The sequence below is a fragment of the Pelobates fuscus genome, chromosome 8, assembly GCF_036172605.1.
Source record: "Pelobates fuscus isolate aPelFus1 chromosome 8, aPelFus1.pri, whole genome shotgun sequence".
NCBI classification, from domain to species: Eukaryota; Metazoa; Chordata; class Amphibia; order Anura; family Pelobatidae; genus Pelobates; species Pelobates fuscus.
Window position 1 is genome coordinate 50,259,596 of NC_086324.1, and position 72,089 is coordinate 50,331,684.

The 72,089-nt window shown below is 44.7% G+C and overlaps 1 protein-coding gene across 1 annotated transcript; it reads left to right on the forward strand.

The window, feature by feature from the left end:
* The first annotated feature begins 19,059 nt into the window (after positions 1–19,059).
* DUSP19 (dual specificity phosphatase 19) lies at positions 19,060–57,575 on the forward strand. Its single transcript, XM_063428690.1, has 4 exons — positions 19,060–19,355; positions 43,873–43,919; positions 49,426–49,578; positions 56,987–57,575. The coding sequence occupies exons 1-4, from the start codon at positions 19,130–19,132 to the stop codon at positions 57,218–57,220; spliced, it is 660 nt and encodes a 219-aa protein (XP_063284760.1). The 5' UTR covers positions 19,060–19,129; the 3' UTR covers positions 57,221–57,575.
* The last annotated feature ends 14,514 nt before the right edge of the window (positions 57,576–72,089 follow it).

A 72,089-nucleotide genomic window follows, 5' to 3' on the forward strand; every position in this document is an offset into this window, starting at 1 on the left:
GCAACTGACAAGTGTACCACAGGAAAGCATCCCGCAGGGCTTCCCCGCTGTCCATGGCCAGCCCGTCCAGCGACCGCTCCCACAGGCCCCAAACCTTACTGTACGAGGCCCAAGTGGCCGGTGCCAGAGAAGCCTTCACAAGTCCTCCAAGCAGGATGTTCCCAGCTGCCAAATCTCGTCCGGGCAAGCCTGCCCGTCCTTCGAAGCCCCCGGCGCCACCAGCCAGAATCGGGACCACTGAAAACGAGACAGAGCGTCAGCCACCTCATTCAAATAACCGGGAACATGCCGCGCACGAAAAACAACATTCCGAGACATACACAGCAACACCAATCGCCTAAGCAGCCTAACCACTGGCCTCGAGGCCGCAGACTGACGATTCACCGCGTGAACCACCGCCATGTTATCTGAGAAAAAGACCACTTTCCGATCACGCAGCCTGTCGCCCCATAGTGCCATCGCAACTACCAACGGGAATAACTCAAGGAAAGCCAAGTTGCGCATAAGAGGGCTCGAACCCCAAGAGTCCGGCCACCTCTCCGCACACCAACAGCCCCCAAAGTATGCCCCGAAACCCACACTGCCCGAAGCATCCGTGAAAAGTTCAAGCTCGGCCGATGACTGGCCCTCCTGCCTGAACAACACCGTCCCATTAAAATCCTGCAAGAAGGCATCCCAAATGCCCAAATCCTCCTTCATGGCCGCCGACACCCTGATGAAATGGTGCGGAGACCGAACCCCCGCAGTAGCAGCCGATAGGCTGCGACTGAAAACCCGTCCCATCGGGATTACCCGACACGCAAAATTGAGCAGCCCAATCAAAGACTGGAGCTGCCGCAGAGTAACCTTGCGCGCCCCCGCTACAGCGGCCACCGCCCCTCGAAGCTTGTCCAGCTTATCTCGAGGCAGCCTGCATTCACCCAACCCAGAGTCAATCTCCAGACCCAGGAAACTCAGACACGTGGTCGGGCCTTCAGTTTTATCCGCCGCCAGCGGAACCCCGAAGTGGCCCGCCACCCACTCAACCGTCCGCAGTAGGCGCAGGCATTCCAAGGAATCAGCCGGCCCCACGCACAGAAAATCATCTAAATAATGTACAATAAAACGATTCCCTGCTTCCACCCGTACCACCCATTCGAGAAAAGTGCTAAATTTCTCAAAATAGGAGCACGAGATGGAACAACCCATGGGCAGGCACAAGTCCACGAAGTAGTCCCCTTCGAAGAAACACCCCAGCAGGTGATGACAGTCCCGGTGGACCGGCAGCAGTCGAAACGCGGCCTCAATATCCACCTTCGCCATCAGAGCCCCACGCCCGGCCTTCCGGACCAAATCGACCGCCCGGTCGAAAGACGCATAAGACACCGAGCACAAGTCCTTATGAATACCGTCATTCACCGACTCTCCCTTTGGGTACGAGAGATGATGAATGAGCCTAAATTTACCCGGCTCCTTTTTGGGAACCACCCCGAGTGGGGAAATCCGCAGGCCTCCCAGCGGAGGCCCTGTGAATGGGCCCGCCATGCGGCCGAGCCCGACTTCCTTGCCCAGCTTCTCCCTAACCACGTCCGGGAAGTCAGCCACAGACTTCAGGTTGAGCAGCCTTCCCGATCCCCCCTCCCGCTCCTGAAACGGAATGAAAAACCCTTTCTCAAAACCCGCCCGGAGCACAGCGGCGTCCGCCCTGTTAACGTAGCGGCTTAGCCATGGCTCCATCGCGCTTAGTCTCACTGGGGTTAAGCCCAGGGGAAGCGGATGCTCCCCCTCCACCGGCCGCGGCCGCCGCACCGGCGCCACCGGACTTCCCTTTCTTGAAGCAGCGGTTGAGCCCATGAGCGCCTCCGCAGCCGGAGCACTCGTGTTTGAAGCGACAGGCGGTCCCCCATTTGCATTGGCCCTCATTATAGAGCCAACATAAGCCCTTTGGTAAGGCGGCCGACGAGGCGGACTGCCCCCTAGCGCCGGCCGAGTTCTGAAAGGGCTGCGCCTTTTGCGCCATCATTAACTTCATCCAGAGCGGCAGGTTCATTTGGTCCCACCGCATACCCGGGTTAGCCGCCAGCCGCTGCCTAAACTGCTCATCGTACCGCCACCACGCCAACCCTCCGTACGTCCGGTACGCCTCCCAAATGCCATCCAAATAACAAAACAGCGAGGAGCATAACCCCGGCGATTTCTCGCCGAGCACGCTAGCCAGTACGCAAAAGGCCCTCAGCCAATTCCCGAAGGATTTCGGAATCTTGCGATACCGCTTCCTTTTCTCCTCCTCCTCCTTCTTCTCGTCTTTCTTATCCTCCTCCTTGAGGTCTATAAAGTCCTCCAAGGGGAGGAGGGAGAAGATCTCACAAAACTCCCCCTTCCATATTTTATCCTTTACTTCCTGCTTCAAATGGACCCCCAACGGGCCCGCAAATGACACATACGCATGCTGTCTAGCCGCGTCGGGAATGCCCCCTGTCAACTCAGCCCTCTCGCTCCCAAGCTCCCCTACTTCCTGCGGCAACACCATATCCCCACCCGAACTAGGCCCTGTGGAGTTCCCAACCCGAGAGCCCGTAGCCCCAACGCCCGGAGCCCACACCTGACCGATGCCGCTAGTGTCACCCCCCGCCCCCAATGAGTGGAGTAGTGCCTGCAGTGTGGTAATTAATGCGTTAGAGTGTAGTGACCCACTGGACTCACCGGCCAAGCCCCCCGAAACCGGGACGGCGGGGGCTGCATTGCGGATCGCCCGACATCCAGGAAGAGGAACTTCCGCTGCTGTCTCGCCGACCGGGGAGCCCACCCGGTGCCCAGCCTGCGAGGAGGCGGAACGGCTCCGAGACCTAGGACAAGGAGAAGAAGTCCTGGGTAGGGTGTAACGGACATCAATACCCCTCCCGTCACGACCCCGGGAGCGCCTGCTCTGCACCGAAGCCTCCCGCTGACCTCTACCACCACGTGGCACCCTGGGCCCCCTGGGGCTACGACTCCTCCCGTCTCTACTAGTAGGCCGCCCCTGCCGACCATACCTAGGGGCTGCCGCACATTCCCCTGCCGAGCTGTCCGAGGGGGAGCAGTGCCGACCCGACCTCCCCCGCGCCTCCCGGGACCCCTGAGACCTAACGGGTGATGGACTATCGCTACCACTCTCAGAATCCGGGCCCCCCCGCCGCCCGACCCCTACCGATGATCCCGGTCCCCGACCTCCTGCCTTCTTCCGACTGGCCACCTCCGAAACCCCTTTTTCTGCGCCTATTCCCCCCGCCCCTTTACCCCTACCCCCCTTCTGACTAGACCCCGACAGCCCGGACCTACCCGCCACCCTTACTGGGGACCCGCTATCTGACCCGGCCACCTCTCGAGACCCCTCCCCGCCCCTGGAACTCACACCTTTCGATCTACGTTTGCGCTTAGGGGCCCCGGGACCCTCCCCCCTTGGGACTAAGGCCTGGGCACCCCCCACTGGCCTACTCCCGCCTCTCTCCGTGGCAGAGCTCCCCTTAACAACCTTCCCGCCAAGAGGGCCCCGGCCGGAGCCCCCTGCACTTGCCTGCTGCCTCCCAGGCCGGTCATGCGGTCTCCCGGCTCCGGCCTCGTCATCCTCGGTACTCTCCGATGGGGGGGAAGCCCGCCCGGACCTCCCCTCCGTGGGTCTTGCAACGCCAGGGGGCCGCCCGGCCACTTCCGACTCGACAGTAGCAGCGCCCCCGTCCACGAGATCCTTCTGCCTCCGAGTGCTCGTCCGAGGCTCCGTCCGCACGCGGGGAGGCAAGGCCTCGACCACGCGGCTCCCGGGCCTGCTGCCAGTCGCAACCGGAACCCCACTGTTACTGGGGACAACTCCACCGGGCCCCACGCCCGGGCTCAGCCTCCTCGGGGGCCTCCGGGCCCTGACCGGTCTCCCGCCATCGCCGTCCCGATCCGCCGCCACCGCCAGGGCAGGGCCGAGCTGTGCCCGTAGCCAGTCCGCACCCTGATGCCGTGCCGCCGACCTGATCCCCTCCAGCAATCGCTCCACGTCGTCCATTGGTCCTGCAGAGGAGACAAAGAAGATTCCAACCGAGCAAAGTCCGCGCACACCGAGGTGAACACAAACTCAACCGGGTAGAAAGTTAGAATGACTCACCTAAGATGGCTGCTCATTTAAATAGCCCATCCTACTTACCCATAATCCAACCCTTGCTTACTTCCTCCTAAGCCCGCCTCCTAACCCCTGTCAAGGCCTTTTTCCGCTTAGCTGCGCTCTGGCTACATGGGGCTACATTATTGATTTATGGAGAGCATAGGCAAGTTAGCAAAACAAGTCATAGACAAATAAGGTGTATATCTTACATCAATGTTTATTATACCGTATCAAATTACAATACATGGTAAGAGCATAACTCCCAACTTGTGTGAAGTGGGATGCCGGTGAGATGAGTAAATAGGGGAGAACCAGTGATGTAATTTGCTTCACTGGCTCTGCCCAAACAAGCAGGCAGCCCACCAAGGACAGACCATGCAAGAAATGCTGTTTCATTCCTCTCTGCAGAGTTCTCATGCCCTGTCCAAAGAGCTAGCACATCTAATTATGTGCCCTCCCAGTTCTTCTGAAGAAACTCCACAAAGAAATGCGTTAAGTGTGTTTTTTTAGCCAATGTTGAAATGCTTTTAAAATTATATTTTTTTATGTTTGTTTATTATCTTTGGAATAAAGTTTAGCCCTGTAAATTTAAATTATTTTACTCTGCACATTTTGGCTTCCTGGTTTTTCCTGGCTTTGGTCCTGCATATCCTATTTCGGGATCATACCACAAATACTCCACCTTACCAGAGCATTTTCATGCTCTATAAAATGTGAGTTATACACCTATCATTAGTCTATATGCGAGCTTTGAACCATACATATCACGCTATTGGATGTTTTCCGTTAAGGTTTATGTCTTCACATACTGCATTTTACTGAGGAAATACCATCACTAAGGGGATTATACCGTCCACGCTAATAACAACACAACTCTTAGTAGCTCTCAAAAGTGTTAGTGTGAGAGCTACTAAGAGCTCTCCTCTTTTGTCCTTTTGAGAGATCTACAAACAAGACCTTGTTAATATACGTATGTATATACCTCTTGTGTGTGATTTCACCTAAAGGTTTTAAGGCGCAGGTTATCTATTTTCTGTTTTTGCTTATTTTGTGTCTTCGCAAGATTGGGGAATACTTGTATGATAAACTGCAGCCTTCATCCATTTCTTAAGTACATAGTGAGCACCTACACCCTATATCTGTTTGTTGGGGAAGTTCCTTGGTGTCCTCAAAAGCAGCATAAGACCCGACAATTGGGACTGCCCCAACGTAATCAGGATTGTTGGGAGACCAGTAAGAGCAATAGGGTAACCCACCTCCAGTGCTTTAAGACTATAATGTGACACAAATGTGACATACATTTACATAAGCAATATGGGTAATATTTGCTTAAAGGGACAGTTTATGTACCATAACAATCTATGGTCATTGTAATAATTTCAGCACTTTTCCTGCTTCCCTTCTGCCATGAATCTCTGTCATATAAATATGTACTCACCAGGCAAACTTCTCAGCCAATTAAAGTAACATTCTAAGCACCATAATCCCAGATTCCCACCCATTGTCCTGAGCTAAATCTTGTTGCTGGGCTAGCTCATTGGCTGAGAGCGTCGATGGATCACTTCCAGGTCTCCATGGTTAGTAGTGTGTTATAGTGGTTATGGTACTTGGAGCAATAATTTAAATATCTTACAGGGGGGAGGTTAACATACCTCTCAACAAAGAGGGACAATTTGATTTTAGGGGTGTGGCACATACTCTATGCAAAAACATGTTTACATATAAACAACAAACACTTCTCAGTGCTAAGCACAACCCTGCAAGGATGGGCAAATGGTAGATCCTCAGCTGGCAAAGCATTGTGGGAGCTCGTCCGCCACTAGATTGTGTAGTGGATAAAGTGTCTTTGTAGGGGACGCAGTGTCTGTGCAGTAGATGCAGTGTTTGTGGTCTAGATCCACTACACAGACACTGTATCCACCCCACAAACAGACACTGCATTCACTACACACACTACATGCACTAGACACATACAGGGCCGGCCTTAGGCCTTAAAGGGAAACTCCAGTGCCAGAAAAACGATCCGTTTTTCTGGCACTGGAGGGTCCCTCTCCCTCCCACCCACCAATCCCCGGTTACTGAAGGGGTGAAAACCCCTTCAGTCACTTACCTGGGACAGCGGCGATGTCCCTCGCCGCTGTCTCCGCCTCCGCGACGCTCCTCCTTGTGATTACGTCGGCCGGTGGGCGAGACTAATCTCGCTCACCGGCCGAGGAGACCTAATGCGCATGCGCGGAAATGCCGCGCATGCGCATTACGTCTCCCCATAGGAAAGCATTGAAAAATCATTTCAATGCTTTCCTATGGGGTTTTGAGCGACGCTGGAGGTCCTCACACAGCGTGAGGACGTCCAGCGACGCTCTAGCACAGGAAACCTGTGCTAGAAACAAGGAAGTGACCTCTAGTGGCTGTCTAATAGACAGCCACTAGAGGTGGAGTTAACCCTGCAATGTAAATATTGCAGTTTATGAAAAACTGCAATAATTACACTTGCAGGGTTAAGGGTAGTGGGAGTTGGCACCCAGACCACTCCAATGAGCAGAAGTGGTCTGGGTGCCTGGAGTGTCCCTTTAAGGCGTCCTGTGCGAAAAATCTTTACAGCGCTCGCCTGCTTCATCTATGTATAGTGTGTGTGTATAGGGGTGTAGTGTTTCTATAAGGAATTTATTAAATTAGTAATGATTTAAAAACATATATTCGTTTCTCCTTTCCTGTTGTTACCTTGTTCGGAGAGGGGAATGCTGATCTCTGGTGTTCCACTCTACTGGGAATCTCGTCTGCCCCGCAACCGGGTGCAGACCATACGAAACTGTCACGCGAGTTCAGACACTAGCAATTTAAGAGCTTTCCTGTGGTAATATACGGCAACGCTCTGCCACACCTGCAGTCTCACATGCACACAGTCTCAGGCCGATAGTTACATACACAGGATCAGGCAGAGATACACAGTTACAGGCAGATAGACACTCACACAGAGTTACAGGCAGACAGTAACACACAGTTACATACAGTCACACACACAGTTACAGGAATACAGTCACATAAACACAATTACAGGCAGACAGTAACACAAACAGAGTTACAGGCAGACAGTAACACAAACAGAGTTACAGGCAGTCACACACACACACACGGTTGCAGGCAGACAGTCACACACAGACAGCCACACACACACAGAGGCAGAGAGCCACACACCGAGACAGCCACACACACACACATACGGACAGCCACATGCACACATACGGACAGCCACACACACAGAGGCAGACTGCCACACACACACACACAGAGGCAGACAGCCACATGCACACAGGCAGACAGTCACATACACACAGGCAGACTCTCTCTCTCTCTCTCTCACACACACACACACACACACACACACACACACACACACACACACAGTAACATACACAGATGCAGGCAGTCACACACACAGAGGCAGGCAGTCACACACGCATGCAGTCAGTCACACACACAGATGCAGGCAGTCACACACACAGATGCAGTCACACAGAGGCAGACAGCTACACACACAGGCACACAGGAAGACAGTCACACACACACACACACACACATGCAGACAGCTACACACACAGAGGCAGACAGTCACACATAGAGGCAGACAGTCACACACACACACACACACACACACACACACACACACAAAGACAGTCACACACAGGCAGACAGTCACACACAGGCAGACAGTCACACACACACACACACACACACACAAAGACAAACAGACACAGGCAGATATACACACACACACCTCTGTCCATTAAGGGCTGAAATGGAGCAGTGGAGGCAGTGCAGTGTAGCTCCTGGAGTCTGGTTGTAGGGGGAAGTAGGAACCCACTTTCCTGTGCATTAGTTACCCGGAATGACTGGCTGGACATGTGTGAGCTGTGCCGGCCACATGGCGCCCCCTGTTGCCATGGCACCCCCTGTTGCCATGGCGCCCTGTGCGGCCGCACCGCTCGCATACCCCTAAGGCCGGCCCTGGACACACACACTCTTCATCCACTGCACACATCCACTGCATCCACTATACACGCACACACAATGGATTCACTACATACTGAATACAATACCCACACTGCATAACATAATGGATGTGGGCATAGTTATGGTGGTGGGGGGGATGGACAGGATTTCCTCCTTGGATCCAGGCAACATTAAGTCGTGGGCAGGCCCTGGCTGAGAGACATTTTATTCTATTGGTTTCCATAGTGATTGATTCTGATTTAGCTGTTTGCCCCAGAAGAGCACCTGTTTTCCTTGATAAATCGTCCCTAAGGCAGCAATATATATAACTACTATTATTATTACATCTACCCAATGTGTTACATATTTCTAGAACCATACAAATGTGCCATACATTATTTCCCCGCACAATTATTGGGTATGTATGAACATGGACTGCTCTAGTTTAATAAATATAGATAATAGCACCATCTTGTGGTTAAAAACATGTAATACAATATTAGTCATAAAATCCTATATGACTTAAGCTTACTACTAGCTTTGCCATAGATGTCATGCAAACCCAATTTACATGTTTTAATGGGCAACTTTTTTTTTTCTTTCGAAGTATAAATAAAGTATAAGAACTATAAGATTAAATTTGACTAGGAACAACTCAGTAATGTGCAATAGAAGAGAAAAAAACGTTTAATTTATTTGCTGGGGCATAAAGGCTAAGTGACCAAATAGAAAAAAGCGGATTTTGTTTTTAAATTTGAGTATTTAAAGAGCTATAGTTGTACCATGAACCTCAGTATGAGGCGTCCAGTATTGTCAAATACCTGTAAGAAACTTGTTCAAATCTTTATTTAAATTCACCACTAAACTTCCAGAGTCTCAAATAAAAATAGAATAATAGGAACCTAGTCCTTTAATAAATTGTTTTTAGTTATCCCTACGTTTAATCCCACAATAAATAAAAATGGGACATACAGTACAGAAACAACACACTACTGTGAGTATGAAGTGCAATAGAGCCTGGCAAGTATATTGGGATAGGTAGGTTTTATGTTATATGTTATTACACTCATTTAAGATATATTAGATGCTCAAACATTTCCTATACAGTATTTGAATGGTTAGGATTTTAAGACAAGTGCAATCTCAATAACCACCAATCTATGTTTCTTACATACACACTGGATCCCCCATACATAAACTACATTCTCTAATTACACAATAGCCCACCACAATCAGCTCACTCTACACACACGCAATCCCACAAGCAGGCTCCAAACATATGCACAATACGATTTCCTGGTCTTTTTTCCCCCTCTGGTCTCCCACTTATGGAGACTCCAGAGACAAGTTACAAGACAACACACAGCGCAGACAAATGAATACTTTTGCTTGTGCTGCACAGAACAAATACTATGCCTTTTTCTCATGCTAGAACTTTTAAGCAGGGCTCTGCGCATGGTCTGCCCTTGAAAAGCAATGAACCAACATCTTCACTTTGAGAGGGGGTGCGCTTGTCATTATTGATAACCAAACACGCCTTTCTGGCTCCGCCCCCTTTTATTATGCTGCTGTGATTAAAAATGCCCTTGCCGAAGTTTTTCCCCAGTCCCGTCCTAGTCAGAAGGTACAGGAGGGGAGGGTGAGAGGGAATGAGACAAATGGAGGGGCTGGGGGGAGTGGGAATGAGACAAATGGAGAGGCTGGGGGGGAAAGGAAATGAGACAAATGGAGGGGCTGGAGAGGGAGTGGGGTGGGAATGAGACAAAGGGAGGGGCTGGGGGGAGATGGAATAAGACAAATGGAGGGGCTGGGTGTAGGGGGATAGAAAGTTTTCCCCAGTCCAGCCCTGATCAGAAGGTACAGGAGGGGAGGGATTGAGACAAATTGAGGGACTGGGGAGGGGAGGGAATGAGACAAACGGGAGGGAGCCGCAGTATTCCTGGAACCATAACTACAACAGTACACGATTGTGGTTAGGGTGTGTTTACTGTTCCTCTAAAACAATTTGAGTAAAAAAGAAGCGCAATCTAAAGTAATTTATCTAATGTCACAACTGAATTCTGAAATAGTAAATTTCACTGGTATTCTGGGAAAAGTAAGTAAGATCAGTTTGTTTTAAAAGTCAATATAGTCACCGTATATGCATACAGTTTATAATTTAGTTCTTCCTTATTTAATATGCGGTACAATCTTATAGAGAGTGGTGGACATGCCTAAATAAACATTAAAAATAGTAAATTATTGTTGAAACACTGTTATAAGAAATGACACACAGACATAAAGCTCTTCAAAATGAGTGAGCAGACAGCCTACATTGATCAAACAATCATACCATTGCATGATTGCCTTGGCAATTTACATTTGACAATAGTAAGTGACAGTGATCATTAAAGGATCATGTAGCAGAGCTGCAATATGAAATCCCAATATCTCCTCTGGTTGAGAAAGTAATCCAAAGTAAAGCGCTGGAAAGTAAGGAAATATCCAAAATCCCCCAGTAACCGGACGAAACACAGTTCTGGGGTCTTTATTCACATGCTCCAGTATTTATGCAATTCCCCATGCAAGGGGTTTCCTGAGTCACATCACAGGGGTATTACAGGAGTGGACTACATGGGGAACTTAAATTACAGAGCATTTCTCCCACCATGCACTGCTGTACGAGAGGGATACTCCCACTAGAATATCCTGTTAAGTGGATTATCCCTCAGTACAGCAGAACCAGCTTTTAACATAAAAATCCATGACTTTTGCTTTATTCGTGTGATTAATATGAATGACCGTTCGGTAGATAGCTGGGGTCTGAGCGCATACTTCGTGCGAGTACCGCTCAGATCCCAGCTTAAATAACCAAACGGCAGACAAAAACATATTTTATATTGCATTCACCTAAAAGTACCAAACACCGATTGGGGAACCCAACACTGAAAGACCGGAGCTCCCGAACGGCCTGGAAGTCCAGCGGTGTTCGTGCCGTTGAGTAGCTGATTTTAGTTCCAGGCGCTCGACGACCAAACACCGCTGGGCCAATAAAGGATCCAAGATGGCCGACCGCCGCGTGGTCGGTAGTCGAACGACGGCCACCCAGGAAAGCACTTAACTACCGATTGCAACAATGTTGCAATGCGTTAATTGGAGCCACATGACCCTCAGTGTGTGGGCTCTGGTTTGGTACTTGGTTCGTTTAACGAACAGCCGGTAAAGTGGCTGTTCGTGTAACAACCATGTGAATGCTAGCGGCTTTCGGCTGCTAGCATACGAATGCTATAGGTTATACATGCAAGCAGACATTTTCACACAGTAAGCAAAATACATTTAAACATAGTAGTGCAGCAGTGTTCTGGACAACCTTTAAAGTCATAGCCATATAGTCTGAAGTGGCTAGGTTTGCCACAATGCTCCTCCAGAACCAAGCCGGCATACACAGTCTGATCCTAACGGATCGGCTTGGGGATGTCCGGAGGAGTACTCACAGATCATTTTTCAAGTTCAGTTTGTCTGGACAAGCCGTCGCGTTACCATTCTGCTTCCCTGGATGGTAATGAACAGAGGCGGCTCTTTAATTAGGCGGTTTAGCGGCCGCCTAAGGCCTCGCGCTGGCTAGGGCCTTGCGGCCGCCTAAACCGCCTGTGGGCAGAGTGTGTCAGGTCCTTGGTCAGTGACCGAGGACCTGACACCAGGAGGGGGCCCGGCGGCTTGCCCGGTATGCCTCCGGGTGCGAGGCCCCTCCTGGCTGCCCGGCCAGCCACCGCAGCCACCGGTCTGCAGCTCCGCAGTGAGCAGAGCTGCAGACCATGTGTCTCGCGAGAACTGGCCAATCAGAGCGTTGCCACGGGTTACCACGGCAACGCTCTGAAATCTCGTGAGATTACACGTTCTGCAGCTCTGCGGAGCTGCAGACCGGGAGCAGTGGCCACCGGACCACCAGGGAGACCACTGGACCATCAGGGTAGGCTCTCCCTCACCATCACCCCCCACCACACTCAGCCTCACCCCCCTTCACCCTCAGCCTCATCACCATCACCCCCACCACCCTCAGCCTCACCATGCCCCATCACCCTCTACCACCCTCAGCCTCACCCCCCTTCACCCTCAGCCTCACCATCACCACCCACCAGCCTCACCATCACCCCCACCACCCTCAGCCTCACCATGCCCCATCACCATCTACCACCCTCAGCCTCAACCCCCTTCACCCTCACCATCACCTCCCACCACCCTCAGCCTCACCATGCCCCATCACCCTCTACCACCCTCAGCCCCCCCTTCATCCTCAGCCTCACCATCACCCCCCACCAGCCTCACCATCACCCCCACCACCCTCAGCCTCACCATGCCCCATCTCCCTCTACCACCCTCAGCCTCACCCCCCTTCACCCTCAGCCTCACCATCACCCCCCACCAGCCTCACCATCACCCCCCACCACCCTCAGTCTCACCATGCCCCATCACCCTCTACCACCCTCAGCCTCACCACCCCTTCACCCTCACCATCACCCCCACCACCCTCAGCCTCACCATGCCCCATCACCCTTTACCACCCTCAGCCTCACCCCCCTTCACCCTCAGCCTCACCACCACCCCCACCAGCCTCACCATCACCCCCCACCACCCTCAGCCTCACCATCCCCCATCACCCACCACCACCCTCAGCCTCACCCCCCCACCCTCAGCCTCACCACCCCCCATCACCCCCAACCACCCTCAGTCTAATTCAGCCTCACCATCACCCAAAACTACCCTCAGCCTCACCATCACCCCCCACCACCCTCAGCCTCACCATGCCCCATCACACCCTACCACCCTCAGCCTCACCCCCTTCACCCTCAGCCTCACCATCACCCCCCACCACCCTCAGCCTCACCATGCCCCATCACCCCCACCACCCTCACCTCCCACCACCCTCAGCCTCACCATCACCCCCCACCACCCTCAGCCTCACCATGCCCCATCACCCCCCACCGCACTCAGCCTCACCACCCCCATCATCCCCACCACCCTCAGCCTCACCACCCCCCACCACCCTCAGCCTCACCCCCACCTCCCTCACCCCCACCAACCTCAGCCTCACCCCCACCACCTTCAGCCTCACCACCCCCACCACCTTCAGCCTCACCACCCCCTCACCACCCTCACCATCACCCCCTTTCACCATTACCCCCTTTCACCATTACCCCCCTTTCACCATCACCCCCTCTCCCTCTCCCTATCACAATCACTCCATCTCCCTCTCACCATCACACCCCCTCTCCCTCTCACCATCACCCCCCTCTCCCTCTCACCATCACCCCCCTCTCCCTCTCCCCATCACCCTCCCCTCTCCCTCTCACCATCACCCCCACACTATCACTCCCTCTCACCATCACCCCCACACCATCACCCCCCATACACACAACACACTTCAAGCAGCTACCCCATACACATAGGGTCTCAGACAAAAACGCAAAAATGCTCACAGAGACATACATTCACACACACACAAGGATACTCTCTGTCAGACACACTCTCAGGCACATACACAGGTAGACAGTGCATCAATGTGTATATGTGACACTTTTTTGTTAGTGGGGCCTCATGTTTGCGTTTCGCCTAAGGCCTCATAAAGTCTAGAGCCGCCTCTGTTCTTTATTCACATGCTCCAGTATTTATGCAATTCCCCATGCAAGGGGTTTCCTGAGTCACATCACAGGGGTATTACAGGAGTGGACCAGGGGCGTATTAGCCGCGAGGCAAACAAGGCATTTGCCTTGGGCGGCATTTTCCAGGGGGCGGCAAAAAAAGCCGCCCCCAAATGCCCAAGGCAAATGTCTTGTTAGCCTTGCGGCTAACAGACATGCCGGCGGGCTGCTGGGCGATCGGGCGGCACTGCCTGGCGGGCGGTCGGCGGCGAGGGAGCACTTCCCCTGAGCTGTCTGCTCAGCTCCCTCGCCAGCCGCAGAGTGAGGCTGGGAGGCGGAGCCGGAATATGACGTCATATTCCGGCTCCCAGCCTCACTTGCGGCTGGCGAGGGAGCTGAGCAGACAGCTCAGGGGAAGTGCCGCCCGATCGCCCAGCATCCACTGGACCACCAGGGAGGAAGAGACACCCCCCCTCCCAGCATTCCCAAAGGTAAGGAGGCGGGGGGGGGGGGTGTTAAATTAAAAAAAAATGTGCTAAAAATAAATAAATAAAAAATGTGTTAAAAATAAATTTTAAAAAAGTGTTAAAAATAAATTTAAAAAAAAAATGTGTTAAAAATAAATAAAAAAAAAGTGTTAAAAATAAATTTAAAAAATGTTTTAAAATAAATTTTAAAAAATGTGTTAGTGTGTGTGTCTGTTAGTGTGTGTCTGTGTCTGTTAGTGTGTGTGTCTGTTAGTGTGTGTGTGTGTCAGTGTGTGTGTCTGTTAGTGTTTCTGTCTGTGTCTGTTAGTGTGTGTGTGTCTGTTAGTGTGTGTGTCTGTGTCTGTTAGTGTGTGTCTGTGTCTGTTAGTGTGTGTGTCTGTTAGTGTGTGTGTCTGTTAGTGTGTGTGTCTGTTAGTGTGTGTGTCTGTTAGTGTGTGTTTGCCTGTGAGTGTGTGTGTATGTTAGTGAGTGTGTGTGTCTGCTAGTTTGTGTCTGCTAGTGAGTGAGTGTGTGTCTGTTAGTGTGTGTCTGTTAGTGAGTGTGTTTGTCTGTTACTGAGTGTGAGTGTGTCTGTTAGTGTGTGTGTGTTTCTGTTAGCGATTGTGTGTTTCTGTTAGCTAGTGTATGCGTATCTGTCAGTGAATGTGTGTGTGTGTATTTAGAATGCGGGGCGGGGGGAAAGGTTGGGCAGGGGGAGGGGGGGTGCCTGAGTTTTGTCCTGCCTAGGGCAGCACAAAACCAGGATACACCACTGGAGTGGACTACATGGGAAACTTAAATTACAGAGCATTTCTCCCACCATGCACTGCTGTACGAGAGGGATACTCCCACTAGAATATCCTGTAAAGTGGATTATCCCTCCATACAGCAGAACCGGCTTTTAACATAAAAATCCATAACTTTTGCTTTATTCGTGTGATTAATATGAATGACCGTTCAGTAGATAGCTGGGGTCTGAGCGCATACTTCGTGCGAGTACCGCTCAGATCCCAGCTTAAATAACCGAACGGCAGACAAAAACATATTTTATATTGCATTCACCTAAAAGTACCGAACACCGATTGGGGAACCCAACACTGAAAGACCGGAGCTCCCGAACGGCCTGGAAGTCCAGCGGTGTTCGTGCCGTTGAGTAGCCGATTTTAGTTCCAGGCACTCGACGACCAAACACCGCTGGCCTAACAAAGGATCCAAGATGGCCGACCGCCGCGTGGTCGGTAGTCGAACAACGGCCACCCAGGAAACCACTTAACTACCGATTGCAACAATGTTGCAATCCGTTATTTGGAGCCACATGACCCTCAGTGTGTGGGCTCTGGTTCGGTACTTGGTTCGTTTCACGAACAGCCGATAAAGTGGCTGTTCGTGAAACAACCATGTGAATGCTAACGGCTTTCGGCTGCTAGCATACAAATGCTATAGGTTATACATGCAAGCAGACATTTTCACACAGTAAGCAAAATAAATTTAAACATAGTATTGCAGCAGTGTTCCGGACAACCTTTAAAGTCATAGCCATATAGTCTGAAGTGGCTAGGTTTGCCACAGATCACTATAGTGTCAGGAAAACAAACTCATTTTCCTGACACTATATAACCCTTAGGTCCCCCCCCCCCCCCCCACCCTCTGGGCCCCCTCCCGCTGGGCTGAAGGGGTTAAAACCCCTTCATCTACTTACTTTAATGCAGCGCCAGGCTCCCTCGCCGCTGGTTGACCTCTCCTCCCACTCCGACGTCAGCTCCCGAGTGGAGCGGAATGTGCACGCATGGCCAGAGCCGCGTGCGCATTGATAACGCCAATGGGAAAGCATTTCTCAATGCTTTCCTATAAACGTTCTGCACGCTGAATGCAATTTTTGCATTCAGTGTCGCAGAAGCGCCTCTAGCGACTGTTTTCCTGACAGCCACTAGAAGCTGGATTAACCCTGCAATGTAAACATAGCAGTTTCACTGAAGCTATATGAAAATCTATATGAAATTGTATTCTAACTGTATTTTGATATTAAAATATATACATTTATATCAAAATACACTTAGAATGAAATTGTATATATATCTATGTATATATAAATAAATAAAAATAATACGAAATATACATTTGTTTATATACAAAATTACATAAATAATGATATAAATATACACGTAGACTTCAAATATATAAATGTGCATATATATTTAAATTCTACGTGCGTATTTATGTAATATTTTTACATAATTAAATAATTTTATTAATTGCAATTTGAGGGACCTGCCTGCCAACCCAGGCCGAAATTGCAGAGAATTTAATTTGCTAGCACTATACTTTACCCTGTAACTTTCTAAGACACCCTAAAACCTGTACATGGGGGGTACCGTTTTACTCGGGAGACTTTGCTGAACACAAATATTAGTGATTCCAAACAGTAAAACCTATCACAGCGATGATATTGTCAGTGAAAGTGATTTTTTTCAAATTTTTCACACACAAACAGCACTTTTACTGATGATATAATTGTTGTGATACGTTTTCCTCTTTTGAAACACTAATATTTGTGTTCAGCAAAGTCTCCTGAGTATAACAGTACCCCCCATGTACAGGTTTTATAGCGTTTTTGAAAGTTACAGGGTCAAATATATGGGTCAAATATTTTTACATTGAAAATGGCCAGGTTGGTTACGTTGCCTTTGAGAGCGTATGGTAGCCCAGGAATGAGAATTACCCCCATGATGGCAAACCATTTGCAAAAGAAGACAACCCAAGGTATTGCAAATGGGCTATGTCCAGTCTTTTTTAGTAGCCACTTAGTCACAAACACTGGCCAAAATTAGCGTTCAATTTAGTTTTTTACTTTTTCACACGCAAACAAATATGAACGCTAACTTTGGCCAGTGTTTGCGACTAGGTGGCTACTAAAAAAGACTGGATATACCCCATATTGAATACCCTGGGTTGTCTACTTTAAATAAATATGTACATGTGGGGTGTTATTCAGAGAATTTTGACAGATAATAGTGTTACAATGTCACTATTGATAAATTTGAAAAAATGTATGTTTTGAAACCACAATATCCTACTTGTACCTATAGCCCTATAACTTGCACAAAAAAAAAAGCAAAAAAAGCATGCAAACACTAGATATTTTAAAACTCAGGACAAAATTTTGAATCTATTTAGCAGTTTTTTTAATTCGCTTTTGTAGATGAGTAAAAGATTTTTCAAGTAAAAGTAAAAAAACCATGTATTTTTTTCAGCATATTTTTTTATTTTATTTTTAAATTAAATTACATGAGATTATATAAATAATGGTATGTAAAGAAAGCCTTTTTTGTCCTGAAAAAACAACATATAATTTGTATTGGAACAGTAAATGAGAGAGCGGAAAATTACAGCTAAACACAAACACCACAAAAGTGTAAAAAGAGGCCTGGTCGCAAAAACAGTCCAGTCCTTAAGGGGTTAAAGAGCTGGTGTGGATTTGTCGTTGGAGTCCAGTGGGCTGCTGTGATGCAGGCAGTTGTGTCGCATCAGAGACAGCGAGGGAGCTGTGATCTTCCTGCTCAGCTTTGACGTGCCTCTCGGACTGTCTTTGGATGCTGGGAGAAGGAATTACGTCATATTCCGGCTCCCAGCATCAGCAAACGTTGCGTGAAGGAACAGAGCAGGAAGGTCACAGCTCCTTTGCCGTCTCTTATGCAAACACAACCGCCAGCCGGGGGGGCCATAAGTTGGCCATCTGGCCCGCTCTTGAGCCCCACTATAACAGGAGAGAGCACCGCGGGGAACACCGGGGACAGCTGAGCGGACATGTGGAGGTGCCATTTTTTGCCGCCCAAGGCAAGTGCCTTGTTTGCCTTGGGCTACATACAGCACTGCCTCTGCCCCAGGCTCCCCTTCTTCTCCTCAGTCCCAGGCTCTCCCTGAGGCTGACTGGTAGGCTTCTGTGGCTGGCTGGCAGGCTGCTGTGGCTGGCTGACTGGAACGCTGAGGTGGCTGGCTGGCTGGCTGGCTGGAAGGACTTCTGTGGCTGGCTGATAGGCTGCTGAGGCTGGGATAACAGCGCTGGGCCCAAAGACTGCGGTTGCCACGATTCGCAGTGAACTCAGGCAGCCGGCGGAACGTGGCATGTCCAAAATGCCTGACCACTTGGTATTCCCCTAGTTACTCCATTATTATTATTTTTTTCACAAACCCCTGAGTGAACTGATTTATACCCCTGGTGGTATGCGTACCACAGTTGGTAACCGCGGCTTTAGAACAATTTCTGAAAGCTCGGATTTACGGATTTACCCCTAAAGTTAAGGAAGCTACAGGGACCTTTAGGCACCATAACAACATCACTTTATGGAAACTTAGGAGCCTGGACCCCAGATGGCTGCGCACACTGGGTAAATAAGTAAGGTTATACTCACCTCTACTGCATAATTAATTGCAGTAAATACTGTATCTTTACTCAGGGCAACATGACTATTAGTTCTAAGGCACCAACATATGCCATTGCGTAGAATGTGAATAAAAAACAGTCAATTTCTCTTTATTATCCGATTAGAAAACAGAAGATAAATTACAGAGATCCATGTGATGTTTCTCATGGATAATTCGAGTTCTGCTTTCAAGCCTGACACACTACTAGCTGCAAACTACTGTCTTTTCTAATACTCCCACGTTATTATTCAGTGTCATTGTAATTCCAATTCCACTTCCAAATGAAAACAGGTTCTCTTTATCTAAAAGGAAGCACTTTATTTTCACTTGTGACAATGTTTCCTAGTACAATACAGAAGCCAATCAGAATGTTCCATGTATCAGCCAATAAGGAAGGGCTTACCATGTGTGTTCTGGAACACAGCTTGTCATTGCTTGTATAGTGATGGAAAGGAGTCAGAGGGAGGTAGAACAGGGAGCTGTAGGCAGTCATTATCCCTGCTGGAGATTGGACTCATTCACATGTGATGCACTCCCTCGGAGACGAAATCAAAGGGTTCTCTAAGAATAAACTCAGGAAGCAATGTACCAGAGTCACAACCTTGTCTGGGAGAAGGATTATAGAGACATGGAAGGACTCTGTGGTACATGCTGTGGATGACCCAGACCAGAAAGATGAGCCAGGATATGGCTATGTACAGGACATGAGTCTGGACCTGCAGGTTGGGGTTATAAAGCAATGGCTCTTGCTTGGTAAGTGCATATCACAAAATAGATAGAACCCCCCTCTGCTGTGGTAAAACTATAACTCTGGACTAGCATGGTGGGAGTTGTAGTTTTAAAACAGCTGCATTAATGTGCCCAAATAAATACAAAAGTGTTAAATTCTAATTGAATTCCAAATTTTAGGCAGAATAACTAAACTGAAAACACAGCTGGGGATGTTTACAATTTTTCTTTTGTTTTGTCCAGAAATGTTAAATTTACTTCGAATTTTCCACAATTTGCTCTGTACTTAATAACCCTGATAATATTGATGAGTTTCTAATCAGTCAGTATACTTGTTTATTTTATTGCATACAGAGATATTTTAATTTAAAATGCTGACACCTGTGTTTTTAACCTGTTTTTTCTATTACGGTCAAAATAGCCAAATTGGAAAAATTCTCTAATTCAGCTATGCTTAATTAGTTTAAATGAGTTTAGCTACTCTGGCTTCAGATCTGAAATTCACTTAGAATTTTTATTTTAGCAAATAAACCTGTTAAAGTATAGTCTTTAAAATACATAAACAGTGGTATTTACTAAAGTGAGATTTGACAGACATCCAAAGTGAATTTAAAATTTAAGAGGATAGTAACCAAACTGGTAGCGTAGTTAAATATTCAATTTCTATTTTGGCCTTTAAATGAGACCATTCTCTCTTCAGTAAATTACCCCAACAGCGCTTTCTATTGATGCCCTGTATGAACATTTGACACAACATTGAATACAAATACAATATTGCTGGGTAACTCGAAGCACCATGACCACTTCGTCCAAGCATACAAAATGAATGAATAGGATAATTGAAGATTATACTAGCTTTAGTGTACTAATAATCTTAATTTTAGTAATGACAGGAGGCGAATATTTGCATATCTTTCTTTACTGAAAACTCCAGCAGCATAGAAACAGTAACAACCAATCAGAGAAAAGATATGGTGCCCATAAAAGGCCCTGTCTATGACATCACTTCCTCTTTCTTTGAAGCGAAACAATAAATAGCAACAATAAACATAATCATATTACGTCAACAGTTCCACAACATATTAGAATAATCAACTCCAGTAGTTCTGTGATGTAGAGTTACGGGAGGTGAGTCTTTGTCTTGAGGAGAAGACGTTCACGCTGTAAGAAAAAGAAAAAGGTGAAAGGACTCTGGCGTGATAACTTGTCCGCATACAATAAACATTAAGAATCTGATATACCAATGGATACTAAAATGAGTAACATATCAATACATATCAATTCTATTAATTATATTAATTCTAAAGCACTGACAATTAAGAATCTGTAAACACAACGTAATTCAAGGTACATGTCTAATTATTCAACCTATAGTCTCTCAAGCCACATATCTAAGTAGCAAACATACAACCATAACGTACTTACCTTCCTGAACATAGAGGGCATATTCAGTTCAACACGAGAAAAAACATGGGAGGGATCCTATAGGGTGGGAAATATTCGCCTCCTGTCATTACTAAAATTAAGATTATTAGTACACTAAAGCTAGTATAATCTTCAATTTTACCACATGACAGGAGGCTTCATATTTGCATTTTTAAAGCTTAGAATTGACCAGTGTGAAGGAAGTACGAGATGTTTGCCGAAATAGAGCGTTCTAAACGTACCCTCTCGCGCTCAAATTGCGCATCGCGTAGTGTCGGTAGGGAGGCGACGTCCGAAAAAAAAACTTGTGGGGCCGGCGCTCCCTCGACCGAGTGGGCTCCGAAACAAGGTTCGACGCCCGCCAGATGCAAAAGCTATCGGCTCCATCTGGCCAGTGTAGCAGTAGGCACCTCTCCATGAGGGTCCACGTAAGAAGTCAGGAGTAGACCCGTCGCATGAATACGAAGGGGGAATGATTTCGGTATACTGTATTAGCGTTCCGACCACACCTAGTTTGGTGTCTGACACAAAGTATGGGTATGACACCGAAGATGAACTGGACTTAGTTCATCTCGATATGGAAAAAATAATCCCATCTGGCGTAATAGAGAAAAAACCATTCATATCGAAAGCCCTAACGTCCATCACCCGTCTAAATAAGACGAGGCATAACAAGAGGGCTAGTTTGGCTGAAAGTTGTTTCCGTGACAAACAAGGATTGTCCTGCTATTCCCTCCAGGAATCACAGCATCACATCCACCTGCCAGAGGTGTGAATACTTGGGTGCAGAGTCTTGATAATTCGGCACCCCGTAGTAGTCGACAACCCCGTGGATCTTGACCTACTGGTCCGCCCTGTACCGGAACGTGCGCCACCGATATGGCGGATCCGATCACGTTGAGGGATCGATATGACCGCCCCACGAGACCAGGAGTGACAGATAGTAAGGATCAGCGTGACAGGTGCGGTAAAGGGATCGGAATCCCTTTCCACCCACCAATCACTCCAGGCCGACCAGGCAGATATATAGCATTTCCTGGAGTCGGGAGCCTACGAGCCCCATAGGATACAGATGATGCAATAGGTCGTGGACTGACCAGGAGCCCCTGAAAACCGTCCAGGCCATTAGTGCCAGTTGTCCTTCCCTGATAAGGGAGTGAGCTTCCCCTTGCGGTCCCGTCGGAAGAAGAGGAAAGTCAGGGAGTAGTAGATGGTCTTCGCGAGACATCCCCAGGCGATCCGGGAACCGCGGTTGATCTGCCCGAGGGGTGTCATGAGCAGGAACGATATCTTGTGGGTACGTGTGTATCGAAGCACCCTTGCTATTGTGGAGAAACGGCTGGGACACGTTTGTAGGGTACATCCACCGCTTCGTATCCGGAGGAAGAGTCAAGGACCGTTCAGCCAATTCAAGTTTGTATGTGAAATAATCACCATGGAAATTCCATCCTCATTTCTGCTGACAGTGAGATCCAGTGGTCGTAAGAGTGGCCGGTGCGTACGTATCTCGCCATCAGCTGTTGCATGGCCTGTAGTGTAGTGGGCCAGGGAATATCGCTTGTATGAGGGAGGAGAGGAATCCCTCAATCCGGCGAGTATCCCGAGAGGAATCGTATCCAACCCTGGAGTGAGTCTGACCTCTACCATTGTAGAGGCGATCTTTGCCCTAGACCGACGCGGAACGTGGTTCTCCAAGCCGATGTCGAAACCGAGGAATTGGCCCAACTCAGATGTAGAAGCGATCTATGTTTGTGTACTACCCAATGTGTAAACCAGTAGTTATCGCATATGTCTGGAGAACCCCGGTGACTTTGGTGATCGGCTCCCGATTCCGTAATACAGAGAGAGGCTGCCGATCGTAAAATTGGAAACAGTTAGCTATGTAGGTCGACTCACTAGTAGAGAAACGAGTAAGAAACTATATGAGGACTGTGTATACGATCTGGAAACTATCGCCCAGAAGCGGCCGGCGGCTCGTTCCGCTACCGAACAGTCCTCCCAAATACATCTTTCCCCGAAGGGGAGACATGAATAGATTGACGTGCACCTTGAGTTCTGCCACGAACACTACGTCAAATAGTAGGCCTTGTGCTTTTTGGCCGAATTCTAGTCGCTCCTAAGTCCCATAATGTGTTGTTGACAGGATTGCGTCTGTCGGCGCATAGTACGTCATCTATTGAGCTCGGGAGCAACTACCACTTTGTCTGGAAGCAGTGGTCTGGGGTATTTGGCCTTGAGGCGTGCGCATACTTTCATCCCCAGAGGGTTGCGCAGCCAATAGTGTTCATCCAGGAACGGTCCGTCTTCGGTCACTCTGGTTTAGTGCCGTTATTGCTATCCCTGCCTCGGCCGCTGTCACAGAGTCAGGTGTCCCTAACGTACTTCGAGGAAGTGTCCTCCATCAAGCGGTGTGGGGCAGAGCCCATAACAGAAACTTCTCTACTGAGGCCGCTACAGCGGCGTTTGTCCCCGCCTAGAAATCTTGGGAAGGTTGAGAGTGTCCACCATGACTCATTCCCGTCCTGTTCGGAGACAGTGGTAGTCAGTGGGAGTAATGTTTGAGGGTCAACATGTAGGGGTGTTAGACTCCAGGTAGGACTGTGGATCACCCGGGTAAAATGGTTTGAATTGCCTGTTTAGTTTGTTTGAGAGTATGAATACCTGTGCCAAGTGTAGAAGGGTCACCTCTATTAGTTAAATCTGGCTACTGAGGGCCGCGGTGCAGGCGCGACCGACTGGTAGTGGTGTTTGGTCAGGTTAGCCGGGTCACCACAAATGTACACCAGAGCTGTATGTACGGTATTAAATTATACAGGCTGATTATAGAGGCGCGTGGGGCCTGTCTCCAAAAGGTCTGCAACCGCAGGACCCACGACTGTTAGGTTGGGTACATCCCAGGTGGCGTGCCATGGAAAAACCAGAGGACACCCACATCAAAGGTAATGGTCTGTCAGTGACCTTGCATGCATATCTGGGGGGTCACCCCAGGTGGTGTGCCATGAAAAACGTACCCAGAGGACACCCACATTATAATTATTGGTACCTGCGAGTATTGCATGCATCTCTGGGGGTCATCCCAGGTGGTGTGCCATGTAAAAACAACCCAGAGGACACCCACGTTCAATATGTACACTAGGCACCATAAATATATATATATATATATATATATATATATATATATATATATATATATGTATCCCTGTGAAGGGTACTACGCAGTACACTCAGCTTCCTTAGTGGCCCTGCCGTCCACCGTATCCAGCATGGTACTGTTGCTTTAAAGTAAACTGACAGGCATTGAGAGGGCTGTATATGCACGTAGTCAGTGTATTCGTTTATCTCTTGACAACACAGGCCCTTGTGCATATCATCGGGGTTCACCCCGGGTGGTGTGCCGTGGCAATCAGAGGACACCCACATCATTTGAAATGGGCCGTCAGCGCCCTTGCATGCATATTTGGGGGTCACCCCAGGTGGTGTGCCATGAAAAAATACCCAGAGGACACCCACATAAATGTTGCACCCTTGGGTACAGTAATGTAATATAACCCTGTGCCGGGTAATCAGTATAATATTCCCTTTGAAGGGTATAGCAGAAATATGATCCCCTGAGGGGAAATAGTGTTGCATCTGTCCCTGCAGGGACCAGCGAGGCAGTATGCCGGTTAAGGTATGTATAACGTATACAGTACAGCCTTCATACCAAAGAGAGCCCAATTGTGCCTGCATTGACTATCTTGTACCGAACAATAAAAACAGGACCGCCATCAGAATGTGATCATACCTACTGACCTTACACAGGGTGGAGATAAAGCCTGCCACAAACTTCAATTTGTACCCTATAAACTGGTACATAGGTAAAATAGGACACTTATGTCTTAAGGACCAAACTTCTGGAATAAACGGGAATCATGACATGTCACACATGTCATGTGTCCTTAAGGGGTTAAACTAATTGATAACATTAACATAGATAAAGAGTGTTATCTACCAATATTTGGTAAATGGTCCTTATATATTGTTGGTTTTGGGAACAGGAAAAATTCAAGTTACCATGGGTACCCATGCTGGGGTTCGAACTTGTGTTTTGTTGGACCGACTGTCTGCTTGCTTATACAGGCAGACAGCTTATCTCCTGAGCCACCATACCTGCTAGGTATATATATATAGAAGAAAAGTTTCACTAATCCTATGTAAACAGTCTAAATAGAACCATCGCGGTTTCAAGATATATACACTATGAGTTCCATAACTATAAGTTTCATATAGTTGGAATAGCTGTCTGTGTGCTTTGCAGGAAAAACAGCAAGTCACATAAGCCATCCCAGCTGTCCGTTTCAAGGATGGCAAACTGCCACATGCAGTGCCTATGTGGATGTATGACTAACCCTGGTGTTTAATACCTACAATTTAGTCCTAGAGATATTTGGAGGATCTATCAGGGAAGTTCACTTTAATTGCCCCCAGGTAACAATCTTCATCTGAGCGCAAAGCTTCAGGAGACGAAGGGGGAGAACAAGGGAAGTAAGTTAACACCTAGCTGGCCAGATCAGCCCAACACTAGCGATCAATGGAGTGACAGATGTCACAACCACATCACCCTCGCATCCTGAGACTGAGAAGAGGTGGGGGGGGGGTCCCTGAGGGGGGGGTCCCCCAACTCCGTTGCGGCGATCGGGTGATTCCCCGACCGCCGAGTGAGGAGAGGCAGCCGTCGCGGGTCTCGCGATTTTACCGCGAGAACCAAGATGGCCGCCAGCCGCGTGAGTAAGAGAGAGAGCTACCCGCTCGCGGCTGCGAGCGGGAAGGGAATAAAAAGGGCGGCAAACCGAAAAAATTTTTAACCCCCGCTACCCTCCACCCGTCCCCACCCAGCCCCCTGTGTCAGTAAGGGCAGGTCCGCGCGGCGAACGCAGCACAGACAGCCGTGACGCTCGCGGACCGGCAGTCCGAAAAAAACAAAGTAACAGAGGCACCAGAAACCAACAGGGCGACTGAGAAGTGAAAAACAGGAGGGGGACAGGTATAGGTAGATAGGGGTGAATAAGGAAAAACAGTAATAATACAATAGTAAATATAACAGTAATAATCATACAATAATAAATATAATAAAAACAGGAATAATACAATAAAAAAGACAATATCAGTACATAAACCAGAGAGGTAAAATTACTCTGACCTGTTGATGGCTGGAGCAGCAAAGAAAGAGGAAGTGATGTCATAGACAGGGCCTTTTATGGGCACCATATCTTTTCTCTGATTGGTTGTTACTGTTTCTATGCTGCTGGAGTTTTCAGTAAAGAAAGATATGCAAATATGAAGCCTCCTGTCATGTGGTAAAATTACCTAAAGTGAGCATTGCTGGGAATTCAAAGTGACTTTCAAATTTAAGGTCAAAATACCTGAACTAAAAACAGAATTGACTTGGAGAACTAGACTAACTCTGCAATTGTGGCCTAAATTTTAACATGCACTTTAAATTTCTCAATTTAGGTAATAATCCTATTCAATTGTTATGCTTGGACTGCAAGTTTAATAGCGGTCACAAAATCACTAGACAAAAGTACATGTTTATTGAAAGGAGAGCTCCTTAGGGCATTTATCACAAGTGGCTGTCAAAACCTATACTTAATTTGTTTGATTTGTCACACACATACTATTGAAATTTCACTACAAATATTGTAATTATAATGTGAGCTGCTGCAGGAAAAACATTTGAAAGTAAACCCAAATGAAAGCTATATTCCTAGTTTTTATGTGTGTGTGTGTGTATATATATATATATATATATATATATATATATATATATATATATATATATATATATTGCACAAGCTATACTTTTCACACAGGTTTTGTTTTGTCATGAATTTCTCACACTAGTAATCTGTATCACCGTCCAATATTCCCTTTTTTCCAATAGTAGAACATTCCCAATAATCCACAGGAATAAATATCGCTGGTATCGCCAAATAATCCACACATGAGCCAAAGCTTAATGCTGGAACAAGACTGATTTACTGGAAGCAACAGGCATTCAATTTATACAATAGCAGACTCCTCCTCCCGGCCAGGCTAGATAATTGAGTTTCAGCAACATACTAAACTCTATTATCTGCTGGCCAGAAATATTACAATTACAAAAAGTACTTTCTGCATAACATTCAATTATAACAATTACATCCCTGGGTAGCTGAGGATATTGGGAGTCACATGTTCAAATCTCACGAAAATCCGTTCGGTAGTTTCCGTGTCGCATCGTGTGGAAGTTTGACCGTCTCGCCATGTGGTGGTATCCGATTTAGAGTTCCATGAAATCAGCAGCAAGAGCCGGTCTCCGTTCGCGCCTTATTACACGAAAACTACCAAATGAATGTTGCAGCTTGTTATATGATAATGCTCCCCTTGTTCGGTAGATTCAAACTCCCGAAGTTGATTAGTTGAAGGGAAAGTAGTCAGCCGGGACTTCCATAATGACCGGACGTTCGCGTGGTTGCCATGTCGAAAACAGTTCCAGGCAATTCATGCGTAAGTCCCGCTGACCGCGTTCGGGAGATTTAAGATGGCCGCCATCCTTTGTTCTCGCCACGTGTTCGTATACAGAATGGCGGCCACCTAGGAACACTCAATTAAGTTGCTGTTTTCTCAACGTTTCAAATTCTAATTGCTACCCAGGGTGGTCTCCGTTCGGTAGAACGGATACATTTCTCAAATACATAGTAAAAACGAACCGGTTACAAGCATTTAAACAGCAGGGAGAGGATATAACCGAAGGCACACAGGTAAGTATAGTGAAATCCTTTACACTTAGTGTGTCCAGTGGTCTATTTTGGTTCTGTACTGCCCTACGCATGACTAAACGTGGACACCCCCTGAATTAAATGTATCCAAACCCTTGCTGTCAAGGCTCTTCCTGTTTAACTCCCACCCTTTCCTCTTTTGCATCCATCTTTTCCTCTTAGAACACCTTTGTATCTCATCCATATTAAGCACACACACTCTCAATGATCCATACATGCACTCATGTGCACACACACACTGTTTAACCAACACACATTTTCACTGACAGAACATGTCCTCACTGACAGACACACAGTCATTGTCTCATTAACCCATACACGCAGGTTTTAACAAACACACACTTTCACTGAAAGACATCCACTAACACTGACAGAAACACACTCTCAGATACATATACACTCACTGATTTGACACACTAACACACGCATTCACTGACACTCACTGACAGACACAAATGAACACACACTCACTCAATGACAAATACAGACTATCACTACTTTGACACACACTAACAGATACACAGACTCTCACTGATTTTACACTCCCTAACATACCCTCACAGAAACAGAAGCAGTGACCGTCACTGACAGACACAGACTATCACTGATTCGAAATACACGCATATACACATTCTTGTTCAACACACTGTTCTCCCATTTAAACTTTAATAGGAGTGCAGCACTTTCCATGCATGCTCTTTTCATCACTAATGTTTATTTTAGAGGAGCATTAGATTACATTTAGAAGCATCTGCATGACGTTGTGGGAGGCAGATTGAGCGGCTGCAGGGACTCTCGGAACTGGGAAAAAATGGGAGTAATTTAAGTAAAGAAAAGAACACTAAAAAAACAGGTTGCAAGAGGGTACAGAGAACAGACAACAGCTTGCACTTCAGTGGATGGTCAGTTCTTAACCTGGTTTTAGCTCTTCTCGTGCCATTACAGAGAGAACCCAAACCATTTGCACATCTGACTGCTTCCACCCAGAAGGGCCGTCCAGATCAGAAATGCAGTCCGCTTCCTTTGCATGCGAGATACCCCAAACAATCCTTTCAGCCTTGTTAGGCGTGTTGATTGCCTTTATGTATTTTAAATGTTACCATCAAATCCCCTGTCTCGTCTTTCCTCCAAGCTATGCATGTTAAGATCCTTTAACCTTTCCTGGTAAGTTTTATCCTGCAATCCATGAACCAGTTTAGTAGCCCTTCTCTGAACTCTCTCTAAGGTATCAATATCCTTCTGAAGATATGGTCTCCAGTACTGCGTACAATACTCCAAGTGAGGTCTCACCAGTGTTCTGTACAATGGCATGAGCACTTCCCTCTTTCTACTGCTAATACCTCTCCCTATACAACCAAGCATTCTGCTAGCATTTCCTGCTGCTCTATTACATTGTCTGCCTACCTTTAACCCCTTAAGGACCAAACTTCTGGAATAAAAGGGAATCATGACGTGTCAGACATGTCATGTGTCCTTAAGGGGTTAAGCCATCAGAAATAATCACCCCTAAATCCCTTTCCTCAGATGTTGAGGTTAGGACTTCATCAAATATATTATACTCTGCCCAGAAGAAAGGGTGAGGGTTGTGAAAGTCTAGTCATTCAGTTCTACCTATCCAAGCTTAGTGATGAGAGTGACATGAAAAATGGATGAGAGTTAGAGAGTCAGAGTAGTTCATTGAGTAGCAGTTGCAGATATTGATTCTATTGTTTTGGCCCCGGTGTGGATTTTAGTGCTAGTTCAGGCACATTTAGTAACATTCATTGAACCATAGTTTGGGACATAGAATGTAGACATGTTCCCCTGCTGAGATTAGATGCAGATTCGTAAATTGTTCAATGAAAAAATATATAGTTCTTTCTTTATTTAATCAATGTATTATGTAATTTAGACTCGGTGATTTCATTAGATTTTTTTTGATAACCGGGACCGGATATCTTCCTCTGATGGAGTGGTCAGTTCAGTACTTTTGTATTTGCAGTGCATGTGATTGTAACATACAGGTTTGAGGTGCCCCAACCTCAGGCTTATCAGTGGGCATTACAACTGGGGAGGCAATTCAGTACTTTTACCAAATATTGCTGCCCACAATCATCATTCTGGTGATAATCATTAAATTACGGTATGTGAATCAATCAAAGGAAAAGCTAAACAAATATTTAGATTTTACACAAAATAAATAAATAAAATACAGACAAGTCCTCTCCAGTGTCAGTAGTTAAATTATTTTTGAATAGTTTGACATCTTACCTGGGGTCCTATATTCATAATGGTGCCTAAATGATGCGCGTGCTTCATCTAGGACAAACACTGTCTCTTATAACTTGGAAGAAACCAACAATCACGTCATATTGTAGACTTCATCTTGCATTCTGGGGAAGGACATTCACTTGCACAAGTACCACTTGCACATTCAAGTTATTATTATTATTGCCATTTATATAGCGCCAACAGATTCCATAGCGCTTTACAATATTATGAGAGGGGATTTAACTATAAATAGGACAATTACAAGAACTTACAGGAACAATAGGTTGAAGAGGACCCTGCTCAATCGAGCTTACATTCTATAGGAGGTAGGGTGTAAAACACATTAGGACAGGAAGTTCTTCAAAGTATTGTTTTTTGCTTTAATTTATCTTCTCTTTTCCCTAAACAGTTATTTTTTTTATTTGTTTGTTGTTTTTATAATTTAAAGAGACACTCTGGGCACCAATACAACTTAAATAAATTTGATAGATTTCGGCCTCATTAATATGCTCTATTATTTGCAGGCTCAAATCTTTATAGTTTTTGTATAAAATAAATGTTTTGCAGAATGCTGTTGCATAAGCCTGTCTTTTTAGCCACACCCCCTCACTCCAGAAAAAAGACTTTCTTATCAAAAAGGTAGGCACACAGCTCAGTCACCGGCAGCACTGAATGATCAGAAAAACAAAACAACCTGCATTAGAAGAAATGCCATACAGTAAGGATATCACAGCCTGTTTGTAGTTTGTCTGTCTGCAGCCAGGTTGTGAATTAAAAGCAGCTCACTCAGTGCTGTTGGGACTTTGTGCATACTTTTTGATAAGGGAGTATTTCTGTCATGAGAGGGTGTGGCTATGTAGGCAGGCTTATGGTGCATAATCCTGCAAAACATTTATTTATTTTGTGCAAAAAGTATAAAGATCTGAGCATGAAAAAACCAAAGCATATTAATGAGTCCAAAATCTATCAAATGTATTATTAATGCTGTGTTTGTGCCCAGAGTGTCCCTTTAAAGCCAAACTTACCTTTCTTTAATCTATTCCTCTGTCAGGATCTGTTCTTCATTTCTTCCTGTCTGCTCTAGTTTTCTTTAAAACATAAGACAAAGTAGGACTACTTTGTCTTATGGAGGCTTCCTACACCTGACTATCTCTGACCAGCGGAGGAACAATGTGTGCTCCGTTTCCTGTGTTCAGAGAAATTTTCCCACAATTCTTACCTTTCCTCCGTGATCTTGCGATGCCTCCTGTCAGTATTCCCGAACGTCCTGTCATTTAGACAGAACGCCGGCAAAACGACCAAATTGCATCCTAACATTCGTGTTAGGACGCAATTCGGGACTTTGTTTGGATTGGAATTTCATTCGAATGAATGAAACTCTCATCCTATTCGTGCAGTGGCTGCATCTTGCAGCCGCTTAGTAGATATAACTCCCTAATTCCCACGGTATTAGGGAGCTATCTACCAAAAGGCTGAAAGACCTAAATTGGTCTTTCAGCCAAATTTACTAATACCAAGTAAAGATTACTTAGTATTAGTAAATTCTACCCCTACAAGCTATGTCGCGAGTAGGGGCATGTCTACTGAATGAAAATGGGGTGGGGGGACCTATTGTCCTCCCCCAGGCCCCCCCAAAAATCAGACTTGCCATTAGAAGTGTTTTTTTCTAAAACCTTCTTTCTTCAACCCCAAAAAAGGCCAAATAAAAAAACCATAATACCCGGCGAACTTATCAAATAAAAAAACCAAAGCTAGAGCGCAAAAAAAATAAAATCCGCCGAAAACCCCCCAAAAACCCGACTCTAAAAGTTAATCCATCTTCACCCAGCGAGGGCATGGCGCAGTCTGAGCTCTGCAGGGCGGGGAAAGGCTTATAAAGCCCTGCAATTTGACTCGGAGCACTCTGATTGGTTGGCTTGGAATCCAACCAATGAGAGTGCTAGTCCTTTTTATACCCGGTGGGAAAGTTCTTTGGAACTTTCCACAGAGGGTGTTCTGTATAAAAAGTATTGTGTTCTAAAAAGTGGTCTAAAGCACTAATAGTGCGGCTGTCTCTAGTGGAATTAGCAGGCACATTGCATTGTTGTTTCCTCTCCCCATTTACATCTTTACACCACATTTCAGAAAATACACTTTTTAATGTTTTGAATTGAGCATTATTACACTGGGTAACAGTGGTTTATGCTGTTATGTGCAATACTCAGTAAACCATGAAAGATTCAAGATTGGTTCAGACAATGAAGAGAATTATTACAAAAAACAATCTACAGGTTAGATTCTCCCCCCCTCCCCCCCCCCCCCACCTTCCGTAGAGCATGATGTATCTGTTTGTCAGATATTGCAGATTTAGACGGCATTTATGGAAATTAGGCCTTGTTAAGCAATGGTTCTTCCAAATCCAGGAGCGTGCGTATTTACTTTTATAAAAGCTGAAAGAAAGTTTAGATTATAAAAAAATGTATTACATGCAAATTAAATATGTTTTTTTAATGAATTATATATATATATATATATATATGTATGTGTTATGGTACTTTTTAGCAGTAAACCAAAATGTTTAAATGTCTATCTGTTCCTGTCCAAATCAATAAAATAAATTGCGTATATACGCTGAAGTAATTAAGTCTGACACACAAGGTTCAGGTTAAAATAACTTCGAGAAAATTTATTGGCAAGTGATTAAAAAGCGGACGCGCAGGTCCTTTTAAGAGACATTTTACGTCATCATTGATTATTAGAATATCAGCAAATAAACATCATTAATTGGATTAATTGTTAAGTGTCGGGATTAATGTCCACCTATCAATATTATTAATTGGCTCAAAACTAAGTGGTTAGTCCCGTGTCCACCCACCAAGAGGTGGGATTGTTCTGGACACGGGTGGGGGACAAGGGGTCTTGAGCGTCATTTTACACGGTCGGTGATCTCAGGCCTCGTGGCCAGGTGCAAGGTCTCTTATGAATAGAACATTTCATTACTACTGTGTTCTCATGGCCTTCAAACTATACTATGTTGCAAATCTAAGGAAAAGTCAGCAATTCCTGTGTTAATCATGTCTTTATAGAAAATACAGTCTTTGTTCTATTGTATTAGATGTGCTGGGAAATTCTGTCATGTAAGGTAGTTTTGAAATGAACAAGTTAGGTTATGAGGACAAAATGGAGGATTGAAGAAGTCAGGTTAGGAGGACAAAATGGAGGATTGTCACGGTATAAAGTTAAAATGGAGTTAGTGCAATAATTGAATACAAGTACAATAAGGTTTTTTTAAATAATCCCACATCAGTCCCCCCTATGAAATGTTAGATTCTAAGAGATAAAACTTTATTAAGTTAGTACCAGGAAGACGTGTTAACCCAAAGGCACAGAAACCCCGTGGCCGCTAGCTAGGTGTTAATGCAAAGTGCAAGACTGTCCCTAGATCTGACCCTAATAGGCTAACTCATCCGTCAGTATGGCTCTCGAACACTTCACACCCACGGGTATCCCATGGCAGCTAACCCACCACTTCTCCACACGGGGCCTTTACCATTCACTGACAGATGCTGTCCCTGAGCTAGTCCCTTCCTAGAATTCCTGCACTTTATCAACAAAAGGGATTGTTTGCAGCGGCAGACAGGGTGAGTTGATGTCTTGGAAATCTTGGTCATCAACTTCGAGATGGGTGAAAGTGGGTGCCGCTTGGTCAACAGTCTTCATGAGGGATTTTCTCAGACATGGGAGGATACAACAAAAGAGAAGAGCAAAGATAAAAAGAAAAATTAGTATAGCCATACCAATATGCATTAAAGCCTTTTGCCATCCTGTCATCCAACCAAACCATCTTTCCCAGGGATCTTGTATCCCAGAATTCCTTTTCAACTCTATAGACAGGTCATTTAATTTCTCTATGGCTAATGTAACTTTACCATTAGGGCCTGTGTTTTCTGGGATATAGGTACAACATGTCAAGGTGTCGGGCAAAATTTTACAAACCCCTCCTTTTTCGGCTAAGATCATATCTAGGGCCATTCTATTCTGAAAAGCCATTTGGGATGTGGCCTGCAATTGTTCGGCCAATCCCTGGAGGGCGTCTCTGGTATAATTAACAAAACGCTGTTGATTATAATAAATGTAATTTATCCAATTTAAATTCTTGTTTGTGGTAACTATGGCAAAAAGTGATTCAAATCCTGCAGCAACTTCATCTCTTGCTTTAAATTCATTGGGCACCCCCCTAGGCACCCCAATAGCATCAATATAAACATGAGGATCAAAACTTCCTTTCACTGGGGCGTCACGCTTAACCTTAGTGTGCCTGGACTCATGGGTGACGAGGTGTGTGTCAGAGATGATATGTATAGGCATAATAGCTTTAGCCAAAGTACACTCCCCCCACCACTCCTTGTCCATTCTGGATCTCAGCTGTAAATCCCCACACAACCAGTAGATATCCCCTAATGACCTGGTGTGAAACTGCAACAAGTCCATAGAGACACTCCTGTAGGTAGCACAATACCCCTTAGAGAAGTTACCCAAGAATTTACCAATTCCATCATAATTAGCATAACAAGTGTAATTACCTTTATACACGGTAATACCATCTGGGGGTTTGACATCCTTGGTTAGGAGAGGATACTCCTTTGTCCATGCAATACATATGGACCTGTTAAAATCATAGTGATAGGCAAAAAGGCTTAAAACACATTCCTCTATATCTACTGGCAGGATTAGAGGTACAGTACCCAGGTGAGGCCGGGCACCACCACACACATAGCATGCAGTCTTATTATGCTTATTAGCATTATATTTCATCCATTCTAACCATAAATTTACATCATTAAAACCTGTTTCAGCGGCCATGGTATCTTCAAAGGTGGGGTTAGCAATGGCCATCATGTCTTGAAAGGTCTGGATATGAGGTTTTAATGGGTTAGGGACCATATGGGTGGCCCCTTGCCACTCAGAAGAGTTGCACATATCTTTTAAGAAGAAATGCCCTAATTTACGGTAGGAACCCTTTTTCCAATACATTCCCATCACATACTGGTCTGCATCCGTTGGGCTTGGATGCTCAATGTTAAGGATTAATTTCATTGGTGTACCTCCCCCAGGCTTTCTCAAAGTCATTCTCTGGAGAAGGGATCTACCTTGATCATCTACTTTAGATAAGGCACTTTTTGGTTTGTAACCCCAGGCAGGCCCGGCATTCTATCCCGCCGCCCCCCCAATGATTACAATTGTGCCCCCATTGCTTGTCAACTACACAAACATATGGGTCTTTTGAATGAGGGATATCTCTGTAAATACTCTGGATTTGTGATGTGGGGAACGGACATTCTACAATGTCACAATAGTCAAAGGTGTAGGTAGCCACATGGGTGCATGATGAATTGTACCAGAAGGTATACCCACTAATATCTTTGGTGATGGCTACTTGTTGGGCCTTTATAAGGCTGATTAAGGAGAAGGTGTACCAGAGGTACATGCTTGTGCGGTATCAGCTTCCTCGGGGGCTGGAGATTTCTTGCAGTGGGAAGCGTGGATCCAATTTGGCCTGCCGGCCAGTTTGACGGAGGTTGCGGTAATCAGGAGAACTTGGAATGGACCGTCAAATCTTGGTTCCAGGGTATTTTTCCGCACAAACTTCTTGACCAGAACCCAATCTCCGGGAAGCAGGTTATGGGTACCTGTGTCCAAATCGGGATCTGGAATTGAAGAGAAAACTTGGGCATGTATTTTGTTCAAGGCACTTGCAAGTTCAGTTACATAATCTACTAAAACATCTGATTGGAGCTGTAACTGCTGCGGATAATAACAACCTAGTCTGGGTGCTGTCCCAAATAGAATTTCATATGGGGACAGTGAATGCTTCCCTCTAGGTGTGTGCCTAACACTAAATAAAGCTATTGACAGGCTTTCTGGCCAGGGCATCTTTGTTTCTTGTGACATTTTTAACATTCTGGCTTTTAGAGTGCCATTCATGCGCTCTACTTTACCACTACTTTGTGGGTGGTAAGGGGTGTGGAAGGCTAGGGTCACCCCTAGAGCAGTCCAAATTTCTTTAGTCACTGTTGCTGTGAAGGCTGGGCCTTGATCACTTTCAATGACTTCTGGGAGTCCAAACCTACATACTATCTCTGTAAGTAGGCGTCTTGCGGTTGTTTTTGCAGTGATATTGGCCACTGGGTAGGCCTCTGGCCATCCTGAGAACATGTCCACTATGACTAGTGCATATTCATGGGGCCCACTCTTGGGCATTTGGATGTGGTCAATTTGAATTCGCTGGAAAGGGTACATGGGCTTTGCCAGGTGTTTTGCAGGCACCTTGATTGGTCTTCCTGGATTGCATTTTGCACAAATGACACAGGCCTTACAGAAGCTGCTGATCAATGTTGTGATTCCGGGTGCTTCATAATACTTCTGTATAAGGGCGGCCATCAATTCCTTTGACAGGTGTGCAGGCCCATGTGCCCATTGGACAACTGCTGGATATAAATTTTTTGGAAGACAAAATTTGAAGTTGTTGTAATATACTCCGTCCTTTTGGACGGCTCCTTTCTTTTTCCATTTCTGGATTTCTTCAGGAGTGACTGCAGCTTGCTGTTCTCGCAAAATTCGCAAATCAGTAGGAAGAGTTTGCAGAGCAAAAATAGGGACTTCTTCTTCTTGTCCGGACACTTCTTCATCCACTTCCTGCAGATCCCTGGCTGCTAGCTTAGCAGCCTGATCAGCCAAATGGTTGCCCTTTGCTTCATCTGTATCCAATTTCCCATGGGCCTTTACCTTCAAAACGGCCACTTCTTTAGGGAGTAGGAGGGCATCCATTAGCTCCTTGATTGCAGTACTATGCTTGACTGGTGTACCGGCGGTGGTGAGAAATCCTCTTGTCTTCCAAATTAGGCCGAAGTCATGTGCCACGCCCAGAGCATATCTTGAATCTGTATAGATGTTGGCACGTTTTCCTTCGGAAGTTTTGCATGCTGAAGTCAGAGCCTGTAATTCAGCTTCTTGCGCAGACATTGCTGGCGGTAAGGATGATGATTTGATAACTTCATCTGTTGTGGTTACGGCATATCCTGTATGATATCTTCCTTCTTCATCAGCATATCTTGAGCCGTCCACAAACAGGGTAAAATCTGGATCTAGTAATGGATTCTCATGCACAGTTGGTAGGTGCACTGTCTCCATTTTCATCTGTTCAAAACAGTCATGAGGTGTCTCGGGGTCATAATCATTCACTATGACCAGATCTTGAAATTCTTTTTCTAGGAAGTGGCGTGGCCATGCTTCCAGAAGGTCAGTTGTTGGGTATTTGACAATACCATTTTCCTGTAGTTGTTCTTCATCCATGGTGGCCCATAACTTTGCCATGGGCCCAAGATCATTCCATGACCTTGTCTTCAATTTGGTAACAGGAATATGTGGGATAGCAGTATCCCAATGGCGGTAGAGGTAGTTAAGTTGTTGAGGTAGTTGGACCAAGACCATGCTATTGCCTTCAGAGTCACAATAGAAATCTTGAGCAGTGAGCTTCACATCAGTCCAGTGGTAAAGCTCATCTTCATAGCAAGGTTCGGGAGTAATGTTTGGTTTGTACCACATGGTACAGAAGGCGTAATCTGGGCCTTCACAGAGAGGCTTCTCATCTTCATAAAATGTCAAGTGTGGATGCATGACTTTCTTGATACATCCACAGAGCAGGTAAATGTAGGTTTCATCCGTGATAAATCCATAATAGATACCCCCCTCAGGGAGTGGAAGAAGAGTGGATGGGTTAAGAACTTGACATCTTTGGATGGAAATGTTGTCAGGTAGAAGAAGATGGCACTGGAGGCGTAGGTGTCTGGCTGGAGACACGTGCTTGAGCTGGACTTGGTTGATGATGGCAGAAATGTCATGAGGGGCCAAAACAACCAGAGGGTGGCCAAGGACCAGGTCTGAGGTTCTTTCTATGAGCTCTCTTGCAGCAAAAACAGCCCTGAGACAGGAAGGAGTCCCTCTGGCCACAATGTCCAGTTGACATGAGAAATATCCAATAGGCCTCTGGCGGCCTCTTAAGTCATTGGTTTGGGTGAGAACTCCTGTTGCGTGGCCTTGTCTTTCAGAGACAAATAATTTGAAAGGTTTTGAGTAGTCAGGTAGGCCCAAGGCAGGAGCAGAAGCAATGGCACGTTTGAGAGCATTGAAATTGTCCAGAGCTTCATTAGTCAAACAGAAAGGGTCAGACTTAAGTGTGTCATAGAGAGGTTGCATGAGCAGGGAGGCTTCTGGGATCCATGCTCTGCAGTAGGAAATGAGGCCTAGGAAGGCATGGAGAGATTTTGAAGTTCTTGGAGTTGGGATATCCAGTACAGCTCTCACCCGGTCCCGGGTAAGATGTCTGGTACCTTGAGATAGGCAATGACCAAGGAAAATTACTGAGGGTTGGCAGAACTGTAGCTTGATGAGCGAAGCTTTGCATCCTTGTTCTGCCAAATAACAAAGCAGACTAATTGAGCACTTTTCAGTAGTGGGTATATCATCTCCACAGAGCAGCAAATCATCCACATACTGGAGCAGAACAACTTCTGGGTGCTCAGCTTGCCATGGGTCAAGGATGGTGGCCATGGCCTTTGCAAATTGACTTGGTGAATTTTGTGCCCCTTGGGGCATGACAGTCCAGGTATACTGTTGCATCTCATGAGTGAAAGCAAACAGGTATTGGCAGGATGGGTCCAGTGGGACACTGAAAAAAGCATTTGCTAGGTCAATGACTGTGAAAAATTTTGCAGATGGTGGGACTCCAGAGAGCAGAGTATGGGGATTTGGTACAAGAGGGGTGTCCAGGACGGTAGCTTCATTAACAGCACGGAGATCCTGAACCATCCTGTACTTCTCTGGCTCACCTTTTGGAGTTTTCTTTTTCACAGGGAATAATGGGGTGTTGCATTCAGATTTACATTTCACCAGGGCACCCTTCTCCAAAAGTGCCTTGATGTGGGTAGAAATGGCGGCAGCCTGTGCTGGTTTTAATGGATATTGTGGTTTTCTTGGTAATTTAGCTCCTGGAATAAGCTTTACCACCACAGGGGGAACATTTAGGTGACCTATGTCCTCTGGGCCTGAGGACCATAACTTGGCGGGCACCTGTGTTTTTAATGCCTCTGGGAAATTGGACCTTAATTCTGCTGCCTTCTCACGGGGCTCTTCCAAATGCAGCATCAGAGGCAAGGAGCACAAGGCTGAGGTGTCTGATTCAGATAGGGGTGTGGTCATTTCTATTTGCCCATCTGGGGTGAAGGTGATGGATGCTTGCAGGCGGGAGAGAACATCAGCACCTAATAGGTTAATTGGGCAAGTGGAGGATACCACAAAACGAGCAAGCAGGCTAGAGCCAACTCGTAGTGGAGTTGTTAAAGGGCTGTGTCTTGGCTGGCCATCCACTCCAACACAAGAGACATCAATATTAGACAGGAAAGATGGATCTGGCAGGTCTTGTTCTCTTAGAACACTACGGGCTGCACCTGTGTCAACAAGAAATGTGGTTGGTTGGCCCTCAATGGGTAAAGTCACTGTAGCAAGTGGCCCTCCCTTATCCCCTGTAGACACTACCATAACAGGGGTTAATGACACAGGCTTGCCAATTTCCTAATCATCCGGTTCCTCAATTATCGGAACCTGTTTGGTGGCTTTGGGAGCCGGGGCAGGTTTGGAGGGCTTTCTGGGCTCCCTTGGCTCCTTTTTTGGTTCTGGACAGTCACTTCTAAAGTGCCCCTTGGCTCCACAATTAAAACAATGTCCCCCCTCCTCCGGTCTAGTACCTCTTGGGACTGGGGTGGAGCGGGATACAATGAGAGGAGCTGAAGTGGGTCTTCTTGGGGTCTGAGCGGATTCCAAACCTCTAGCAACTAAAAGTAGGGTATCCAGGGGAACAACCTTATATTCAGGGCGTGCAGCAATGATTCCCTTGCGTATAGAGTCTTTAACACCTTGGACAAACGCACCTGACAGCATTTGTGAATGAATCTTGTCAGTAAGATCAAACCCCAAATCTGTAAACATTTGATACAGTCTTGCATGAAACCTTTCCACTGATTCTCCTTTATCTTGAATAACATCAGTAAGGCCAGCAGCCTGATCTGCTAGTTTGTCCTTAGCCCATTCTCTTAATTGGGTGCAAAAAGTTACTCCTGAGGGGTAATCAACATCACTGCTGAGCAGATCTGTACTGAGGTGTCGGGCCATGCTTGGCCAATATGCATCCCCTGCTTTAATAGCACAAATGCTCAGTAGATCACGCCATGCAGCGGAATAAGTCTTTTGAATTTGAACTATCCCTCGGTAGAAGGGCATAGGCTGCTTTTCTGGGTCAGGGAGTGATTTCATTAAAGCACTAGCTTGAGTGGGATTGAAAGCAACATATTTAGGAGGGGCCCGTTCTCCCCGACCCTTGTGGCCAAAGGGGTCATCGATAGAACGATGAGTTGGGGCTCCCGCAGCAAGCTCCGATGAGACATGGGACACCCTGTCCTCCTCGTCATCATCGAATTCTATGATATTGGCTCTTTTACGCGGTGCAGGGCCCGCGTGAGGTGAAAGGATCGGTGGTTGGGAATGAGCCCCAGATGCAGGGGTGGCTAGCGAGTCATAACCTGGGGACAGGTAGTCACCGGGGATTACCGGCATCAGGGCTGAACTGGGGGCCGCCATATTGGAGGCGGGGAAAGGAGTTGCTTCAGGATTAAGGGAAGAAGCGGCGGCCATATTTGATATGGGCACTTCCGGGGCAGACTGGGCCGGACTGGGCATGACCGGAACCTGGGGAGTGGCTTGGGGAAAGGGAGGGTAACCGTGGTAGGGCAGGGCCATGGGATATGGGAAGGGGTAGGGCCAGGCAGGGGAGGGCAAAAGAGTAGGGTGGGCAGGTACGGTTAAGGAGGTAGGATATTGGACTGGGGCGGAGCTGGTTATGGGAGGAGACAGGACGGGATTAGTAGGGATGGATGCAGAAAGAGGAGTCGTAGCATGGGAGGGAGGGGTAGTTAGTTGGGCGGGTGCTGATGGAAGGGGATTAACCATGGAGAGGGATTGCAGGGAGGAGGTGGCAGATGAGATGTTAGGATTAGGCATGGAAGGGAGCGTGGGGATGGCTGAGGATGATGGGACCGTTAGAGAAGGGGAAGGGGTAAAGAAAGATCCATCAGAATTCAGGACCGGGCAGACAGGGGAGGTGATGGGATGGGATTCGGGAGGATTGGGAGCGGGGAACATAGTCAGCTGGCCATCACCTATTGCTGACTGAACCTTGGGGATAGACATCCCCTGGGCGCCATTTTGGGGCGCTGGCTGAGGGAAAACCCCAGCAACACAATTTTTATGATACACAAACAATTTCACACCTTTGTGATTTATCTCTTCTTCAACCCAACCTTCTAACTGAATAGCCTTCGCTACTCTGTACCATGCTTCGGCAGTCTTTAATAAACCATTATCTGTAAGCTTGCCTTTCATTTCTGCTAGTAACTTGCGCCAACTTTCTGGTTGCAATCTCCCACATGTCGGTACAGCAATTTTACATACTTTTGCAATCTTTTCAACACCTTTAACCATCTCTTCACCCTCTCTGTTCTCTACTAAATCACATGCTAACCAGCCCTTGCTGGGCTTATCTAAATCCTGTCCCATAGTCCCTTTACCCCTATACCAGCGTCCTAGATATAGAGAGAGAGAAGGAAAATTGAACAGGAACGTCTACAATGCTCGACTGCCACCCGAGAATCGTGGGACTTTCTCAGGTGCGTCTTCCCAAAACGTAGACTAGTCACTGAATCCGCCTACCCGGGGTGGTAGACACGGATTGGAGCGAGGTGAGAAGTGTGTGACCAATCACTTCTCTTTTAAGAGGAATGGGAGTGGATAGTATAATAATATAGAAAGTGTAGAAAAGATGAAAGGCAAGGAAAAAATCCTTAGAGACAGACACAGGAGTACATGAGACTCCTCATTAAACAAACAAGACAACAATACAGTTGAAATACAGTGCATGCATCACAGTTCAAATGAATTCCTTTCCTTTACTCGTGTGCTTACTCCAAAGTCACCTCCCTCAACCCCGTAGTGTCTCCGCTCGGAGAATGACTTGCATAAGTCTCACTACCAGCGGCCACGGAAAACAACTGACACCGGTCCGAGTTCCGTCAGCCTCCCTCTGCACAGCAGTCCACAAGAATGTGGCCACCTCTATCCTCACTCCCGTAGTGCCCCTATAAAACCCACTTATAAGTCTCACTACCACGTGATGCGGAAAACAAGCAATGCCTACTTGAATCCCCCCAGGAAACAGAGTCCCCTGCCACAAATAAACAGAAAACTGGAATTCCACCAGCCCCAGCGCTCAGGGCTGTGGTTACCAAAAGAAAACTGGAATCCCCCCCAGCCGAAGCTGAGGTTTACCAAAACTGGAATCCCCCCAGCCTCGGTACTCGGGACAGTGGTTACCAAACTTGGAATTCCACTAGCCCCAGTACTCGAAACTGTGGGTTACCACGTGCACAATGAGGCTAGCTGGGCTCTCAGAGTGTCACCAGAAGGATCACAGGAAATTATGAGTCTACACAAAATCCACAGTTCCAACAATCCCCTTTTTCCTTACAGCCACAGCCACGAGGCTCCTAAAAGAGGTAAACAGGCAAAGAAGACCCCCAGGAACGCATCCACAGGTCAACCCCCCTTTTTCCCTACAACCACAGCACCGTGGTTCCTAAAAGGAGTAAAACAGGTAACAGAAGACCCCCAGGAACGCATCCACAGGTCCACCCCCCTTTATCCCAAAAGGGGTAAAATACAAACAGATAAACAGACAAACCGAAGACCCAGGCAAGTCCCCTCAGGTCCACCCCCCCTTTATCCCAAAAAGGGGAAAACAAGCAAGACAGAACCCCAGGCGAATCGCCTGCAGGTCCACCCCCCCTTTATCTCAAAATGGGGAAACAGGCAAACAATTCAAACACAATTCAAACACACCCAGGCAACAGATAGACTAAAATGCAGGTAAACAAATGAGTAACGAGACACCGGGCAAGATATTACCTGTCTTTGATGTCCTCCCGGGAAGCAGTCACAGACACGTGGACGGGTCAATCAAAGGGGCCGGAACATACCGGTGGCTCTGCAGAAGTCTCTACCGTGTACCTGGAGGTGATCAGTCTCCTTTCCTTCCCCCTGGATTCCTCCGTCCACCCTTGTCTTCCTTAGGACGGCTCACCGGCCGGACATAGCCCGATGCCCCACGTTGGGCGCCAAGTTGTTATGGTACTTTTTAGCAGTAAACCAAAATGTTTAAATGTCTATCTGTTCCTGTCCAAATCAATAAAATAAATTGCGTATATACGCTGAAGTAATTAAGTCTGACACACAAGGTTCAGGTTAAAATAACTTCGAGAAAATTTATTGGCAAGTGATTAAAAAGCGGACGCGCAGGTCCTTTTAAGAGACATTTTACGTCATCATTGATTATTAGAATATCAGCAAATAAACATCATTAATTGGATTAATTGTTAAGTGTCGGGATTAATGTCCACCTATCAATATTATTAATTGGCTCAAAACTAAGTGGTTAGTCCCGTGTCCACCCACCAAGAGGTGGGATTGTTCTGGACACGGGTGGGGGACAAGGGGTCTTGAGCGTCATTTTACACGGTCGGTGATCTCAGGCCTCGTGGCCAGGTGCAAGGTCTCTTATGAATAGAACATTTCATTACTACTGTGTTCTCATGGCCTTCAAACTATACTATGTTGCAAATCTAAGGAAAAGTCAGCAATTCCTGTGTTAATCATGTCTTTATAGAAAATACAGTCTTTGTTCTATTGTATTAGATGTGCTGGGAAATTCTGTCATGTAAGGTAGTTTTGAAATGAACAAGTTAGGTTATGAGGACAAAATGGAGGATTGAAGAAGTCAGGTTAGGAGGACAAAATGGAGGATTGTCACGGTATAAAGTTAAAATGGAGTTGCAATAATTGAATACAAGTACAATAAGGTTTTTTTAAATAATCCCACATCATATGTATGTATAATTTTTTTTTTTTTTTTTTTACAATTACAGGATCCCAAGATGTTGCTCAAGATTTGGATGTAATGAAAAAATACAAGGTAACTTGAGACCCTGAATTGTATATATTTGTATTATTTTGCATCCCCAGAGACGGAGTATGTGAATAAAGTGATGTGGGAGTGTTGCACGCTGTTCATGTATTCTGCTTTTGCATTGGCCATAATGTTATAGGAGGGAAAGGACAAAGGGGATTCCAATGTGTCCGCTTTAAAACCTGTATTTCTAACATTAGCGTTTACTTCAGTCTATTTAAATGTTTAGTGAGTAAAATAGTTTACTCACCTTGATGCTCATGCCACACCAGTATCGCCACAGCGGCTGCTTCCCCTCTAGGGATGCATGGCGGGGGAGGGGGTCTATTGCACATTCACAGCATTCATCATTAGTTGAGTGCATCTCTATGAGGAGAGTTTGGTGTCCTTAAGCAGAGCGTGAAGACAGGGAATGTTGCTCACTGTCACTAGAAACAGGGTCACAATCAGGGGGTGACAACCATGACCTTGGTGGCCCAGCTGGCCGGGGCTCACATAACCGATTTTGTAGCGGCGGAACTGCTGCACAGAGGCCTGCATGCTGATGTGGCCAATCGGATGGCATATGTTTTCAGGGGCCTGAACAGCGCTGAGGCCCTTTAATAGCGTGACCGAACTGGTTTAAAAATGGCAGCCACAGCCAGTGCTGGGAAGAAGGGACAGCTGGCCCTTTCCTCCCAGCTTACTACGCACGGGAGGGCAGATCCAGAGCAGAGTCAGTGAGCCAGCAACCAGACTGCCTCCCAACAGCCCCAGCACACAAAAGAAACAGGAGGCTGGGTACAAAATGATCTGTATGTATTTGTGTGTATTCTGTGTTAGAATGTGTCTGAGTGTCTGTACATTAGTATCTGTGTGTGTATGTAACCGTGTCATTGTGGGTGTCTGTATGTGCAATGTGTCGGTGTGTCTTTGTGTATCTGTGCGTTCGTGTGTGTATTAATGTGTTGGTGTATGTATCTGTGTGGAAGTGTATACACTATACACAAATGCATGCCTACATTCAAACTCCAACATTCACACACATACTCCATACAAAAATGTGCTCACATTTAAACACACTGTACGTGTATTTATATGCACGATATATATCCACTGCATCCACTACACAAACACACAATGCATCCACTACACATGCACTATAACATACACTGCATCCAAAACACACCCCCCCCTATATCCACTCTACATACGCTGCATCCTTGTAGGTGGGCTTGGACAGCCCCCAGGGGCCCAGATCTTGAGCTTTGTAAGGGGCCCTAATATTTCTGGCGACAGACCTAGCTAGAAGTGTCCTTACAGTTCAATGAAAACTCTGCCTTTTCTTTGAAAATACATTGTTTACACCGGAGAGACTGCTAGGAAAGACTCCTTGCACTTAAACCACTACATTAACCCCTTAAGGACAGAGGCAATTTTAGAGGGTGGAGTCCAAACAAAACCTAGAATTTGAGGTACATTTCTGTTTAACCATAATTTACATCTTTCATTTTAAGTGCACGCACACAGTGTCACTGCGATCACATGACTCTGATCGGCTGGATTGACTGTCGGGGTTGTCAGACAGGTCCCCTGATTGTAGTGGAGAATAATTATTCAGTCTATGCAGCCCTGACAACATTTAAAACCCTTCTTTTGTAGGATGACATAGCACGCCCTAGAGTCGGGAAGCAGTAAAGCTGTAGTGGTTCTGGTGCATAGAGTCTCACTTTATAGACCAACTTATACTTACTGTGATGCAGGTTCTGTTCTCCAACTAGGGATCTTTCCCCAATCACTAGGAAGCCATCCCACTTCTACCACCAGATGCGACTGAGCTCCTGTACTCCGACAGAGTACCTCAGCCCAATCTGCTTCCTAGCTGTTCAGGTGGAAGCCCAAACTCTTCAGCCACAGTCACCAAAGCTTGACTGGGGTATCTCCAGAACACATCCACCCGACCAGACTGCAGCTCTCTTCTTCCAGGCAGTTATCGTCCCCTCTGCCATATTATCTGCAGCTTTCCTTCCCAAGAAGGTATCAACAGCTCTGCTTATTGTGATTGCCCCTGTCTTAACAAAGACACTTGTGGGTCTCAGGCCTAGCTCTCTTTTCAACTTGTCCCCATGCTAGAGGAATCATGCAGCCAGCCAACAAAGTACCCAAAGACTCTGTTACTGGGATCCCTAAAAATCCATACAGGACACATAGTTCCAAAAGGAACTAACATGCAAAACTTTATTTTGAACTAGGAATAGCCTTTGGGGTCTAGTCTTTTAACATGTGGTGACAGGAATAAAAAGACACATATATAGATCATTGTAGAACGAGCAACTATAATTCATCCATGAACTATATAACACAAATAACATTTTCCAACACAGTAGAAAGCAACAATATATGCATTTAATCACATATTTGGTTGCCCTCATTTGCATACCAGCATTATGCAAATGTACACACTTCTAGGCAGCAAAGGGCACTGCAGAGTTATCGCAGTAACAATGAATAGTTTATACATTGATTGCTGCTGTCTCACACCTCATGCAGGGACTCCTGGGACCTGGCCCACAGTCTGTAGTTAAAGGACCACTATAGGCACCCAGACCACTTCAGCTTAATGAAGTGGTCTGGGTGCCAGGTCCAGCTAGGATTAACCCTTTTTTCTATAAACATAGCAGTTTCAGAGAAACTGCTATGTTTATAATAGGGTTAATCCAGCCTCTAGTGGTTGTCTCATTGACAGCCGCTAGAGGCGCTTCCGCGCTTCTCACTGTGATTTGCACAGTGAGAAAACTCCAGCGTCCATAGGAAAGCATTGATAATGCTTTCCTATGGACTGGCTGAATGCATGCGCAGCTCGTGCCGCGCATGCACATTCAGCCGAGGAGAAGAGTCCCCCGCCCGGCACTGGAGAAAGAGGTAAGTTTAACCCCTTCCACCTTTAACTCCTTTTTCTGGCACTATAGTGGTCCTTTAAGAGGCTGGCTTTCGAGCCTCTCCAAGAGGCCCTGGCATGGAAGCTTCTGTCACACTCATCATCTCCACTGCTTCTTTAATGACATTACTTTTACCAGTTTAATTTTTTTTATATTTTCCTAGATTTTAATTTGAGTTGGGTTTCTTTTTTATTTTACTTAATTTACAATTTTACTACTTTTAGTTGTGTTGTAGTTTAAAAGTATTTTCTTTTTCTGTTCTGTTTAATTGGGCTCCATTAAATGCATTCAGAAGATGTTGATGGTGTATTTAGTTAAAGGGGGGCTGTAACTCCCCAGAATTGTTAATGTTTTTTTATCCACTATATGTAGCAAATATAAATATGCAGAAATTGATACTTCTGCCGTGGAGCTCCATTTTGGACACTACCTTCCAATCTTTTTTTTACATGTGTTGTCCTTTTTTGACACAGATCTGTACACCAAAACTGCAGCATTAAGCTAAAGTGGTTTTGGTGCCTATAGTATCCCTTTATGACATTTATAGGAACGCACTTTTGTAAAAATAATGTTTGTATGTGACCATTGTGCCAACTCACAATAAGTCAGTAAAGTTGCACCAACCTTGCGTTATCGGTGTCACACTGGTAAAAAAACCCCCCCCAAAAAACCTGTAGTGTACTCACTGTACTCCGAGGCCTCCTTGATTTACCGCTTATACTCAGTGTGATGCAGTCAAGCCTGGCATTATGTTCAGGAATTATACTAGAACACACTTTGCAATCAGAGTTTGTACCACTCGGAAGCCATTAGCAAAACGCTTTCATACAGCTAGTTCTGTACTTTCTATTGTGACATTTGTAAAGATTAGCTTTGCTGTGTAAAGGTGCTGTGCCTTCTGTTGCAGCAGTTGGAGATTTTTAAGTTAAAATCACTTGTTACTGTGACATCAAAGGAGCTCAGTATATGAATTTCTTGAAGCTATTTCCTTGAACAGTGGTAACATTGATCTGTGCCTGTGGTTAGTAATTTGCTTTCCAATGCAGTTATTCTTTGCATGTTTTTTGTTCCAGTCTCATTACGGATGGTATATTTCTCTTTCTTTGTTGTTTATCTCATTGTTACTTGTTTTTTCTTGCATTTGTCTTTTATTCCCTGCTTTGTACCGTTTACATGCCTGAAAATGTTACCAGGGACACTTTTTGTTTTAATTTATTTTTTATTTATTATATCTTAATAAATCCTGTGTCCAATTAAAGGTTTATGATACATTGCTTCAGCAGCATCCCTTGTTCCTCAGATGTTGGACCTCTAGGTTCACACAGCCATTTGACCTTTATTGATGAAAGAGGAACACTGGGACCTAAGAAGAGGAGAAATGTGACACAGAAAGTTCTGGGCTCAATGATTGTGGAATGTAGAAGAATAACCAGACCGTTCCTGATCAGAATACTGGTGTCAATGAGACAAAATCTACAGCAACAGACCGTGTCACAATAATAACATTCAGGCAGAATACGTGGAGGTACACTTCTCAAGTTTGCTTGCTTTTGCCGTGTATTTCCCATTGTAATGGATATTGATACATATCGCCTGAAGGTGGAAAACACAGACCCTGGACTTAAGTATGATGGACCTCTTGAAAACTAAATTGGAAAGAAACCAATGGCAGAGAGATGAACAGAAAAAGCCTACAGTCACCAGGATTCTGGAGTACAAATCCCATCCATGAAGACGTTGCCTTCTCTGATGGCCATATGTGGGTGTAGCCTTTTCAATGTAAACGCTACCTTTTCAGAGAAAAAGTAACACCTCTCTGACACGCACACACACACACTGACAGACATGAACACACTGACAGAGACCTACACACGCACACACACTGACATTTTCCATTTTAATTATAATCCACCTAGCCTCCCTACCTTTGGGGCTGCTCGCTCATCGCGCATGCGAGGGAGCAGCGATCTACCTGCAGCTCGGCTCTGCTCCCTGTAGTTATGCCTGGGCCAGAATGATGTCATTCCGGCTCTCAACATCGTTAAACAGCGTGCGAGGGAGCAAAGAGGAGCATCAGGAAGATTACTGCCCCAGACTGCCGCCTCCAAGCAGCCCAGGACTGCTGCCTTCATTCTCCCCTGAGCCAGATGTCTGGCTCCATTGTTCCCTCATCCTACCTTTAGCTAAAGGCGCCAAGGAAACCTTTCTAGTCGCAATGGCGACCTGGCGCCCGGGATTTGTCAAGCCCCATAAGTGGTATCTGCCTCTTAGATCAATGGTTCTTAAACCTGGAGTTTGTACCAAAATTCAGGTCCTCAATTGTTGGAAAAGGTACATCAAATTTATAAGGTCCCAGGTCATTGACTATAGTAAACTGTTGGATATAGGAGCACTGACTGAAGGGCTCAATATGTAGATTTAATGAAAGGTAGTGGCACCTGTCGTGAACAGATGGCTGGTTTGCCTTAGATAATGGCACTTTAGGATGATAACACAAAATTACTGCAAAGCAGTCATTGTCCAATTTTAATTTAATTCAATTTGTAAGTTTCTTCTTGGCTTGAGATAACATGTGTTTTGTGATTCCTTTGTAGGTCACACACATCTTGAATGTCGCTTATGGTGTAGAAAATGTTTTTCCTGAAGAATTTACTTATAAGAAAATCTCCATGCTGGATCTTCCAGAGACTCACCTTGAATCTTATTTCCCAGAATGCTTTGAATTTCTAGAGCAAGCAAAAAAACAGGTATCATTTAAAAAACCATATTTGAAAGCAAGTCTATCTGGCATTGCCAAGCAGTGTTTCAGAATCAGAACAGCTACAGTTGTACTCAAAAGTTTGCATACCCTGGGATAAATTGTGAAATTTTGGCATTGATTTTGAAAATAGGACTGATCATGCAATAAAATGTATTTTATTGAATGATAGTGATCATATGAAGCCATTTATTATCACATAGTTGTTTGGCTCCTTTTTAAATCATAATGATAACAGAAATAACCCAAATGGCCCTGATCAAAAGTTTACATACCCTTGAATGTTTGGCCTTGTTACAGACACACAAGGTGACACACACAGGTTAAAATGGCAAGTAAAGGTTCATTTCCCACACCTGTGGTTTTTTCCTTGCAAATCGTATCTGTGTATAAATAGTCAATGAGTTTGTTAGCTCTCATGTGGATGCACTGAGCAGGCTAGATACTGAGCCATGGGGAGCAGAAAAGAACTGTCAAAAGACCTGCGTAACAAGGTAATGGAACTTTATAAAGATGGAAAAGGATATAAATAGAAACCCAAAGCCTTAAAAACAGCAGTCAGTACTGTTCAATCACTTATTAAGAAGTGGAAAATGTGGGGATCTCTTGATACCAAGCCAAGGCCAGGTAGACCAAGAAAGATTTTAACCACAACTGCCTGAAGAATTATTCGGGATAAAAAGAAAAAACCACAGGTAACCTCAGGAGAAATACAGGCTGCTCTGGAAAAAAGCGGTGTGGTTGTTTCATGGAGCACAATGCGACAAAACTTGAACAAAAATGAGTTAAATGGTTGTTGTCAGAAAGAAGCCTTTACTCTGCCAATACCACAAAAAAGGCCGGTTGTAATATGCCTGACAACACCGTGACATGCCTCCACAGCTTCTGACACACTGTAATTTGGAATGACAAGACCAAAATAGAGCTTTATGGTCACAACCATAAGAGCTATGTTTGTAAGGGGGTTCAACAAGGCCTATAGTGAAAAGAACACCACCCCCACTGTAAAGCATTGTGATGGCTCACTGATGTTTTGGGGTTGTGTGAGCTCTAAAGGCACGGGAATCTTGTAAAAATTGATGGCAAGATGAATGCAGCATGTTATCAAAAAATACTGGCAGACAATTTGCATTCTTCTGCACAAGGGCTGCTCATGGGACAGTCTTGGACTTAACAGCATGACAATGATCCAAGCACAAGGCCAAGTTGACTCTCCAGTGGTTACAGCAGAAAAAGGTGAAGGTTCTGGAGTGGCCATCACAGTCTCCTGACCTTAATAATATCGAGCCATTCTGGCAAGATCTCAAGACGTAGGGATCGACCGATAATTGGTCTGGACGATATTCTGTATTTTCACCAATATCGGTATCGGCCAATAAGGATACTGATATTGCCGATAATGCAGACCAGGGCCGCCATCAGGGTCCTGGGGAGCCCAGCACACTCTTCCCAGCATCTTCCTTCAGCTCCCCTGTCTAACTCTTGCGAGTCCCGCTGCCGGCAGAGCGTTGCCACAGGTTACCACAGGGGAGTTGAAGGGAGCTGCCGGGAAGGTAAGTAAGAGTGTACTGGGTCCCCTCTGCACAGTCCATGCCACGGGACCACCAGGGAATGCCTTATCCCCCCTCTCTGGCCAGGTAAGAAGCAAAGAGGGGGGACTAAAACATAATTTTAAAAATGATTTTTTCTTTTTTTTAAGTTACAAAAAATTCAAATGCCCCCCCCTCCCCATTTACACATTTAACATAACTACACACACTACACAAACAGACATGTTCTGCATTCATTATATACACACACTACACAAACACTCACAGCACAAAACACACAGTACACATACACTGCATCCACTACACAAACACTCACTGCATTCACTAATCAAATACTTTCACTGCATCCACTAAACACACACATATTCCTGAAAACATTAAACAATTCTGACTGGCATATTTTGTGCATTTACCTTTAATAAAAAAAAAGTTGGCAAAAAAATAATAATAAACATGTTTAGTTAACAGTAGATTTGTGTAGACATAGTTTAGTTTTTTTTTTTTTTTTAAAGGGTAAATGTACAAAATATCGTTATCGCCTATCGGCCTGAAAGCTCACAGATTATGAGCTCTAAAGAAATTCAATATCAGTCGAACCCTAGTAAGACGACCAAAGACTTTGCATGACCTGGAGACATTTTTTTTAAAGACAAATAGGCAGCTATACCAACGGCAAGAATTAGGGGCCTCATAGACTACTATTACAAAAGATTGCACGCTGTCATTGATGCTAAAAGGGGCAATACACCGTATTAAGAACTAAGGGTACGCAGACTTTTAAACAGGGGTCATTTCATTTTTTTTCTTTGTTGCCGTGTTTTGTTTTATGATTGTGCCGTTCTGTTATAACCTACAGTTGAATATGAATCCCATAAGAAATAAAAGAAACATGTTTTGCCTGCACACTTGTGTTTTCTTCAAAATGGTAAATATATTACCAATTCTCCAAGGTTAGGCAAACTTTTGAGCACAACTGTATTAGGTGTGTTGCACTAATTCTGTTGCAACGCACCTATTGGAGTTAATTGGATGTATAAAAACAACATCTGACTTAAAGTGTAAACCATTTTATTACGTTTTACTAGCCTACAATGCAAACTAATGTCAGTTGATATTTAGTAACCCTAAAGGACCTTACTTAATAACTCCTTTTTTTTCTTCTTCATTGTTACTGTAGATACAATGCTTTTATAAAGGATTAGCTGGAGATCTATCTTGGATTATTTATTATAGATAAAGATCACAAAAGATTATATTGCACAAGTCTTTGTTATGTGTCGTATCCTCTTCCCTTTCATAGAATAATTTACAGGATACCTGAATCCCGGTTTGTATAATGATCTTACTCAGTTTACATACGGCTGTTAACACTTGGAATACGTTTCACCTTTTTATCTAAGTGAAGACTTATTGAAAAACATTTCAGTGATTATATCACTCGTTACAGACGTAAACTAGACCTCTCTCAAGCATTCCGAGGTGCTTGTACAGGAGACTGTTCAATGTACAAACCATTTCATGTATATTTAAATGAATCTATTGTGTCCTCAGAGGTCAGGGAATATGTGCAATTTCCCATACAGGTAACTGTTAGAATCTACTTTGGTATAACACAGCCTGCAAAATGCATTGTGTGAAAAACACTTTAATGATAGGTGATGGCTATTGAGACTGTATTGCTTTTTTTTCTATTTTTTTAATTTTCAAATGAAAGTTATTTCTGAACCCAGTGCAATGTATACATTTATATGAAGAAAACATAACAATGGTATGTGTATTACGGATAAATAATGCCATAAAGTGGTTCTAGAAGTGCCATAATAAACTGCCAATTTTACAGTATATTTCACATAGAACTCTATTCCTTTCTACCTTCCCGAAAACAAGTAATCGCCTAAATTGTTTACTAGACTCTTCAGAATTTTGTCAATATATTTGTCACGGTGTAATACCCCAACACACAGAGTTTTAGGATAGCAAGGGACAAGACTAGGAAATAACGTACAACCGGGCCTTAGAATGGCCGGACTAAACGTTAGACAGAAAAAAGCGTAATTAGAGATGAGCCGAGGTCAAGGTAACAGAGGGACAGCGAAAACGAGAACCAGCCAGAGTCAGGTACACGGTAATCATTCAGACAGCTAAAAAAGACAGGCAAGGGTTAAAGATAAATTTGGAGTCAGATACAAAGTCACGGTCAATATCAGAATAAACACAATAGATTAAAGAACGCATTAAAGGGCACTGAAACCGAAACCACGAGAGGGCTAGGAAAGGGCCCCCCCACCTCACCGTTGCATAAACCTTCTTCCTTTTTTTTTTTTTTGTGGGTGTCAATGTGTATCTGTATGTGTGTATCTGTGTTTGTATGTGCCAGTGTGTGTCTGTGTATCATGGTGTGTATTTGTGTTGGTATGTGTCAGTGTGTATGAAAAACATATAGATACGCAGAGATACATACACATAATAAATAAATATATATATATATATATATATATATATATATATATATATATTGTGTGTGCGTATGTATCTGACACACACTGGCACATAGATACACACAGTGTGTGTGTATATATGTGTCAAAGTGTGTGTGTGTATTGGTGTATGCATATGTATTTGACACACTGTGTGTGTATGTAACGGACCGTTTTGCACACAAGAGGTTAAAAACCGTTTAGGCGATATTCCCTTTTCCAATGCACAGACAGCTACTGCAAGCACCAGTCTCCCGAACTGCAAACTACACGAAACAGCCGAACAGGAAAAATCATATAATCGGCTTACACTCCTGGCAATCATCATACAATCCAATTCCCCCAATAACGAGACGACACTTCGTTTGAGGGTCAAGCAGAACTGGCTTGACCCTTGGCCTCTTTTATTCACAATCCACAAACATAGTACTGCCCACAGGGTTTTGAAATACAACCAATCAATCCGTACAATACACACAGACACTCCCACACAAAATCCTCCCCTCTGCCTGTGATATGATTACTGAACACAATGGGTAATATAATTATCACAGGCAGAGAAATACAGTTTTATAAAACATATCACAGGGACCCCAAAACATGCAATAACCCCATAAAAAGTATACCCTCGGAACCGGGGGATCTGGGTGAACATATCCAAAATTCACCCAGATCCGTTCAGTAGGTTGGAAGATACAGTTTAATGCAGATTCCGCAGAACATATACAGGCTATATGAAAAATAATTACTGTATAATGTGTCCCCTGTTGTATAGTTTAAAACTACTGCACGATGTCTTTGTGCACCAAATACCGGCGAGATGGCACCGTGTAGAAAAGTCCAAACGGTGTCTGTGAGTTAAAATGGCTGCCATTCATTGTTCTCACCATGTGCCTCTGATACATGAAATGGTGGCCACAGTATGTCCCCAGATGGTTCTTAAAGGGCCAGCAGCAGCATAATAAAATACAATATGCCCAAATCTGTTATTTCAAGTGCCAAACCTCCCAGGGACCATAATCACATGGCAAGAGGCTGGCAAGCAGTACTCTCCAGGCACAAGTGGCGGGGCTGTTTCCGCCACAGTGTATCTGTGTTTTTTGTGTGTGTGTCAGTGTGTATCTGTGTGTGTGTGTGTGTGTGTGTACCTCACACACGTGAGCACACACATAGTGGCACACAGATACACATACTGACAGATACACAAACCTTGACACAGATATACACACAGATTCACACAAATTGGGAGATGCGCGCACACACACTGACACAGGTACACACACACATGTTTAAATTTGTTGTTCACTTACCTTTTTTCTACAGGAGAATCCTCAATGCTGCTGGCTGAGGTTGGCAGCTGCTCAGTCCCCGATGCTCCCTCTCCCTCCAGCTGGCGCGCTCTGTCTGGGAGGAAGTGCTGTCCTTTCCTCCCAGCATCCAATACTGCAGTGGTCCAGTCGTAGTTTTAGATGACCACGGTGCCTGACCGGACCCCTCTTTAGCGATACCAATTGCGTGGCCCTAAATGCTTGGGCCACCCAATGTGCATATCACCACCGATCAATTTTGTTATGGTGTTCCGCAGAAGACAACAATTTTCTAACTAGCCCCATTTGGTTTAATAATAAGCACTGCATTTGATTGAAACAATATGAGCAGTTCCAGGAATGGGCTCATTCAAGGCATGCAGTAAAATGTAACAGATTTATTGATGCACAGGAGATCCAATACTTCGGGCTTAATCGCGCATGACTATTATCGTTATTGACATTTATACAGTGACAACTTATTCTGCAGAGCTTTACAATATTATAGAGGGGGAAATTTAACAACAAATGAGACAAACTATTACAAAGTTTAGCAGAAACCAAACGTTGATGAGGACCCTGCTCAAAGAAACGTTTTTTAACCCCTTAAGGACACATGACGTGTGTGACATGTCATGATTCCCTTTTATTCCAGAAGTTTGGTCCTTAAGGGGTTAAAGGGATGCTCTTGGTATCAAAACCACAATGTATGGTTTTGGTGCAGAGGGACTGCCCCCGCAGTCTATTCGTTTTAACCCCTTAAGGACACATGACATGTGTGACATGTCATGATTCCCTTTCATTCCAGAAGTTTGGTCCTTAAGGGGTTAAAGCAGCTGTTTACACAGTCTTCTCCCCCTTTTATTTGTTTTTCCTACACTTGACAAAAGGTAGAGTAGCCTTTTATGAAGTCCTCAGCCGTCACTAGACAGCTGACGGAAAAAAAGATCTTTCTATGGAGGGTCTCAAAGGATCCTCAATTTTATCATGTGCTAGAGTACAATGCTGACATCTGCTCCTGGAAGATAAGGTACCATAAACTTAAGAGGACCTAGAGGAAAAAGATGGTGGCACCCACGATGGACAGGTTCAGGTAAGTGAAAACGACTCTATCTGTCCACCGTGGCCACCGAAATTCAAGCAGAGCAGTCACCATCTGCGGTCACAATATGCAAAAACCAGAGAAGGGGACAGCTGCTTTAAACACTGCATTCTCTGTGAAAGGACACCTCTAGTTGCTGTGACACAGACCGCCGCTAAAGGCCTTTCCAGTTCGGTCTGTGCATTCTGAACTTGAAGACGCCGATCACATCCCATAGAGATGCACTGAGATAATGCATACCTGAGGAGATGCTGAGTTGGCGTAGAGCGGCGATTGCCGTTCCTGCACACTAACCCACCACTCCTCTGTATGGTGAAACTTTGGATTGGTTGAGATCATCATTAGTGCTAATCTTAGCCAGAAAGGAATGGTGACTGAGACTCAAGGGGAATACAACTTCTTGCATTTTTATGAATCCAAAAAGGGACACTATTAGCACCCAGACCATCGCTCATTGCAATTCGCGAGGCACTTCCTGCTTGTTTAGTCTCCTTTTTTCAAATTCTGTAATTTTAATTTAGGTTAAAATATTTGGTCGCCTAACTCAAGCTGGATGTCACCACGGTCTGCATGAGAACGTCCAGCGTCAGAGAAAACCCCATAGAAAAGCATTGCAGCAATGCTTTCTTATGTGGATGGCCTAGCATGCGCATTAGCCCACCTCATGAAATGTAATGGGGTCAAATAGCAAACAAGAAATCATGGTTACTGCAGAACTGTCATGCAAAATTAAGGAAAAACATGTATGCTTTAAGAAAATTGCCAACTTACCTGAAATACATTTTATCTAACTTGAATGTTTTGGCTTAGCGTTTGCTAGTTGGTTCGCAAGTTTCCTCAGTTCGCATTTTAGTGAATTTTAAAGTGTCCACTGAACAACATGATTTGTGACGAGTGTAACATTGTTTCTGATTAGTGTAACCAGGCCACTGAAGACGTCTCTATATGTTTCTTTTGGCAGGGTGGAGTGGTGTTTGTGCATTGCAATGCAGGAGTATCCCGTGCACCAGCCATCGTTATTGGTTTTCTAATGCACTACGACAGACTTAATTTTGCCAGAGCCTTTTCAGTTGTGAAAAATGCAAGACCGGCTATTTGTCCAAACCTGGGTTTCATCGAACAGCTCCACAAGTACCAAGAGTTCATTAGGCGACAAGATGTTGTGCACGAAAAGACAGATTGCCCGAAATCGTAACTTTCTTTATATTTATATTTGATTCTCATTAATATTCCTCCTTTCTTCTGTTGCAGGAGACATGTCTTTGGGGAATGGAAATGTTTAATTTTCATGTTTCAATTAAACATTGTTTTTGTTCACTGCAAAGTCTTGGCCAATAACATGGCATAGCTGAAGAGTTGCAAGAGTACACACCTATATTATTAAAGACGGTTTTTATTTAGCACAGTGCACCTTCAGCTGGAAATTTGAGCATAGATTTTGATTGTTTTGTGATTAAAAGTCTTACTCTAATTATGTCTCCTTTTTTCAAATTCTGCAATTTTAATTTAGGTTAAAATATTACAATTTAAAAAAATAATTTTTATGTAAGTTCCACCAAAGATAAGAAACTTTTTTTCTTTTAAATGTTTTGACAGCAATGTATATTATTTTTAGTAAATTAAATTCGTTATTTTAGTTAAATTAGTTATGTGTCAAGGTGTATTGTCCTGTGGAAATGACATAAACATTCTTGAATACAACTGCCACTGACCAGTTTGGAATGTTTAATCCATATTAGCCTTACATTTTGAGTTGTATTTTGAGATCTATAAGCCTCTTTCTGTCTGTGCCTATGTTTCTCTGCTTACAAAAAAAAGATTTCCCTGGAAAACGTGTCTTTGGGTATCACATCACTCGGTAATGATGGACAAAAAAAGATAATATCCTGATGGATGTAGATGTTTACCACTTCCAGCCCTATCCTAGCCATTGATGAAGCTATCTCTGTAGTTAGGTACCAAAGAGACTGGTGAGACCAGATGTGATAAAACGCTATACAGTGCAAATACAAAAACTGCTATAATGCATCACCTGCATATTTCAACATTGAAAAGGCCTCCTTGGGCACAGAATCTCTTATGTTTACTATCCCAAAGTTCCCAGCTTGACATACGAATGAGCACAGACAGACATTGTGCTTTGGACTTCATACTACATTTCTGCAGATACCCTTGGCAATGGACGCAGTTTTAAACAGCTTTTTTTTTTCTTTCTTATTTTAACCAAAGCATGGCTTATTCAATAAAAAAATAAAATAAACGGTGACCAGAAACCAGCCATGGACTGCATTTTCGACCTTGTGGGTCTCATTAGCCTGGCACCTGACCATATCCTACAAATCAGAATCTCAGAGTATTCATGTCTTCTTCAGAGCACAGTTCTTGCATACTATGCAAAGAACTACATGGTTCCCCCTACCCATATTTACGTTGTGGGTCAGGACAGTGACGTAAGTGAATTTTAAATACTGGTGACACATGGCTTGGGTAGGAGCCAGAAGGTAGCAATGACAAGATAGTCTTGCGATTATTTCATAGACTATGACCTATACCAGGGGTAGGCAACCTTTTAGCAGCACTGGGCCGATATAGGATTGTGATGTCCCGTAGCGTGCCGATCCTCAGGCCCGTCGCTACCAGGCAAGCTAACCAAGCAATTGCTTGGGGCCACGAGCTGGCCTGGGCCCCCAAGCAGGGCCGGCGCTTCCGATAAGGCTTCATCCGCCTGAGTGCTCTATAGAGAGCCTCAGGCGGCTGCAGCACTGCCTCTCTCGTCACCTCCCCTTCCCTGTCAGTCCGGCCGGGTACCACACGGTACAGAAGATTCAGTTTCCTGTTCCCGGCCGGACTGATAGGAAGTGCACCCTGAGCTTGGCCACGCTACAGGGAAGGGGAGGTGAGAAGAACATAGGGAGGGGGAGTAAGAAGGATACGGGGGGAGGGGAGTAAAAAGGATACGGGGGAGGGGAGTAAGAAGCACACAGGGGGAGGGGAATAAGAAGTACACAGGGAGGGTGGGAGAGGAGTAAGAAGGACACGGGGGTGGGAGGGGAGTAAGAAGAACATGGGGAGGGGGGAGAGTAGTAAGAAGAACATAGGGAGGGGGGAAGGAGTAGGAAGAACACACATAGGGGGAGGGGTAAGAAGAATACAGGGGGGTGAGGAGATTAGGAGAACACAGGGAGGGGGGAGGTGAGGAGAAGGGGAGATGAGGAGAACACAGGGAGGGGGTGAGGAGAAGGGGAGATGAGGAGAACACAGGGAGGGGGTGAGGAGAAGGGGAGATGAGGAGAACACAGGGAGGGGGTGAGGAGAAGGGGAGATGAGGAGAACACAGGGGGGGGTGAGGAGAAGGATAGATGAGGAGAACACAGGGGGGGGTGAGGAGAAGGATAGATGAGGAGAACACTGGGGTGAGGAGAAGGATAGATGAGGAGAACACAGGGAGGGGGGGTGGAGAAGGGGAGATGAGGAGAACACAGGGAGGGGGGTGAGGAGAAGGGGAGATGAGGAGAACACAGGGAGGGGGGTGAGGAGAAGGGGAGATGAGGAGAACACAGGGAGGGGGGGTGAGGAGAAGGGGAGATGAGGAGAACACAGGGAGGGGGGGTTGAGGAGAAGGGGAGATGAGGAGAACACAGGGAGGGGGGGTTGAGGAGAAGGGGAGATGATGAGCGCCTCCATGTTCATTTTGCTTGGGGCCCCCAAATTCCTTCAAACGGCCCTGCCGATCCTATTTTTTTAAATTGAGGTGTGTGTGCTGCCGTTTTCTGCTTGTTATTTATACTGTAATTGGTTTGTATCGTTGTATTTGTGCGTATATGAGCTATTATATTGTATATGTTCATTAGTAGTTTATGGTATCGTGTATGATACATATGATGTGGGCTGTGTATGAGGGCTGCTTGTGGAATTGTGTGTGGGTGGATATGTCACATTGTGTGTTAGGTAGTGGATGGGGGCTGTTTGGGGTTTTGCATGTGAGAGGCTGCATGTGGAATTGTGTGCATGTATGTAGATTGTTAGTGGAGTTGCGTTTGTGGGGATTGTGTGTATGTTTGTGTGTGGGCTGTTCGTATTATTTGTATGAGGGGAGGCTTATTCTGCAGGTCTGTGTTTATCTAGCAGTGTGGGTGGCTTCCCTGGGTTCCAGTGGGGACCAGCCTGGGCAGGTACAGGTCAAGGACAGGAGCTGCAACATCAGCTGTGGGCTGCTCTACTACAGTGTGGATTTCCATTCACAAGTGCTGGGAGGAAGTGATCTGAGATCACTTCCTCTACGCGCTGCAATGCATAAATTGAGGATTGTCCTTCACTACCTCTTTGTATTAGCAGATCTCTGAAGTTTCACTGAGACTCCTGATAGGCCAGACCCTGTTTGGCTCTAGCAGCCTTGAGTGCCGTGGAAAGACACCTCGAGTGCCGTGCATGGCACTAGTGCCGTAGGTTGCCTACCCCTGACCTATACCAACAATTGCTAGAAATTGTTTTGTATCTGGGATGATGGGGCAGCTGCAGTTCATTGTGGGTTTGTTTGACTATGGGTAAATAGTAATTACTGATGAAAATGTGTCTTCCAATTTGTGGGTGTACTGGATGTACTGTCCTACAGAGATCTCCCTCCCCCCCTCTTCTCTGTCCTCCCATCTTTGTTCTTTCTGTTTTTTTTTCCTGATTCTTCTGAAATAATATTCTTTCTACTCTGCAGCAGAGCTGTATGTTTTATATGCTTTTGAGTTTTTTTGTTTGCATTTTTTGATATGTTTGGTAACTAATGAATGCTATGGCTAATTAGACTATTGTGCTTTGGGTCACGGTGTACATTTTTATGTTATGCAGTTTAATATCTTACTAAAAATACCACTTTTCTTTATCGATTAAAATTTCTTTGATTATAAACAAACACACATTTAATCCCATATTGCAATAAATTACATTGCAGGGCAAGTATTTTTCAACTTGAACCAAATGAAAAAAGTGTGTTGGCTCAGTACCCCTTGAAGTGCGAAGTTGTGTTACCGACACACGCTTACCGACCAGGTTTCCGTTCCTACGACCTGTCGTAGAACTAACTGGTCGGTAAGTGAGGAGTTAAGGGGTTCCCTGCTCTGGTGCGCTTGTCTATGTTCGGGGAAATTTCCCTGAACATAGACGAATGCACAAGAGCAGGGAATCCCTCTAATTTCCATGTTGGCTTGCACGTATACAGGGAGTGCAGAATTATTAGGCAAATTAGTATTTTGACCACATCATCCTCTTTATGCATGTTGTCTTACTCCAAGCTGTATAGGCTCGAAAGCCTACTACCAATTAAGCATATTAGGTGATGTGCATCTCTGTAATGAGAAGGGGTGTGGTCTAATGACATCAACACCCTATACCAGGTGTGCATAATTATTAGGCAACTTCCTTTCCTTTGGCAAAATGGGTCAAAAGAAGGACTTGACAGGCTCAGAAAAGTCAAAAATAGTGAGATATCTTGCAGAGGGATGCAGCACTCTTAAAATTGCAAAGCTTCTGAAGCGTGATCATCGAACAATCAAGCGTTTCATTCAAAATAGTCAACAGGGTCGCAAGAAGCGTGTGGAGAAACCAAGGCGCAAAATAACTGCCCATGAACTGAGAAAAGTCAAGCGTGCAGCTGCCAAGATGCCACTTGCCACCAGTTTGGCCATATTTCAGAGCTGCAACATCACTGGAGTGTGCAATACTCATATACATGGCCAAGGTAAGAAAGGCTGAAAGACGACCACCACTGAACAAGACACACAAGCTGAAACGTCAAGACTGGGCCAAGAAATATCTCAAGACTGATTTTTCTAAGGTTTTATGGACTGATGAAATGAAAGTGAGTCTTGATGGGCCAGATGGATGGGCCCGTGGCTGGATTGGTAAAGGGCAGAGAGCTCCAGTCCGACTCAGACGCCAGCAAGGTGGAGGTGGAGTACTGGTTTGGGCTGGTATCATCAAAGATGAGCTTGTGGGGCCTTTTCGGGTTGAGGATGGAGTCAAGCTCAACTCCCAGTCCTACTGCCAGTTTCTGGAAGACACCTTCTTCAAGCAGTGGTACAGGAAGAAGTCTGCATCCTTCAAGAAAAACATGATTTTCATGCAGGACAATGCTCCATCACACGCGTCCAAGTACTCCACAGCGTGGCTGGCAAGAAAGGGTATAAAAGAAGAAAATCTAATGACCTGGCCTCCTTGTTCACCTGATCTGAACCCCATTGAGAACCTGTGGTCCATCATCAAATGTGAGATTTACAAGGAGGGAAAACAGTACACATCCCTGAACAGTGTCTGGGAGGCTGTGGTTGCTGCTGCACGCAATGTTGATGGTGAACAGATCAAAACACTGACAGAATCCATGGATGGCAGGCTTTTGAGTGTCCTTGCAAAGAAAGGTGGCTATATTGGTCACTGATTTGTTTTTGTTATGTTTTTGAATGTCAGAAATGTATATTTGTGAATGTTGAGATGTTATATTGGTTTCACTGGTAAAAATAAATAATTGAAATGGGTATATATTTGTTTTTGTTAAGTTGCCTAATAATTATGCACAGTAATAGTCACCTGCACACACAGATATCCCCCTAAAATAGCTATAACTAAAAACAAACTAAAAACTACTTCCAAAAATATTCAGCTTTGATATTAATGAGATTTTTGGGTTCATTGAGAACATGGTTGTTCAATAATAAAATTAATCCTCAAAAATACAACTTGCCTAATAATTCTGCACTCCCTGTAATCCCGCAAGAGAGCTGTTCATAAGTGCGAGCCGTCGTAAAACAGGTAGGTCGCAAAACAGGTAGGTCGCAAAACGAGGACCACCTGTACTATAATTGGGCCGCTTTTTAAAAGTGTTAAAGTCCTCCAGGTACCACAAGTCTTCTGATAAATGATGAGATTAAAAGTTATATTATTATTTTTATTTTATTATTTATATAGTGACAGCAAATTCCGTAGCGCTGTATAATGGGGTATATAGCCTTAAGGTGTTTAATTGTATGAAGGGAAAAAAATAATATATACATAAAAAAAAATGCATGCAAGTTATAAATAAATAGAACAATATTGTGTTTTTACTAAACCGATCATTTTGACACATTTGTAAATGTAGCCCACAATATGTCTATTTTGTCTTATTTTTTAGTGTGTCCTGAATCTCACTTTTTTTAGTAAATTTGTTTTAATATTTTTACATTTTTTTTTTTTTTTTAAATACGTATTACCTTCTGGTCCTAGGAGAACATTATTTTTTATTATGGAAACTATGCTTGTGTTCCACACTAGTCTAACAGAATTGCTGGGCATGTTCTATCCCAAACCCCTGTGAGTCCAATTCATGTCTCTTGTGTATTCATTCTCCAACAGATAGAAAAACATTGTAATCGTCGCCCGGGGACTTACACCTGTGCACACCACATCAGGGACCAGTGGGAGAATGGCTTCTAAATGATCCAGCTGTGTAGAGTGAATAGGGAGTGTTTTATTCTCCTTACAGGTGGACAACATTAAAAATAAATAAATAAAAAGCAACAATCCAGCACATTATTTATGTGGATTTTGGAATAATAAAATCGGATTATATATATTTATATGCAGAGAGAAGGAGGGGGTAGTTATGGCAGGATGCCAAATATACTATATATTGTGCACGGAGATATTTTACAGCAGGAATCCACAAAACTGTTAATCTGTCTTTTTTTTTATTTTATTTCTCTCGTACACCGCGGTGCATGACCTGAACATGTGTTGTAGCCTTAAGGGAAAATGCAGATATGTTTCAAGTGAGCTTCTCTATCATTACTTAATCAGCTTTTTAAATCGGAGTCCATGAAGACAAAGAGGTAACAAGAGAATTGCAATTTTTAGGCTAAAACAGGCAAACTGGAAATATTCTCCAAATATGACCGGCTCAGGTAGGATATTTAAACTGTTGCAGTACAATACATTTTATAATACAATTTGTTTTATTCTTCTAAGCAGTTACTTTTTGTTTTTACTATGGCATTTAGCTATCAAACGGATATTAAGCTCATTAGTTTATGGGTGCTAAAATGCACTTTAAAAATTAATTCCATATTTATTACCTTGTAATTAGCCGTGGCCCAGTATATCTCTGCAATTAAATTGGACACCTTGGTGCAGTCTGTGTGCAGCAAGGAGGAGAGATTGTCCAGATCTACAAGGTAAGTATCTATTAGTTTTGGAGAAAGGTGAGGGGGTTGTGAAATAGTTTGGATTCGGGGTAAGGAGAATTCACTGCCTTTATTGCAGAATAAGGGATTTATTCTCTAGACACAAAATGTTAGTAAATTCAAATGTGACTTTAGAGTTTCGGCTTGGATAATGTATCTCACTGACTTACCATCACCACTTCATGAATTTAGGTGTTGCTACAAGATCTGAGAGTAGTGTCATGTATTCAGTTGGATGTTTTTTGGTTTTTTTCTTCTCACTGATAAGTTTTAAGGGAGTACAATTTTTGTATCCCGTTTAGGGCTCAGTGGTTGTAATTTAATAAAATTAAAATAGTTTCTTGGCTGAACTTTTTTTTTTTTCTTTTCTAGAGGTGATGAGCGCGGTAACTGGTATGTTGTCATCACTTATGCATGTAATTTAACCCTCCTCCGCCCCCTCATCATGTTTGGCGAAACTGATCTGTTGCTGGACATCTCATTAGTAAGAGTGTCTGACAATAACCCCCCTGACACTGCCATTTACACCGTGACACAAAGATCAGATGCGCAACCTGGTACCAATCATTGCATGTACATGGGTATTAAGACTGTGGAATAGCCTCATAGAGCCTGTCCTGGTATCCACAAGCTCTCAATGCCCTCCATGGCTTGTCAGTTTGTAATGGCAGTCTCTGTATCTGGTTGCCATAAACCAGGCTATTGCTGGCAGCCTCACAAAGCAAATCACAGTGATAAACGGCCTTGTCATTGCAGTGATTGTCTCAAACAGAGATTACGCAGACTAATAATGAGTTAGGGTTAGCTGGAATTAGAACTGTTTTGGGTTAGGGCTTGGTAGTATTAGTATTAGCAAGGGTTAAAAATAGTATTAAAGGACCACTAAATTCACCCAGGCTACTTCATCTCAGTGAAGTTGTGTGGGTGCAGTGGTCCTGTCATTTTAATCTCTTGAAGGGACACTGTAGTTAACCGAACAACTACAGCTTAATGTATTTGTTTTGGTGAGTATAATCAGTCCCTGCAGGCTCTTTAGTTTAAACACTGCCTTTTCAGAGAAAAGACAGTGTTTACATTACAGCTTAGGAACACCTCAGGTGGCCACTCCTCAGATGTCCACTAGAAGTTCTTCCTGGGCCAGTGCCGAGCAGCATGCAGCACTGATGTAAAGCGTCTCCGCTCTCCGCATGTAGACGCTGAACTTTCCCAACAGAGCTGCAGTGATTCAATGCATCTCTATGAGGAAATACTGATTGCTCAGGGCTGTGTTTGGCTCTGCTCCCCGCCCCACCTTCTTGGCTGAGATCATCAGAATTGAAAATCTCAGCCAATCCAATGCATTCCTATGAAAAAGCATTGTGATTGGCTGAGATCATCAATTCTGAAGATCTCACCCAAGGAGGCGGAACAGGGTTGAGGGCCAGACATGAGGTGCCAGGAGGGTTTGTCTGTAATGTTGGCATGTGAATGGAGATGTGCTTTTGTGTAGTGATTTGGTGATTGAATACAGGACTGGTTTCGTGTAAAAAAAAAGGTAACTAAAAAGGTAAGAGAGGCCGACCACCTAAACTGTGTTTTTAGAACTATACAGTCAGGAATACGTTTGTGTGTCTGATGCTATTCATAGTGCCCCTTTAAGGTAAAACATTGCCGATTTGAAGAAATGGCAATGTTTAACTCGAAGAGTTAAACACGCCTCTAGTGGCTGTCATATTGACCGCCATTAGACGTGCTTCCGCTCCACTAACTGGATTAAATTCGCTCATGTCATTTAGAAGCTGCATTCTAGCTCAGATGCCCATAGGAAAGTATTAGATTCAATGCTTTTCTATGAGAAACATTGGATGTGTGAGCAGTGCATGTCGCACATGTGCATCAGGTAGCCATCATGGGGGGGGCCATGTCTTCTCTATGACGTTGTGTGAGGCGGAGAGGTGAGCAACTCCAAGAGAGTCTCGGCTCTTGAAAAAGGTGAGCAAACTATTATAACACTAAACACTAGCAGTGAATTGTTAGCAATAAAGGTTTGTATTCCTAACTTTATAGTGTTCCATTAAAGGTTAATACTAATCAGTATGGTGAATCAGATAGTGTCACTTCACCAAATGGAGCCTTTGGGAAGCAAGCTAAGATGCATGTCTGGAATTTGACCATAGACCTTTTGTAAGAAAATGTAAGCAAAAGGATCTTACATGATGCTGCAGCAGCCCAGTATCTCAAATAAGCAGAATAATACATAGCCACAAGTCCAGGTGCTCAGACTACGTAGTCTTCCACACTGCTCCAATCAAGGCACAGGTTAACAACACGAAAGATTGCTGGCACAAACTTCAAGACAATGGGTGAGCAACTGAGCCTCAGCAAGCGTCTCCACATTCTGCATGGAGACGCTGAACTTTCCCCATAGAAATGCATTGAGTCAATGCATCTCTCTGAGGAAATGATGACTGGCACTGAGCTGCATTTTGCCTTTTTCAGGGGAAGACTGGGGGGGCTGGTGGACTAAATGATGTTGAACACCTATCGTGTCAGGAATAAACATTTGTATTTCTGACACTGTAGTGTTCATTTAAAGATGTTTTATACAATGCTCTGTGTTGTTTAGTGCAGATTAAAAAAATTAATTTTAAATTTTTTTTTTTTTTTTTTTTTTTTACAAATACATCAGAAATTGTTATTTTTAATTCTTGTTTTCTCAGTCTTTGAGAGCGATGGTAACACATGCCAAATCATCATTTGTTTTTTCTAGTTCCATATCTTTAAGTATTGTGCAGTAGTCGGTATATCTTTCCGGGGATATTAAATTTTAACTGTGGTAAACTAAATGTCTTATAAAATTCCCCCAACATTCACTCCATCTTAATATGCATGCTATATTTTAAATTATGTAGGATTACATTCGTCTTCATTTAAACTACGATCAGATAAAGCATTTACTACATGGGGCTCATTTTTTTTAAAGGGGAAGGCCTTCTATGGTTTAAAAAAAAAAATGATATTTAATATGTATGGGTGCACTTAACGACAAAGTGTTGAATTGTGATGAAACAAACAGATAGCAAAAGTACCAAAAAGGCCTTGGTCACGAATGCACTAAATCGTGGAAAATCTTTGGTAATGGAAGGTTAAACTTGCTCTTGACTGCATTTCTCCAAGATCCTATCTAAGTTTAAACAAGTGATGATAGATAAACTTTGGAAGTACAGATACTGAAAGAAAGTAGAATCTTGTCAGCTGTATCATAGTGTTTATTGGCCTTGACAGAGTATTGATGACGTGTTTTCTCAGCTCTGCAACCATATTAATATAATAGAGAGCAATGCGTGTAATTATATGACAAAGCAACTTTATCCATATAAAAAAATGCATTTACACTTTTAATAGCACATAAATTAAAGTGCAGAAAAAATTTAAAACAGCATCCCCAGTGCTCATAGGTTTACTAGTGGTATGACCTCTTCCCCAGGGCCGGCGCTACCATAAGGCGAATAAGGCATTCGTCTGGGGCAGCGATCACCAGGGGAACACTGCGTGAACGGCTCCTTAGCCACCCCCCCAGCGCAGCTATTCAACTGCTGGGCTCCTCTCCGCCGATTACCTGCTCAGGGAGCAGGGTTTACTGTAACCCCAGCACCCAAGCAGAGCACACGGCTTCCTGCAGGCAGGGGAAGCCAGTACCAGGACATGACTTAGTAGCCCCCTGCCTGTGAACACCGGAAGCACTCTGAGCACAGGCTGCTTCCTGTTCCTCTCACAGTGCATGGCTCTCCTGCTCCCCCAGCAGAAAGAAAAACAACTTCCTGCAGCCTGGAACTCTTCTCCTCTTCATAGCACCCAGGTATACACAGAGAAAAAGAGTATGGTGGTATAATGAGGCGCTATGAAATCAAAGTAAATGCAGTGCAGCTATAACCACCGTGAAACCAACTACACAATTTCACAAGAAACAGAAAATAAAAACGTATGCAACAACGTGGAAAGCGCACTAGTTACCCTATATATGTGTGATAGTACTCTTGTATAAAGTGTAGTAAATTAATATTATACATACACTTAGTGAAGAACTTGCTCCAGATAATGTGTCTACAAATGGAATGCTCACATAGGGAAATACAATCTGCACAATACCCAAATCATGCAATTCATATAATTAGGCACTTAGTCGTACTCTCATTTTCATGAGCCTGTGTTGGCTCAGGTATGCAAGCACAAGTAGGATATAGGAATCCTGGGATATTAATAGATGTATTTCTCCCCAATGTACGTGCATATAATGGAGATAAACAGAAGCAATTAGAGATAAAAATTTAAATTTATTTTAACAAAGTATAAAAATCCTTACATATAAAAACAATATTCTGCATCCAAGTTCTTTCTCTAGTGAATAAACCTCTGAGGGAATGTAGTTGCATTCATAAGGGGGCGGCAAAATGTAGTCTTGCCTTGGGCGGCGAGAATCCTTGCACCGGCCGTGTTCTTCCCCCAACTCTATGCACTCTATGAGTGTGTGTCTGTTAGTGAGTGTGTGTGTCTGTCAGTGAGTGTGTGTGTGTCGGTCAGTGTTGCGATGGCCACGGCTGGACAGTGGAGGACCTGGAGGTGCACGGAGGCACGCAATGCCACGTCACATTCCAACGTGATGTGCTCCACCTTGACAGGATTTCAAGAAGTAGCGGAAGGATCCGCTTTGGCACAGGGTGCGTACTGCGCCATTTGGTGCATACTAGATGTCGGACTCCAGAGTCGCATACTGGCAGCGGCTGGGATTTAGTATTTGAGGGGGAAAGGACTGAGATTTAGCCGAGGGGGGGGGGGGACTGGGATTTAGTATAGGGGGTGCTGTGGTTTAGTAGAGGGGGTTGCTGTTTTTTTTTATACTGTACTTTTCAAAATAAACCTACGTTTCTATGAAAATGTAAGTTTTTGTGGTTTTTACGCGGCCCACATAAACTAAAACTTTGTTTATTTGGCCCTTGCTAGACTTTGAGTTTGACATGCTTGGTGTACATGCTTGGAGTGGAATTTGGGGTGCCCAAAATAATTGAGACGTTTGCCAAGAGGGCAGTCCTTCCAACATGGGGAGGTATGCAGATCTGGACCAGTGGCTGATCCTGAGAGAGAAGGCCACCAGTGACACAACTTGTGCCACTGGTTACAATCAGTTGTTTGCAGGGGCGGACTGACCACTCGGGCACATCGGTCATCGACCGAGGGCCCGTGGCAGTCAGGGGCCCGGGGCAGCTATGGCTGGGCTGGGAAGATTAGATGATCTCCCCAACCAGCCCAGCATCAAGGCAGCAAAGTTAGTGAGACCAGTTCCCCAGCCGGAGCGCTCTGTGTTGGAATAGAGGAGGGGATAAGTAGTGACATCACATCCCCTCCTCTCTCTTACACAGATACAGAGCTCCCACCGCATGAGTGAAGGGGGAGGAGCAGCTGTGATGGTAACAGCAACATGCTGCTCAGGGGAGGACGGAGAGTCAGCCTGGAATGCAAGGTATGATGGGGCAGAGATAGCAGTGTAGGCACCAGAGGAGGGCTTGGGGAGGAGGAGGATAATTTGAGGGAATTGGGGGTATGGTGAGATACAAACAAAGGGTGATTGAAAAATAAGTAGACTTACCAGACTGTCACACAAATACAATCAGACATGCACTCAAACTGACACACTGCTCTATATTCACAATATCACACACACTGACACACTGCTCTATATTCACAATATCACACACACTGACACACTGCTCTATATTCACAATATCACACACACTGACACACTGCTCTATATTCACAGCCTCACACACACTGACACACTGCTCTATATTCACAATATCACACACTGACACACTGATCTGTATTCACAATCTCACACACACTGACACACTGCTCTGTATTCACAATCTCACACACACTGACACACTGCTCTGTATTCACAATCTCACACACACTGACACACTGCTCTATATTCACAATCTCACACACACTGACACACTGCTCTGTATTCACAATCTCACACACACTGCTCTATATTCACAATATCACACACACTGACACACTGCTCTATATTCACAATCTCACACACACTACTCTGTATTCACAATCTCACACACACTGACACATTGCTCTATATTCACAATCTCACACACACTGACACACTGCTCTGTATTCACAATCTCACAAACACTGACACACTGCTCTATATTCACAATCTCACACACACTACTCTGTATTCACAATCTCACACACACTGACACACTGCTCTATATTCACAATCTCACACACACTGACACACTGCTCTATATTCACAATCTCACACACACTGACACACTGCTATATATTCACAATCTCACACACACTGACACACTGCTCCATATTCACTATCTCACACACACTGACACACTGCTCTATATTCACAATCTCACACACACTGACACGCTGCTCTGTATTCACAATCTCACACACACTGACACACTGCTCTGTATTCACAATCTCACACACACTGACACACTGCTCTGTATTCACAATCTCACACACACTGACACATTGCTCTATATTCACAATCTCACACACACTGACACACTGCTCTGTATTCACAATCTCACAAACACTGACACACTGCTCTATATTCACAATCTCACACACACTACTCTGTATTCACAATCTCACACACACTGACACACTGCTCTATATTCACAATCTCACACACTGACACACTGCTCTATATTCACAATCTCACACACACTGACACACTGCTCTGTATTCACAATCTCACACACACTGACACATTGCTCTATATTCACAATCTCACACACACTGACACACTGCTCTGTATTCACAATCTCACAAACACTGACACACTGCTCTATATTCACAATCTCACACACACTACTCTGTATTCACAATCTCACACACACTGACACACTGCTCTATATTCACAATCTCACACACACTGACACACTGCTCTATATTCACAATCTCACACACACTGACACACTGCTATATATTCACAATCTCACACACACTGACACGCTGCTCTGTATTCACAATCTCACACACACTGACACACTGCTCTGTATTCACAATCTCACACACACTGACACACTGCTCTGTATTCACAATCTCACACTCACTGACACACTGCTCTGTATTCACAATCTCACACACACTGAAACACTGCTCTATATTCACAATCACACACTGACACACTGCTCTATATTCACAATCTCACAAACACGGACACACTGCTCTATATTCACAATCTCACACTCACTGACACACTGCTCTGTATTCACAATCTCACACACACTGACACACTGCTCTATATTCACAATATCACACACACACTGACACACTGCTCTATATTCACAATCTCACACTCACTGACACACTGCTCTGTATTCACAATCTCACACACACTGACACACTGCTCTGTATTCACAATCTCACACACACTGACACACTGCTCTGTATTCACAATCTCACACACACTGACACACTGCTCTATATTCACAATCTCACACACACTGACACACTGCTTTATATTCACAATCTCACACACACTGCTCTATATTCACAATCTCACACACACTGACACACTGCTCTATATTCACAATATGACACACACTGACATACTGCTCTGTATTCACAATCTCACACACACTGACACACTGCTCTATATTCACAATCTCACACACAGACACACTGCTCTATATTCACAATCTCACACACACTGACACACTGCTCTATATTGACAGCCTCACACACACTGACACACTGCTCTATATTCACAATATCACACACACTGACACACTGCTCTGTATTCACAATCTCACACACACTGACACACTGCTCTATATTCAC

Bases quoted from the DNA above. Each gene is read 5' to 3' on its own strand.
- DUSP19 (XM_063428690.1), top strand. From the start codon at position 19,130: ATGCACTCCCTCGGAGACGAAATCAAAGGGTTCTCTAAGAATAAACTC. The intron at 19,356-43,872 runs GTAAGTGCATAT...TTACAATTACAG, and splicing joins AAAGCAATGGCTCTTGCTTG to GATCCCAAGATGTTGCTCAA. The intron at 43,920-49,425 runs GTAACTTGAGAC...ATTCCTTTGTAG, and splicing joins ATGTAATGAAAAAATACAAG to GTCACACACATCTTGAATGT.